General features: G+C 35.5%; 4 protein-coding genes and 2 long non-coding RNA genes across 7 annotated transcripts; 4 read left to right on the top strand and 2 right to left on the bottom strand.

The window, feature by feature from the left end:
* The first annotated feature begins 359 nt into the window (after nt 1-359).
* LOC113092406 (N-acylneuraminate-9-phosphatase) lies at nt 360-1,968 on the top strand. The gene is made up of 2 exons (XM_026258000.1): nt 360-554; nt 918-1,968. The coding sequence occupies exons 1-2, from the start codon at nt 453-455 to the stop codon at nt 1,554-1,556; spliced, it is 741 nt and encodes a 246-aa protein (XP_026113785.1). The 5' UTR covers nt 360-452; the 3' UTR covers nt 1,557-1,968.
* Nucleotides 1,969-2,118: 150 nt separating this feature from the next.
* On the bottom strand, nt 2,119-11,991 carry LOC113092363 (DNA-directed RNA polymerase I subunit RPA2-like). The gene is made up of 15 exons (XM_026257945.1): nt 11,818-11,991; nt 11,527-11,694; nt 10,606-10,752; nt 10,405-10,537; nt 10,184-10,320; nt 9,298-9,521; nt 7,271-7,442; nt 6,720-6,888; nt 6,358-6,639; nt 5,722-5,855; nt 5,425-5,595; nt 4,643-4,799; nt 4,359-4,555; nt 4,027-4,277; nt 2,119-3,286 (listed from the first exon to the last, which is right to left on the bottom strand). The coding sequence occupies exons 1-15, from the start codon at nt 11,989-11,991 to the stop codon at nt 2,404-2,406; spliced, it is 3,399 nt and encodes a 1,132-aa protein (XP_026113730.1). The 3' UTR covers nt 2,119-2,403.
* Nucleotides 11,992-12,449: 458 nt separating this feature from the next.
* On the top strand, nt 12,450-14,652 carry LOC113092364 (CDGSH iron-sulfur domain-containing protein 1-like). Its single transcript, XM_026257947.1, has 3 exons — nt 12,450-12,605; nt 13,188-13,393; nt 14,458-14,652. The coding sequence occupies exons 1-3, from the start codon at nt 12,578-12,580 to the stop codon at nt 14,545-14,547; spliced, it is 324 nt and encodes a 107-aa protein (XP_026113732.1). The 5' UTR covers nt 12,450-12,577; the 3' UTR covers nt 14,548-14,652.
* A 2,183-nt stretch (nt 14,653-16,835) lies between these two features.
* Nucleotides 16,836-27,040, top strand: LOC113092381 (inositol polyphosphate multikinase-like). Its single transcript, XM_026257971.1, has 6 exons — nt 16,836-17,210; nt 18,195-18,280; nt 18,810-18,903; nt 23,803-23,975; nt 25,483-25,564; nt 26,133-27,040. Exons 1-6 carry the CDS (start codon nt 17,057-17,059, stop codon nt 26,627-26,629), a joined length of 1,086 nt encoding a protein of 361 aa, XP_026113756.1. The 5' UTR covers nt 16,836-17,056; the 3' UTR covers nt 26,630-27,040.
* Nucleotides 27,041-38,879: 11,839 nt separating this feature from the next.
* LOC113092389 (uncharacterized) lies at nt 38,880-42,108 on the bottom strand. Its single transcript, XR_003287553.1, has 4 exons — nt 41,981-42,108; nt 41,184-41,252; nt 40,816-40,903; nt 38,880-39,810 (listed from the first exon to the last, which is right to left on the bottom strand). It is a non-coding gene; the product is annotated as an uncharacterized LOC113092389 (long non-coding RNA).
* A 17,517-nt stretch (nt 42,109-59,625) lies between these two features.
* On the top strand, nt 59,626-61,863 carry LOC113092375 (uncharacterized). Of its 2 annotated transcripts, none has more exons than XR_003287551.1 (5): nt 59,626-59,687; nt 60,619-60,727; nt 60,873-60,962; nt 61,491-61,675; nt 61,743-61,863. It is a non-coding gene; the product is annotated as an uncharacterized LOC113092375 (long non-coding RNA). The 2 variants fall into 2 exon arrangements; XR_003287552.1 differs by lacking the exon at nt 60,873-60,962 and adding an exon at nt 61,077-61,140 and having other exon boundaries at nt 61,438-61,675.
* The last annotated feature ends 10,226 nt before the right edge of the window (nt 61,864-72,089 follow it).

A 72,089-nucleotide genomic window follows, 5' to 3' on the forward strand; every position in this document is an offset into this window, starting at 1 on the left:
GTTAATATAACATGCTTAAGCTTCCGTTGCAAAATTCAGCTTTTAAAAATACATTTTACAAATACAGTTGCAATTTTAACACTAATATTTTTTAATAATTTAGGCTAATACATCTCTATCATATGAAATTAGATAGATAGATAGATAGATCGATAGATAGATAGCATGAGGCCTACAGAACTAATTAGAATAAGATTTTTTTTCAGTGAAATATTTTATTTGATTATTTTACAGTTACTTGACCAAAAATGAAGAAATTGAAAGTTTTAGACTGATCTAGCAATCTCGGCATGTAAAAACTTCATGTCATGTACAAACCTGTCATAAATCCCCGTGCTTTTCCTTGGGAACTACATCTCCCAGAATGCAATGTGTCGTTGCGTCACAACACCTGCCTGACGTCAGTATCCGGAGTTCCGCGTGTCCGGGTGTGTTGTTAATATCGTACGTGGATGTGGAATATGATGGAAAGTCGAGGAGTTTCATCGATTATATTTGACTTGGATAACACGCTGGTCGATACAGCCGGCGCAGGACGAATTGCCATTGAGAAGGTTACGTTAAATAAGAAAACTGTTTAAACGAAGATTTCAATGAACTGTTGATATTACCTTGGCGGCACGTATGATATTGTCTGACAAACTTTGAAGCATATAAGGAAGTACCAATGTATTACCATGATTTTGGACACATGACATTGAACGTAAAGAATGCATCAAAGTGCCTTAATATTACCATGGTTTTTCAACACACATAATGAAAATGTAATGTTGTTCTTTGACACACTCTTATATCAGTGTTCCATGATATTGCCATGTTTTTTAACACACTGGTAATACTATAACACTTAAAACCTTGTTGTGTGTTGAATCCAACCTGATGTAGATCTCATGATTTACACTGTGTTCTTTCTTTAGGTGTGTGAGCTGCTGAACTCGATGCATGTACAGGAAAGTCACATCAAAGACATCTGTCATCGCTTTTTGCGAAAGCTTCTCCACGAATCGTTCGACCCGTCAGAAGGAAAAACAATAGATGAAGTGAGGATCCATCACTGGTATGAAGCCCTACAGGAGACGCAGGGCACCGATCCTGATCCGGCTCTGGCCAATAGCTGCTACGACACATGGAAGAACACACGATTACAGGTGCTGACTCTTACTCCTGAGGTTCGATCCTTCCTGGAGGAACTGCGGAAGAACTACAAACTGCTTCTGCTCACCAACGGCGATACTCAGACGCAATGGGAGAAGATCGAAGCGGTGAGATGTGAGGGCCTCTTTAGTTTGGTGGTGGTCGGAGGAGATCATCCTGAGCAGAAACCTGCGCTCTCCATCTTTACTCACTGCTTCGAGTCTGCGGGAGTCCGGCCGAAGGACTGCATCATGGTGGGAGATTCTCTCAGCACAGACATCCAGGGAGGCATTAATGCAAGAGTGCGGGCCACCGTGTGGATAAACAGTGACTGTAAATCTCTCCCACAGGGCTCTGTGACTCCAGACTACACTGTTCCTAGTGTACTGAATCTGAACAATGTTCTACTTGAACTGAGTTGATGTTTACCTAAACTTGTCCTCTCTTACAGTGGCCACATAACCAGCCAAATGACAATCTGAATGTTCGACTACTAAATATTCTTTCTCCTAAGTGGATGTCTAATTTGATCAATAGACAAACCACAAAACATCATGTAACGGTGATTATGCAAATGCCCTTTTTAATTCAGTTTTAAGTTTATTGAACAGGACATTAGCTATACAGCTCTGTTCAAGGAACATTAAACTGTATTGCATGTCTCATGTTCATATTATAAATGCATTATTAAGATGTTAAAAATACCAAATTACTGGAATTGCTCAAGTGAAATGTTACTAGAAATTTTAATATTTGCCAATACTTTAAAAATCATTTAAATTGTGGAATGAATTAATTATGGGTGATGTATGTCTTTGCGTATTTTCATGATTGCGTGAAATATATATATATATATATATATATATATATATATATATATATATATATATATATATATATATATATAGCTTGCATAATCTTTATTTAATTTCTTTGGTACCTTAAAAGGTTGGTCAAAAAAGAAATAAAACTAAAATTAAGATGTAATTTATTCATCCCGTTTTTGTTTATTGATCTTTATGTGCAAAGAAAAAAAAAATTGGCATGAATTGAAAATTCATCATTCACTAAATAGTATATTTGAGTAATTATGAGCAGGTAAATTATGACTCGAGTTCCTATACATGTTCTTGACAAGTTTAAACAGTACACATGAATCCTGTGATTGATAGAAAACATTGATTTATGATATGAACGAGATCTAAACACTCAAGATGATATGCTCAGGCACTTGGTTTTCCATCTATGCTAAGAAAGATATAAAGAATTTTACTTGACGTCTAATTTGATTTTGATGTTCATTGCCGCAAGCTCTGCTACGAAGTATCTAAACACATAAGGAACGGACACAGTCTCAATAGAGTCGCTCTTGTTGCACAGCAAGCAGATGGTTTTCCGATGGCGTGTATTTGACCAATAAGGAGGAGGCTTTTCCAGAAGCGGCGACAGCAGGCTACCGCAGTCCATGCAAACCTGTGCCACAGAACGATCGGAGCAATTAAACAGCCGGTCGTGGAGCAGGAACGACGTCCCGTGAGCCAACAGAGCGTCTCGTTCCATCTCTCCGAAGCGGATTCCTCCCTGAACGTTCCTCCCTCCCAGCGGCTGATTGGTCACTTTATCTCTCGCTCCCGTAGTTCTGACCTGGAATTTGTCGGAGACCATGTGACGCAGGCGCTGGTAGTAAACCACCCCGATGAAGATGTCCGCCTCGAGCTCCAAGCCGCTGATGCCAGAGTAGAGGCGCTCCGTGCCGTAGTAGTTGTATCCTGCTGCTTTCAGCATATCGCCGAAGTGCTCGAGCGCAGAACTCTCCTCAGAGAACTTGAATGGCGTGGCGTCGTGACACAGGCCGTGGAGGGCTGCAGATTTTCCAGCCATGCTCTCGATGAGCATCCCGATGGTCATTCTGGAGGGGAAGCCGTGCGGGTTGAACAGGATGTCCGGACACATGCCGCTTTCAGTGAAGGGCATGTCCTCCGCAGGCCACAGGCGGCTCAGGATTCCCTTCTGACCGTGTCTGCTGGCGAACTTGTCTCCGATGGTGGGGTTTCTGGGAATACGGGCTGTGATGCAAACACGTTTGAAGCGGCCAGTGCCGGTGTCATTGCTGCACACCTTGATGTTGTCCACCACACAGCTCTCCTGGTACCTGCGGAAAAACAGAGCTTCAGAAATCAAGAAAATCTACACCACTAAACGTAAAAATAATAAATCCCGTTTTAAGTAGACTGAAGCTTTGTACATTGACTTGTTAACTGGTGACAATTGCATTTACAATTAGAAAACTTCATATTTTTGAATGAAAAATTTAATAATGGAGTAAAAAAAATTAAATAAAGAGCTTAAAGTGTGCTCAGTACTTTGCCAAATTAAGTGTTAATCTTGTTTTTTATTACAGTATTTTCAAGAACAAAATTAGAACAGTACGAATCAATCTCAAGACACACATTGTTAATGCACTCCTTTTGTAATATAGGAGCAACTAAAACAGAATTGTACAACAATAGTTTACTATAATGCATTTAAATAAATGTCTAACTAAAATGTTTCTTTTTCGTCACACATAGGTAGTGTTATTATTTAACTAAAACTATTAAAACTGAATTTTTTTGTTGAAAAAAAAAAACAAAACAGTTTCGTAAATAACATAATTACATAAAAGTTACAGATAATTAAGCTTCCTATTAAAGAGTAGAAATAATGAAATAAAATATGAAAATAATTAATTTTAAGAAAAAAAGTCAGAATTCTAAGAAAAAATTACCTTGTTGTATTTTTATTTAGTGGGTGAAACACGCTTCCATAAATAAACTAAATGAAAATGTAAAATCTAAAAATAAAAGCGAATTAAACATTATTTTCTATATTACTTTATTGTTAATGTCTTACTTGAAGAAGGTCACATAGCTCTGGCCGGTATTGAGATTGATGTAGCTGTAGTAAGGGTCTCCATACTTCAGCGTGGAGCCAATAAACGGCAATCCGTCTGCATCCAGCTTGTCCATTACTTTGGGGTCACCTGGCTTCACCCCAAACACGATGCTGTCTTCACCTTTGACCTTTTCGGACAGGTCTATGAGCTCAGTCTTATAAACTGAACCATGAGCAAAGCCACGCTCCCATGAAGACTTATTGACAATCTGATAAAAAAGAAAACACTAAACAAAAACATACGCAAAAGAATGTTTTGGAGCAAGCATAATCATGGAAGTTATGCTTACCATAGCGTCTTCCATATCGTAGCCAGTGTAAGAAATGACAGCCACTATCGCGTTTGTGCCAATAGGGTAATTATCAATGTCGTAGTGATCGTACATCGCAGGTCTGACCAGAGGACTCTGAGGGGTCTGCAGACGGTACAGTTTATTGTCTGAACGTTCCTGGTATGAATGCAGCGGGAAGCCCATAGTCTGTTTACCTATGACAGGACGATGTCTTAATTGACATGTCTTGATAGAATTCATTTAGACACATCAGAAAAGGATGAAGGACATGGTGTTCTTACTCATCTGGCACTGGTACATGTTCCTGGGGCTCTGATTGTGATCAGAGAACGGGATGAATTCTGCCACCACACTCAACATGCTGTGAGGAAACAGCTCTTGATGTGTGGTCACTCCCTGCTCCAGCTCTTCCTCGAAGATGCCCACGTTCAGATACACCTGAACACAAAGAAACATCCAAGGGATGCAGAAAACTAAATGCAAAACTGTACTTAAAGGCTTTCATGACAAAAGATATATATAATCCCATGAATCACTGTGAATGAACAAAAAATAGAAAAATTTGAAAGATGTTGAAAGATATATTTTTTGTTTAATGCATTTAGGTAGTTTGAAAGTGTAGGACTTATGTAATTTGCAGTGCATGATGGGAGTGAGTGTGTGCTAAAGACTTTTGGCAAGATTTGCTCATTTTGATTCTCTGATTGATGAATATCTTTGCAGAATCATGGGTAATGAAGTTTTTCCACCAGGAATTCTGCTGCCAAACTATTTTTAATAAAATAATGCAGACTGATGGCTTTAGCAAAAGCACTGATTAACAACCTGCTGTCTCACAGTATGTCTGGCTTTACAGATTTATAGGTTCCCATATGGACAAATTTTTAGCACATAAGAATCTGAAGCCGAGTTTAAAAGCTCCAGTAAAATATAAAACAGTCAGAAGTGATCAAAGAGAGTATATGGGAATTTTTATTATCTTCTGCAGAAGTCTGTCATGCCAACTGATTTGTTCTACTGATTAACTGGGGTAACTGGAGTTAGAAAAACTTTCACAAATCACCTGTTCAAAGGTGCCAATAAGCTCCTGTTTGCCCAGGCCGAGGTTCCGGACGGGCCGCACCATGCGACAGGGTGTCGTGAACAGATAGAGGCCTGGGTACAAGCTGGCTTTACCCGTCTGAGGAACCAAAACGATCTCAGTCCAGGGCGGAATCTTCTTCTCTCCCAGCACCTGCAGGTGACACAAATGTTCAGATTTATATTATATATTATAATTATTATATCAGAACTATCAGCATAACTTTGAGGTTGATCAAGGATAATTAAACTACAGAAAAAATATATATATATTACCCACCTTAAATCTGCGAAGAGATTCGATGACTGATGGTGCCACTTCTTTTTCCACCCAGCCAATCATGGCTCCGTCCAGTATGACAGGATAACAGTCTGAATACGGCTGACCGGGGCTCCCGTCTGCCGCAGTTACACCTGGTGATGGAGGAAAACAGTTTTAATAGTAAACATACAATTAATAGGTAGGACTGCAGAATTAGGGTCATGGTTTAAAATGCTTTAAATTTCATTTAAAGCTAAAAGTATTTAAGAGTGATTAGTATTATTTTTTTTAATAGTACAACTGCAAGATTACAATACCAATATAAATAGCCGTCTTAATTTATTACATTTTTAAACATTACTTCATCAAACTTATTTCAGAGAACTGCAGGAGGCCTTAAAGCTTCTGTTTTGTTGCCAAAAGCCGGTTTATAAGTGCCTCTCATTACATGTTTAGGAAGAAGGTTGCCATATTTTACATTGCCAAATGTACACACACATATATATATTTTTTACATTACAGTTTGTACAGTTCATATTGTGCTTATGGATTCATTTGGATTTGTCATGCAGCCTTAATTATAAGCATTTTACAATTACTGGATTAAACTGATGGTCTTGTTTAAAAATTAAATATCTTGAATATGTTGTTTACCCAGAGAGCAGAGCAGGGCAGGCAGAGTTGTTGTGGGGTACATCGGGGCCACAATCTCGCAGTGGGCTGTCAGGTGGTTCATAAGGCCGCACGGTTCTCCGTCCGGTGTATGAACGGGGCACAGGAAACCCCAGGACTCGGGCAGCAGCTTCCTCACAGATGTGGTCCTCATCTTAGCGAAGGCGGCTCCTCTGTGCACGCAGCGGAAATGAGACAGGTAACGGATGAAGTTCAGCTTATCTGCTACGACACACAGTCCGGTGTCCTGCAGCATGCCCAGACCTGAGGTTAAAAAGACAAATGTTATATTATGAATGCACTTCAGCTCTGCGACTCTATTAGCTGTAATGCCAGTGTCATACCGGTCTTGGACTGGAGGTTTCCTGTGGCTAACAGATACTCAAAGGCTCTGGTGAGATCTGTTCCCGTGTTGAAGAGTTTGGTCATACTATCTGCAGTCAGTCCTCCCAGTCTCTGACTTCTCTTGTCCAACGACAGTTTTACCGATACCAACCAGCCTGCCATTTTCTCCTACAGAGCATTCAGAACAGCTTTGGAAAATCATTGCACACAAAAAATGGTTTTATCTATTCTACATTATGTACTTGCGGCAGTCTATACACACGACACAGAATTTGGGGGTTGGTACTATTTTTAAGTCAGGATTTATTTTTGCTCAATTTGTAGTAGAGATGCTAATAAATGTAAAAAAAAAAACCAAAAAAACATTTCATTTTCATAACAGAGATAAATTACATTTTAAAATGTACAAAAAAATAAATAAATGCAGGACTGGTGAGCATAAGACCCCCCCCCCCACCTCTAAATTTTGAATAGGTGTATATGAAAATGAGTATTGACACGGTTGCGCTTGACACACACACAGATGAACAAATAATAACACTGATCTTACTTTTAGGAACATGAGGTAGAGCTGGCCTGGTGTCAGAACCTCTTGGAACATCAGACTGTCCGGGTTTTCCTCCATACACTCCTGCTTGGCAAAGCCGAAGAGCTTCCGTGTCATCAGACACAACATGTAGAACTTCTCCACATCTGACTTCAGGTGAATACACAGACATTCACTGCAAACAGATCAAAGAAAAGAGTCAAATAATTTGAGATTTTTTTTTTTTATATAAATAATGATGATCATCAAATGTTACTTTTTTGGCATATTTCAAAGATTTACCTCTCTCTCTCTCTCTCTCTCTCTCTCTCTCTCCACCCACACACTCACAGGTCCTTCTCAAAAAAATTTGCATATTGTGAAAAAGTTCATTATTTTCCATAATGTAATGAAAAAAATTAAACTTTCATATATTTTAGATTCATTGCACACCAACTGAAATATTTCAGGTCTTTTATTGTTTTAATACTGATGATTTTGGCATACAGCTCATGAAAACCCAAAATTCCTATATCAAAAAATTAGCATATCATGAAAAGGTTCTCTAAACGTGCTATTAACCTAATCATCTGAATCAACTAATTAACTCTAAACACCTGCAAAAGATTCCTGAGGCTTTTAAAAACTCCCAGCCTGGTTCATTACTCAAAACTGCAATCGTGGGTAAGACTGCAGACCTGACTGCTGTCCAGAAGGCCATCATTGACACCCTCAAGCGAGAGGGTAAGACACAGAAAGAAATTTCTGAACGAATAGCCTGTTCCCAGAGTGCTGTATCAAGGCACCTCAGTGGAAAGTCTGTGGGAAGGAAAAATGTGGGGCAAAAAACGCTGCTCAACGGGAAGAGGTGACCGGACCCTGAGGAAGATTGTGGAGAAGGACCGATTCCAGACCTTGGGGGACCTGCGGAAACAGTGGACTGAGTCTGGAGTAGAAACATACCGTGCACAGGTGTGTGCAGGAAATGGGCTACAGAGAAGCAGCACTGGACTGTTGCTCAGTGGTCCAAAGTACTTTTTTCGGATGAAAGCAAATTTTGCATGTCATTCGGAAATCAAGGTGCCAGAGTCTGGAGGAAGACTGGGGAGAAGGAAATGCCAAAATACCTGAAGTCCAGTGTCAAGTACCCACAGTCAGTGATGGTCTGGGGTGCCATGTCAGCTGCTGGTGTTGGTCCACTGTGTTTTATCAAGGGCAGGGTCAATGCAGCTAGTTATCAGGAGATTTTGGAGCACTTCATGCTTCCATCTGCTGAAAAGCTTTATGGAGATGAAGATTTAGTTTTTCAGCACGACCTGGCACTTGCTCACAGTGCCAAAATCACTGGTAAATGGTTTACTGACCATGGTATTACTGTGCTCAATTGGCCTGCCAACTCTCCTGAGCTGAACCCCATAGAGAATCTGTGGGATATTCGGAAATCGGAAATCAAGGTGCCAGAGTCTGGAGGAAGACTGGGGAGAAGGAAATGCCAAAATACCTGAAGTCCAGTGTCAAGTACCCACAATCAATCTCTTCACAATCTGTGGGATATTGTGAAGAGAAAGTTGAGAGACACAAGACCCAACACTCACGATGAGCTTAAGGCTGCTATTGAAGCATCCTGGGCCTCCATAACACCTCAGCAGTGCCACAGGCTGATTGCCTCCATGCCACGCCGCATTGAAGCAGTCATTTCTGCAAAAGGATTCCTGACCAAGTATTGAGTGCATAACTGAACATAATTATTTGAAGGTTGACTTTTTTTTGTATTAAAAACACTTTTCTTTTATTGGTCGGATGAAATATGCTAATTTTTTGACATAGGAATTTTGGGTTTTCATGAGCTGTATGCCAAAATCATCAGTATTAAAACAATAAAAGACCTGAAATATTTCAGTTGGTGTGCAATGAATCTAAAATATATGAAAGTTTAATTTTTATCATTACATTATGGAAAATAATAAACTTTTTTACAATATGCAAATTTTTTGAGAAGGACCTGTGTATATATATATATTGAATCATGATCAGTAACACCTTGTACTTACTCTAACAGGAAGTGAGCACACTGCTCATGAGTGAACCAGTCTGGGAGGTTGAGTTTGACCCGGAAACGCTCGCCCAGGTAATTAAGCACCTTGGCTTTAGTCATGCAGCCCTGCTCCATGACCATACGCAGCATTTCTGAGACACAACTTTTGTAGAAGGAGTTTTCCTCTCGACCTTTAATCAGCTCCTGGTAGATCTGGTAATCGGAGAAGTCCACTAGAGCCTTGGCAGAAGAAAGACATTTTAATATGAAACATTACATTTAGAAGTAATTATGCACCAGTGCCTAAATATTTATTTATTCATTCGCTTTTTAACACCATGCCAGCATCAAAGCTATTTTTATGGTGATTTCTGAATTATACAGGGTACACTATTAATAAAAGGTTATAAAAAGACATTTCATATGTACACTAGACAAAAACTGCCTAAATGTTACACTGCTCTCAGAAAACCTTCATTCTGATTGGTCAGTCGAGGTGGTTACTTTTTTGTATAATGACTGCTAAACTGTCCTTGATTCCATGCCACCTACTTCTAACATAATAAAAATAGAAAAAAAACTAATCCATTCATCATGATCATAAATTTATTTTGGAAGGTTGCAGTGTAATAAACAGTATTATTAATCAGAACTAAAACTTAAGATTTTTAATCAATTAAAAAAAATATATAATTCAGTAATCAAAATAAAATTAGAATCTGAACAAACGGGTAAATACAAACATTTACTTATATAACTAAAAAAGGAAGCCAATTAAAATATTAATACTAAAATATTATATAAATAATACTTAAGTAACACAGGATAATGTACAGTCAGCTGGCCACTATCACAAAAGAAACACCTTCAGAAGCTTATGAGAGAAAAGAACTTCCTTTTACCTTCAGTGCAAAGCCCAAGGGAAGAAAGAACAGCTCCTTTCGGTAAATGAAATTCACCATCACCGTTCCATTGTCCAGGTAGTGAAGATTCATATTAATGGCTGTGTGTTCGCCTCTTACACAGCGCATTGAAATAGCTGCACACAGTTAACGCCCAAGTCAATATGTATATTTATTAAATCATATTGATTTATTCAGTCTGGAAGAGATGCAGCACCCACCGTACTGAGTGTAGCCCTGTCCTCTGCTCTTAAACTTTGGTCTTGACACTGCGATGGGATAGTTCCTCCTCGGCATGATCAGAAGACGAATCACCTTCTCTATGCCATTAACGATGAAATAGCCCCCCATTTCCTACAAGTAAAGCAAGATTAAGTGTCATTTTATCCAGGAGAAAACCATATGATAGTTGTGTGTTTTACCTCAGCTTCTTCGTGATGCTCGATGAGTTCTTTGGGTGAGAGACCATGAAGGTTGCAGAGTTTTGATTTGACCATGATCGGCACATTACCCAGAGACTGTTTGATGATTCCTTTGGGAATGCCATTAATAGACCAACTCACGTCTGCCTGTGAAAAACATACACACACACTAACGTTGGTATATGTGGTTTATAGGGACTCTCCATAGGCGTAATGGTTTTTATTCTGTACAAACTGTATTATCTATTGCCCTACCCCAACACTACACCTAAACCTACCCCTCACGGGAAAATTCTTGCATTTTTGGATTTTCAAAAAAACTAATTCTGAATGATTTATAAGCCTTTTGAATTACACTGAAAAGGTCCTCATAAACCACCACCTCATTGTAATACCTATGTCATAACCATGTCATTATACACATCTGTGTCCTCATTAACCACATAAACATGCTCTCTCTCACACACACACACACACACAAGCACAAAAAACACAGATGTTGTTAGCTGGCTCTGTTTTAGGAATCAGACTGGATATCAAGAAGTGATTGAACACAATTTAAATATTACATATCTTTTTAAAAACTATTTATGTTTAACCACTAAGTTACTATGATTACTTAATATGGTTTCAACGTTTAATAGCTTGAACAATAGATTTGTTACCAGTGTTATATAACAAATAAAAAGCTTGCAAAATCTACAGCACTATATGATTGATGCAAGTGAAATATTAAATAAATTCTTATATAATTTCACATGAACACGTGTGTATATTTGCATGCATCACATGCATTTATGAATGTGAAATACACAAATATGGATTTGGTACATATTTGTGTGGACCTGTTTTTACTACATGCTTGTGCGCAAACGCACGCACGAACTTACTTATATTTAATGGCTTAATGGTCAGACTTACCACTAGCTTTCCTCTGTAAGTACAGCGCCTGCCTCTGCATTCAGCAGGGAAGACCCGCAGGTCACTGCTGATTCCTCCTTTAGAGACCGCTGGAGTGTGAATGATGGCCTCCACGAACGACAGACTGATCCTGTCTCCCTTGTACATGAACTCCACAGGAGGAATGGCCTGAAAACAGAGATATTTTACTTGTTTATTGGGCAGCACTTGCACTTGCAATGCATTTGTCAAGTGTATGCAGAGAACTGACACGGGTATATAAACACGTGTGTTTGTGTGTGTGTACCTCACCTCCACAACCCGACATAATCCATCAGTAACTGCCTGGTCGAATGATTCAATGTGCGCCTTCACCAGCTCCTGCACGGGCACGCGCTGCTTTTCCTTCGGGACACCGAACCCTGCCTCTGTCAAATGTTTTAAACTCGGTTCGGACTTTAAATTGCACCACTTGTTAAGATCCATGCTGCTGGGCACACACGTGTGTGTTTGTCAACGTGATCTCGGAAGTAGCGCAAGACTTCCTGTACACTACTTCAAAATAAAAGTATGTTTTAATGGTTTTAATAAGTCACATAAAAATTGATTATTGGCTATTGTCATGCCTTTCAACACAGAATTGTAATAGAAAATATTTGGGGCTCTGTATTTAAAACAATCCACATTCACTGTTTGAAAATAGTGGCAACAAAAAATAATATGAATTAATTTGAAAAACATTTAGATCGTTTAAATAAATCGATAAGAAATAAATAGTTTATATTAAACTTTGTTGCACATAAAAAATCAGAGATACTGTTATTTAGTTTTTAACGCTCTTAGTGACCTGTAAAAAATAAAAATAAATCACACTGGGTTCACCTTTCACCGACCATATGGCAAGCGCAAAGTCAAAATAAAAGTCCAACTATTGCTTAATAACGCGCGTTCTGCGTAAAAACAGCGCACAGTTAATCAGATTGAATTCTCCATTTGGCCTTGAGGACGACTGAAGCTCTTCAAATTATGAGCAAAAAATAATCATAACAATACAAAACAATAATAATTAACCATGAGCGCGTCCAACTCCTTCCATAAAGGTAAAGACCTCCCTTTAAGATGTGTTTTTTAAGGCAATATACTGTTTTACTCAAGCTGCATGTGTTTATTGTCGGAGTTTTAGCTGTTGAATAATATAAACTACTGAAATAAAGCGAAATATGGAAGATATGGTTCATAGACACACATCATCAGGTTGTTATATGTAAGTGAGCGTCTCTGAATGTCTTCATTTGTTCTCTTTTTGCTCGCTGCATCGTTGAGAATCCGACTATCTTTGTTCGTATCAGGTTTCAAGAAATTAAATATAGTTTCAGTAACTGACATAGATTTAGTTGCTATGATTATTTAATGTAGTTTCAACGTTTAATGGTTCAAACAGTAGATCTGTAACTGTGTAGAAACGTAAACTATTTAGTATCTTTTTGATACTAAATGATTTAGATTTAGCCTAATTAATATAAGTCTAATATAAATCATATTTATTCATGCATATCTTAAAATCGGTTATTTTAACTAACATGGATTTAGGTCCTATGATTACTCAATGTTTTAAATTTGTCACTGTAATTTCACTGGAGTATATTTCTCTGTATGGTAAGATGTTTTCTGTCCTCCTCCAGCTGAGATCATCACTGCAGTGTCTGTGACATTTGGAGCTGCAGCAGTGGGAATCCTCATCTACAAAACATTTTTTAGCAAAAGCGAATGCGTGAAGCCAAAGGTTAACCTTGATCTGCAGAAAGACAACCCCAAAGTGGTACATGCATTTGACATTGAGGACCTGGGCGACAAAGCTGTGTACTGTAGGTGCTGGAGATCCAAAAAGGTGAGAAAGTGCTTAATGAAAAACTTATCAGAAACTGCCATTAGAAATTACACAGAAACTTTTAAATTTGATCCATCAACACTCAAAATACACAAACGGTTGCATCAGAAATGTGAATTTTCTCCTGGACATCTTGCTGAAACCAGAATCTGGAACTAACCCCCATGAAACCAGGATAATTTTTTATTATGTACATAAATATAATACATAGACAGTTGGGTGTGATGAATACAACGAGGTGTTTTATCTTAAACCTGTCTGATAGCATTCCCATTTAACTCGTGCATTGCTTGCTAGTCACGTATTGCAGGGGTGGATCCAACTGTCATTGACCTGGCCCTGCAACTGGTGACTTTTTGGCTCTTGGTTGCATCCAAAATCACATACTTCCCTACTACTGAATATAGTAGGCAACTGTATGTGAGCTATAGTATTTCCAAAATTACAGCATTCCAAAAAAATAAAAAGCAGATGTTGCTGGATGACTTACTGTGATGAATGTAGTATGTCTACATTACATTTATCCTACAGTCATTCACTCTTTTGATGGTCAGTAAGTAATTGCTTATTCAAAAGAGGAAAATACTCCAAAAATATGTTGTTTTGGAAGCAGTTGATGTCTTGGTTTGTGGTTTTTTAGTAGCCAATCACCTAAGTTTTAAATTCCATGTGACTATTATTGTTCTGAAGCCATGGGGACATCACTAGTGGCTATTTAGATCTGTGATCTTAAAATCAACAGAAGGGAAAAATTTCCATTTCATCCAAAGCGAAAGAACTTTGATCCTTCAGAAATCATTCTTATATGCTGATTTGTTACTCATCAGTCATTTCTTCTTCTTATCAATGTTGAAAACACCTGTGCTGATTCCTATTTTTTGCTTCAGGATTCTTTGATTAATAAAAATCATTAAAGAAAAGCATTTATTTTAAAGAAATCTTTTGTAACATTGCATAAATGTTTGATCAGTTTATTCTGCGTGCCTGCGGTATAAACTACATCAGTGACATCAATCTTGCTGTGATGCATTTTTAATGTAATTGTTTTCTCTGGTTTCTTACAGTTTCCATACTGTGATGGCGCACATGCTAAACACAATCAGGAAACGGGAGACAACGTTGGTCCTCTGATCATTAAACGCAAGGAGGCATGAGCATTTCCACTGTTCATGACCGTCCATTCTCAGTGATTGAGATTAGTGTGTCTTCGCTTTCCATGTGTGTTCAGGGCTGATGGGATTAAATGTGTGATTATGTAATCCTGTGTATGTATGCTTGATTGGTTTCTCAGTTTCTTTTTTTTTTCAGCTCTCAGACCAGTACTATCTGTAAACCTGGAACACAAAACCAGTCTTAAGTGTCCATTTTTCTGAAGCTGAATAAATAAGATTTCTATTGATGTATTTAGGATCTGACAATATTTGGCCAAGAATTGGGAAAATTGGAAACTGTTTGAAAATCTGGAATCTGAGGGTGCAAAAAAAAAAAAAAAAAAAATCTAAATCGCCTTTGAATTGTCCAAATGAATTCTTAGCTATGCATATTACTAATCAAAAAGTTTTTATATATTTAAGGTAGGACATTTACAAAATATCTTCATGGAACATGATCTTTACTTAATATCCTAATGATTTTTGGCATAATTTTTGTTATAATTTTGACCCATATTACAATGTGTTTTCTTTTTTTTTTGTAGCTGTTGCTACAAATATACCCCAGTGACTTAAGACTGGTTTTGTGGGTCACATATATATCTGGGTGGTTGTTAAGCAATACATATCAATTTTCTCTTTTTATCTGCTTAGACTTTATGGGATATGTTCTGGTTTAACCAAACTCTCCTAAATATGTTTCTGTGCTTAAACACTGGTCATAATATTGTAGAAACACTAGAGACAAAAACTTGAATTGAGAAAAAAAAAACAAAAAAAAACACATGACTTTGAAAAGGAACTTGTTCATTTTAGGAGATAAATATGAATGTAAAAGGTATGGAGTATGAAAACCAAATGGCAATCTTCTAATGTTTTCTTTCTATGTTAAATTATTCTCACATGACCTTGACTGATTACTGACACTAAATGTATTTAAAATGGCATTCTTCTGTATTTTGAATCCTAGCCACAGAATCTGACAGGTTTTATGTCGTTTAAAATCTAATTTGTAGTATTTTGCCTTGTCGTTCAGAAATATGTACTTGTGGAAATGCAAGATCTGTTTCTCTAACTGAACCAAATGTTGTATGGAGAAAATCACGTTTTGATGAGCTTGTCTTTTCTGTGAAATTATTGTTTTCTCTCTCAGAAAAGTACACTGTACAAATTTGATGTTAAATAAACAGTTTCAAACAGGTCGTGTGAGAATCACCCAAGCACAGGATTCAGAGTAAAACTTTAATGAAACGCTCAGCAGTTTAGTTTGTGTCGCTTGAATGAAATTAAATTATTGATAGTGACCTTACGTCATTTAAAAACAGAATTTCAAGTGTGAGTTCTTTTGTAAGAACCATTAATAGATTGCGTCCGGTTCGATTTAACCGGTTCTTCTTAATGAACCGGTTGACCCAGTTCACCGAATCGAACTGAATTGTGAAACTTTTTTTAACGTCTCTGACACTCCATCTGAGTCAAAATAAACCAATATCCCGGAGTAATTCATGTACTCAAACAGTACACTGAACTGCTGTGAAGAGAGAACTGAAGATGAACACCGAGCCGAGCCAGATAAAGAACGTACACGCCCTGGAGCGGTTCTCGTTCTCGAGACAAGAACCGGTTGTATCGGTTTCGGATCACCAGTACACTGTGGGTCTATATATATATATATATATATATATATATATATATATATATATATATATATATATATATATATATATATATATATATTGTCTTTGATTTTAAGTGTACTGTCCTAATGTTTTAATGTTTGTATTGTTTAATAATAATAATAATAATAAATAAATAAATAAATAACTGAACCGAGAACCATTTCTGTCAGACGCTTCCGATTTGAGAACCGATGAGCTGATCATACTGCACATGCGTGTAATTGTTCAGGAGGACAAGATGCATAACAAAGTATTTGGTTAAACATCAGAAAGTGTGTTAAAATAAATCTATTTAATTTTTTCAAAAAGATGAATGTACCTTGTCTGTGTATTTTGTTAAATTGTAGATTCTGTTAGATTATAGGCCAAAGGGGTTTACAGGGAAGTTGGACAATAATTAAGACTCTATGTTTATTAGGAATAAGGGATGATTCATGAAATACCTGTACTGTCGTTCGTTCACAAATTAAGTTTGTAGTAAATAGAACATGAAAACGAGTAGAGCAGCTGAACTTGGATTGGTGGAACGCGTGTTCACGTCACAAGAGACGCGTCGCGCACGAATGCCATCTCTGATTGGTAAACTCTGTGTTCACGTCACGAACCATCCCCGAACCACGCGTCGCGCTCTAGTGTAGATTTAAACTACGGACACATATGCGAGTAAATGAACAAAACATTCGAGGCTCCAGAAGCGCAGCTGCTCAGAAGAAAGAGACATTTCGAGTTTTAATGAACACTTTTATGTTCTTTTAGAATAACTGTCAGATATGGAAAATGATTAACAGAGGTTTTGCCAGCTTCCGTCAAACTTGGATAAGTTGAAGTTGAACATGTCTGCAGATGGTCAGATCATGGACTCATCATCTCGAACGCTGGAAAAACTGGAAAATAAAAATAATAAGAACGGGTTAGTAAAGCAGGTGGATGGATGCGTGCCCTTTTCTCATCAAGTGGCTGGACATAAATGCGGAATCAATAACACTGGTCAGTTCTTCTGAAACTCTTCATTGAATCTTCCTTTTTTATTTTAAGAAAACCTTATGTTTACAGTGACAGTGGGATATTTATATTAAATGGAATTTAAAAGGAATAATGAAGGAATGTTAATAGTTTGAACTATTGTGTGTACCATACTGTTTGGATTGAATTAGGATGAACACCTATCAAAAAGTTTATACAGGACATATTTCTTCCATAATCTGTTAACCAATCCTAAAGAGATCACTAAATCATATCAGAATGAAATGGCATCCTACTGGATAAACTGAACTTTCTAATTTAGAGTCTTTTGTAGAATTATTCTGGAATAATGTTGGGATAAAAAGAGAATCTCAGTGTGATCTATAGGAAATGTAAAAGCCTAAAAGATTTTCTTTAATTGACTTTCCTAATCCTATATATGAGACTTTATCCTTTGCAATATGATATGAATCTTTACACATTTCTTCAGTACATTTTAATGAGAGCAAATTCAGTTGTCTGCTGTGGAGGTCTTTCACTGGGTTTTTTTCCTAACAGGCTTGCAAGGTTGAGTTGGGCAATATATCATGTAAGAGAACTAATTATAGTTTATTAAAGGGTCCGAGGATTTGTCACTTGTTTAACATGGAATAAATGTATTAATTTGCTTCTGCCAACAGTCAGATGACATCATTTCCTCTGTTGTAGTAACTCTTATGTGTCATGGGGATTTTCTGAATGAATGAGATGTGAGCTGTTATCTGATGGACTGTCAGATTGTCAGCAGTCAGTGCTTTGTCTTTTCTTGTGTTAAAGGAATAGTTCACCCTCAGATTCAGTACTAACTACCCTCATGAAGTTTCAAACTGGCTTATTTTCTCGTTAGAAAAACATTTCTCAAATGTTTTCCTGGCTTTCATAAAAGCTTTCCCACTCAAAATATCCACAGTTGTCATGATGATGAAGTGTTAGCAGGTTTTCAGTGTTTGCGTCTCTGGAATTGCACAGGTGTTCTGCAGCATCCTGATGGAACGATCCTGAAACAGCTACAAGCTCCTCCGAGAGGCCCGCGAGAGATGAACTTCTACACACAGGTAACTAAGAAGAATCCACATCACTGTAAGCAGTACAGAATATATACAGCGGTAGTCTTCACATGCAAATAATGTCAGAGGGACAAACATCTAAACCATAAAAACTAAAAACAACTGCAAGCCAAAATAACTTAACTGTAAATTTCCATTTAAATGAATGAATTACAATGTCTTTCACTCTTTACACTACTACTATTCCTTTAGCTACTTTTATTCACTAAGGATGCATTAAATTGACCAAAAGTGGCAGTGAAGCCATTTCTAACATTATAAAACTAAATATTTCTATTTTAAATAAATGCTGTTCTTTTGAACTTTCCATTCATAAAAGGACCCCTAAAAAAATGATTCCACTTTCCAAAAAAAATAAGTAAAACAACTGTTTTCAATTAATATTAACTCCTTGTTTTCGATAAAAATTCACTCTTTGAGAGTGTCAAAATGAAAGAGTATACCCAGCTAATAAAAATATGTTCTAAGAATGTTATGAAAACATTATTTGAATGTATTTTTTTTCACATGTTTGCAGGTATTTGCTAAGGACTGTACAGATAAAAGGCTATTGGATTTGCAACAACATCTTCCCAAGTTTTATGGCACATGGATGCCACGAGAGTCACATGGTGAGATAGAACAACAACCCAGTAAACAAATTATGTTCTATGCTTTGCTAATGAAATCTTTTTTGCTTTTTAGATGCGCATTTTGAATGTAAAAAAAAAAAAAACATTCAAAATGCGCATCTAAAAAACAAAAAAGATTATTTAAACAAACAAACAACAACAAAAAAATGTTCCATGAACTATTTAAGAACCTTATTACAAACCAGAAAACCTTGAACTCAAGCTTTCTCTTAGCGTTATTGGAAGACTGTTATTTCATAAATCTGAGAGAACATTATTAGCTAAGGAAACCCAGTATTGATCATATATGGATAGTGAATTTGAAACAACATCTGCAAACCATTTTACTTCCATAATCTTATGGATTTAAGAATAAAACAGGATATTCATCAGGGGTGGAGTGTGCTGTTACATTCTGATAAGATTACAAAGGCAAAGATTTGACACTATTTGAAATAATATGCACAATAAGACCAAGATGATTGATGAGGAAAGTAAATAAGGTCAGATGCGATTCAATGACATATTTTGTCAGTCCTGGTTGTACTCCGCAATCATGTTCATTAAAACTGTTCATTTAGCAGTCCAGTTTGAAGGTCGTTCGCTCTAGTTAGTGTTATCTGTGTTTGATGAGTTTAGGGGGTAACTAATAAGTTAATAATTGATAGATGGTTTGGTATGTGGTGTGGGATGTCATCCAGCAGTGGTATGTTCTTTGGAAGCTCATAAAGATGCTTATGTAATCATATTTTTTGCCTCATTATGGGAGTTGCCATGTGTCCAAAGTACATGCGCTTTGTGGGTGATGTGTTTGTTTAGTCTGTGTATAGTCTATGTACTTTAAAGGAGTGTTCAGTTGATCAGTATTGGACTTTACACTGCCGTTCTGTCTGCTCTCTTGTGTTAGTGTGTGACCATCCCGGTAATGACACGCCATAAATCATTGTGTCAGCCGACAGTACTGAGAAAGAACTTGTCAGAAATAACTGACTGGTCATCGAGGCGTATCTGTTGACATATTGTCATTTCGCCTCTAAAACATCTCTAGCTTCAGTGTTTAAAATCATTCATGAATTCATCACTGCTTTTTAACCTGTTAATTGTCACCCCGTCCCGTATACGGGGACGCCTACGTTGACTATACTATATTACAATCAAATCTAATCTAATCTTGACAAACTATATATCGTTGTAAAGGTCTAAGACTCCCAAATATATAGTTTAACAATATTTTTTGTAAAACAATTATGTAGGAAAAGTAATAGATTAATTTATGACAAGAGTGCACCCTCAGAAATCTACATTACAAAAGGAGTTTTGACTTTTGTTTAAAAAAAAGACTTCCTCTTTGCCTTTTTCTCTATCACATTTTAGAAATCATCAGAAGTCACTTGAAAACATAAAATTTCAAAATTCATCCTTTAAAACGCATTATAAAATCAGACATTGCATTACCATGTAAATGGCACATCAAAATCATGTTACAAAATGTTTTCAGTCATGAATTATAAAAATTTAGGTTTGTTTAACAGGTTAAAGATGTTTTATTGTTAGACTGAAGAGTAACGTTTATTTTCTGAAGATGCAGTCAGGCATGTAGGTTATATTTCTACTTGCCCTGCAAACATTTTCAATAGCCCAACCTCAAAGGAATAATCAACATTTTTTATATTAATTTACTTTTTAAAATGTTCCTTAATATAATATCTAATCTAAAATATTATATTTCTCAAAAGTTGGAGGCAATACAATTATTATTCTAAACTAAGTTAATACTTAATAATAGAAAAATGACAGTAAAAACCTTTAAGGTACAACTTGTAAGATATTTGCAGTAGAATATACAAAAACCACTAGGCTAGTGTTATATATTTTGTCCAGCTGATTACTAAAAATATCTCTGATGTTTTCAACTACTTGTAAATCATGAGATAATTCCCATTCTAAACAGTGACACGGGGCCGTGCAGTCGCCTGCCGATGACGTTAGTTACCCTTTGTTACCGCCTTTACTGACGTAGAAACCACATGACAACAGTGTTGTGGACAAATGCGGAAGTAGCTTCGCGACAAACTTCAACTAGAAAGAGATGCCGATCTCTCTTGTGTTTTACTCGTTTTCACGCCAAACACGGGGCATCGCGTCTGATCCATAGTCTGATCGCGTCTTTGCATTGACTTTGTATGCAGTCTACTTGCGCAAATCAATGAACTCGCGTTAAATCCATGATTTATCTTTCCGTCTGATTGATGGCCGTCAGCAGTTGGGTAGAAGACACAAATCCCATCATTCCACGCTCCTTCATAGCGTCATCAAACCACGCGATTGTTATTGTTTTGGTAGTGCGCCGTCTCGTGGCAGGTCCTACAACCTGTATCTTTAACAGTGTAACAAACAAACAAAAAAATTTCAAATAAATGTTGTTCTTTTTAATTTTTTATTCGTCAAATTATTCTGGCAAGTAAATAAATAGATAAATCACAGTTTACATAAAATTGATCAGTACAACAAAATTCAGATCTATCATCACAGGAAAAAATTAAATTGTTATATATATATATATATACAGTTGTTTTAAAATGAAAAATTTCAAAAGAGACTATATATTGAATATATATATTTTCTCTGCTTTTATAGAGAAAATGTAATGTTTTTCTAATGCATTGGGAATCATATTTTTCAAATAAAACCAAGGTAACACTCATTTTACAAACAGCACACAGTGAAAAAATACAACATAAATAAATAAAGCTAGGTTTATGCATTTATGCGACTGCATAAAGCCAGCATAATTTGAAATCACGTTTAAAGTTTAAAGCATTCAATTAACATGGGCCGAACGTCACTCAGAGAACACGCGATCATGCTGGATAAAAATAATGTACATACTTCACAAGATCTCACAGCTGGATTCGACTAAGTTTGCAAGATTTGTGAAATTAAATATTCATTAGTCATTCAAAGATTTGTTTTAATGAAATAAATGTGTATTTGCTTATATTGCTAATAATATAAAAGCAATCGTTATAATACTTTTTGTATACATTAATTCCAGTGCTTTAAATTAGCCGGTATGCACAGGTACTCAGTACCGCCACTTCCAAATATAGCTCTTGAGTGTACCACCACCGCTTTTAGTGTACTGGTACGTTCATTTGGACATCTTTTTTAATAGAGGTTTTAATCCTTTGCCTTCACTGCCGCTTTTCAGGGCGCCCTTCACAATGCACGCTTCCTAATTCTTCCCAGTTCGGAGTATGGAGCGTGAATCATTTGAAGCAGTTTGGGAGTTCGTAGCAGGATCGCGAATCATTTGAGTCAGTTCGGAGCAGCTTCGCGGATCATTTGAATCAGTTCGAGAAATCGGAGCGGGTTCGCGAATCACTTGAGTCAGTTTGGGAGTTCGGAGCGGGATCGCGAATCATTGAGTCAGCTAGGGGATCGCAAATCATTTGAATCAGTTCGGGAGTTCGAGCGGGATCCCGAATCATTTGAGTAAGTTCGGGAGTTCGGAGCGGGTTCGCGAATCATTGAGTCAGTTTGGGGATCGCAAATCATTTGAATCAATTCGGGAGTTCGGAGCGGCTTCGCGGATCATTTGAATCACTTCGAAAGTTCGTATCGGGTTGGCGAATCATTTGAGTAAGTTCGGGAGTTCAAAGCGGGTTCGCGAATCATTTGAGTCAGTTTGGGGATCGCGAATCATTTGAGTCAGTTCGGGAGTTCGGAGTGAGATCGCGAATCATTTGAGTCAGTTTGGGGAACGCGAAAGAAAGTCGAAGTTTGAATGCAGTAATGTAGTAGCTCTTTCTAAGGGTATTTTTTCAAAATCCTTTTGCACATTTTATTTATGTTCAGTAGTTCTTTCTAGCTCAAGCAAATCCACAAACTAATAAAATGAATTATTATTAAGGCTGCCTGTTGACTGCTGTATATAAAAGCACTTCAATATAGTTGTTGTTAAGAAAATATTTTTTTTGTGTGGCTATATTAGAGTACCGGCATCTCTTTTGGGCCACTTAAAGCACTGATTAATTCCTTTGTTTAACCGTTCTATCAGATTACTAGACAGACTTCTATCCATATTAAATAGAACTGTTAACAACGACAGTAAATGAGAGAGAGTGTGAGCACTGTCAGTGTGCGCTCAGGTGCTGCCTTTCTTAGCGCCATCAAAATAAAAGTCCCACCTCAAAAACATTTGCCAAGCAGAAAAACGTATAGGCCTTGGCGATATATCGGTGTTATATCTGAACACCAACTTTAGTAGATGTAGAAACACGATCCACCACATCTCGATTTCCCTATTTGAACAGCTTTTAGCCCAGCAGATGAAGCAAATTTATTCATAATGACTTCACTCAGCCAGGTTTCATTGAAGAGCAGTGCAGCAGTTTGAAAAGACCTTGTTGGTGTGGGCGAGAAGTTGTTAATCCGTTTTGTTGAAAAGGGAATGGACATTTGCGAGATGAATGCTTGGGAGCGCTGTTCGAAACCAGAGCACTGGAGCGTTTCCTTCTGTGTCTGTAAGTGCATTTGAACAACAAAGCTGTACCTTTGACTAGAATGTCCAGCAAAACGTTTGAATAAACAAAAAACTGAAAAAAAGTTTCTGGGATGTATTCCTTAATGTTAAGGAATTTGTTCTTATAGAAGAAGAATGAAAAAAAAAACAAAAAAACAGAACAAACAAACAGAAACATCAGAAGAATTGCGTCTTGGCTGCCATTTGCGGCACCATCTTGTTGACTAAAGATCAATAGTGTTTTAAACCAATTGTTTAATTGCAAAGGCATAAAAATGTTCCCAAAAAATTATTATTATGTATTTCTGTCATTTGGGTTCACAAAAACTCTAGTGTGAAAGTACTCTCAGAACTCTTCTCTCCTTTTTTCTCAGAGCTGTATCTGAAACTGGAGGATGTTACGCGGAGGTTCTTACGGCCCTGCATCATGGATGTGAAGATCGGGAGGAGAAGTTATGACCCATTTGCATCAAAAGAAAAACGTGAAGAGCAGATTAGCAAGTATCCTCTGATGGAAGAGATCGGGTTCCTGTTATTGGGCATGAGGGTGAGACAGCGTGTGTGTGATTTATTAACTTTCCATATTCTCATTATGCAGGATCTCCCATTTTTCTGCTGTTTTATCTCTGTATCCTCCTCTTGTTATCTGATTTTTTAAATACAAACTGTGAGGCTTCATAAAGACAAATATGAAGCTTCAGATCACCCAAGTGAGGCCTCTGAAGGTTCGGTGTCAGTGCTGCACAACAGAAATCCCCGTATGCTGTCTTGTAAGGCTTGATCAATATTCAAAGCTTATCCGGACACTTAGTTAATTACCTCTGAGGAATACTGATAAGACATTTGATGATAAGATTGTGATGAAACCAGCGCTCAGTGCACACACTCCTCTGCTTTTGCTTTCTACACCTCATCTGCACTGGCTGTGAAGAAGGTCACAGGAGAAGAGACAGATCAAATTAATTCAGCATCGTCTGGTTCTGATGCACTTATCACTGAATTATAGGTGTTATAATACAAATTTGCTTGAATAGACAGCACTTGTGTCTTTCTAGGAAGATTGTCCTTGCCGCTGTTGCTAATAATCTTTGTAAAACCACTTTTGAAAAAATATTTATTCCTAAAAGTTCTATAAAAATAAATACTTCATTAAAAATGTCATATTTGTGGGCCATAGGCATCAAAACTTGGAAAAGCCCTGACCTGGTTAATCACGATGTTTCTAATGGCCAGTAGGTGTTGCCAGCTTTAACATCCATGCCCTGTTAATCTGAAACTAAATATGATAAATATTATCAATTATAAATTACAGCTGAAAGGAGATTTTGCAATGATGTCACACTGAATAGCTCCGCCCACCATGAAATCCTGCTCTGCACAGCTTTAATCAAACATGTTCTGATTGACTGCAGCATTTTTCTTACAGTAAAGAGAGACAGTACTCTCAGGATTAATAAGACAATCAAATTATTAGGATAAAGAAATTACATATGCATTTTACTATTGATGTTTTTTGCAGCCTTATAAGTTCCACTAGGTGTGATGCCTCCATCTCTCTTCCGGTTCAGTGTTTCCATCCTCCAGCCTCTCAGTAAATCATCTTCTCTCTCTGCTTTCTGCGTGTTCTTGTTTCTTTGCACCTAATTGGTTTCAGTGTCTCAAGGTTGGGAAGTATTTGCCAGCTACTGTCACCCTCCCCTTCCTCTCCCCTCTCTCTCTGTTGCTTGTTTCTGTTTGTTTCATTTGTTTTGTAGTGTGGAAGGATCCGTTCAGGGAGACTCATCACAGTTTTAAGTCTGAATGCATGCCAGTCTCTCCAGAGCTGTTCGAAACCTAGTGAGATGCCTATGTAGAAAGCATTTTAAGGCCTCACAGGCACAATGAAGATTCAACTGTTTGACCTAATATCTGTCTGTGCGGTGTATTTAGCTAAAGCTCATTTCTAGACTTCAAGGCAGGCCTGTTGTTTTGAAACCGAGCTTCTTTTATGTTTCTCTTTATTGCAGGGCTTGTGATGGATCTCCTCTGATCTTTTTCTCGTCTTCTCACCTCAGGTGTACCAGATCCACTCAGACAGTTACATCACTCATGACCAGTTCTATGGGCGCAGTCTCAGAAAGGACACTTTAAAAAATGGTCTGACTCCAACTTTATTATTATTATTATTACTTTAATGTTATGTGTATGGAATTGCTTTCTTTCTTTTTCTTTCTTTCTTTCTTTTCTTCCTTTGTTGTTGCTGTGTTTTTAATTGTGATTTCCAGGCTTTGAAACAATCAAACAACAACAATAATAATTCTTATTATTATGCACAGGGATCTAACCATTTTATTTATTTATTTTAAATGTAATCATTATTTAAATAGTGATTTCCAGGTTTGGAGAGCAAGTAAACAAAGAAACAACAACAACAAATAATAATAATAATAATATATTTTTTATTATTAATATAATAATAATAATTATTATTATATATTTTTAATTGTATAACATTTTAATTTTTAATTGTGGTTTTATATTGGGGTTTCTTCTTTAGTTCTTCTTTTATCCAGATAGATAAATAAATAGATAGAAAGATAGATTGATAGATTTTACACATTATTAGAATTGGTAAAAATGTGAACTATGTTTATAATAATGCTAAAGATGAAATAGTGGTTCACGTTGATCATGAAGTCGAATCTGTGAATTTTTATTCCCTTAGGCCTGAGCAGATTCTTCCACAATGGTCAAGAACTACAGAGGCATGCAGTTTCTCTCATCATCTCCAAAATCCGCCGCATTCTCCGCTGGTTTGAGAGCCAGACCCAGCTGCATTTCTACGCCAGCTCTCTGCTGCTGGTGTATGAGGGCTCTCCTCACACAATCAATACATCCAAACACAAGCCAGCTGATCCAGCAACAGGACATCAGCAGGGGGAGCCACAGAGCAAGGCTTTGAGCTTTCAGAGCAGTTTAACACACAGTCATCCATTGTGCCACAACATTGAGGGGAACACCAACGGAAAACATGGAGGAAGTGAAGAAAAGAAAGCTAAGGAAATTGGAATGGGGGATAAGAAGCAGTTTGGACAGGAGGAGGCAGTGGAGGTGAAGATGATCGATTTTGCTCATGTATTTCAAAGCGACAGTCCGGATGAGAGCTACATGTACGGACTCAGGAACCTTCTCTCAACTTTAGAACAAATACTGAAGGACTGACATCTGTCCATCTCTCTCTTCACTGGTTGGATGTTTCTGACTGTTGTTTTAAAGCCAGTGCAGATCATTTCACACACACACACAAACATTGCCAATGCCTTAATTTGGACGATAGTTCTGTAATATATTTATAGGGATAATTTTCTTAATCTTTTGAGATAAAAGGGTTCATTGTATTATGAAAACATACTGTAACTTTCATAACTTAAGACTCTGGATAAGAAAGGCTGTCACTGTTTGCTGTCAACAACTAAACATTTACTAAAAATAGGTACTGTAGAACTCAGGGAAAAATAATCTTAAATTATGATATGATAACGCAGTTCATCTGTGCTGTCAAGACACTTACAATGTAAGTTACTGATGTCACATAATGACTCCACTTCTGATGCAACTATTGATGTTTTTATTCAAAAAAATGCGCTTTGATTCCAAAGTAAATTATTGTTAGATTTATTTTTAACATTTATGTTTACCTTATCACTGTCAAAAATATCCACATTGGTGTGAATTTTAGAAAAGTAATGTATTTTATTTGTATGAATATTTAAAAATAAATTTGGCTGATTTAAATCTGTAAAAACAATGCATTCAAATTATATTATATTGAATTACATTAGTAAATTTACTTAAGAACTGTAATTGTCTGAAAATAAGAAACGTTTTCCAAGAACATGCTCCATGTTTTTTTTTTAAATAAATGTAAAGTTATACAATGAATGCATGCATGCATTCTTTCTGTCTTTATTTCTGTCTTTCTTTCTTTCTTTTCCTTTCCTTTCACTTACATTTAAAAAAAAAAATCACATCTCTACATAAAACATGTTATGGGAGAAATACTTTATTTATTACATATAATTTTTTTTATGAACAAAACACAATTAGCAGTGAGCAGTCGTTAAAGGAATAGTTCACCCAAAAATGAAAATTTGCGGAAACTTTACTCAAACCTAGGCCATCCAAGATGCAGATGAGTTTGTTTCTTCATCAGAACAGATTTAGAGAAATGTAGCATTACATCGCTTGGTCACCAATGGATCCTCTGCAGTGAATGGGTGCCGTCAAAATGAGAGTCCAAACAGCTGATAAAAACCTTCCAATAATCCACACGATACCAGTTCTCATCAAGCCAAAAGCTGCAAGTTTGTAATGAACAAATTCATCAAGACATTTTAAACCTCAAATCACTGCTTCCTGCTCCTTCACCTTTATGTATGACATTAAATCTACAGAATTCATAATAAAATTAAGTTTTAAAAATGTCGAACTGATTTTATGCTGCTAACATTCTTTGTTGGAAAGATCCAACTAAGTTAATTGTAATAGCATTTTAAAGCTATTCTTTTCCTTTGACATTTTACCCTAAATGTCTCAAATCTCAGAACATAATGTGTGTAAAATGTCTAATGGACTAGAAATGTCTGTGAAGCATAAAATGTTCAACCGACAGAGCCCTTGATTGTTCTCTTATGCTTTAAAAGTTATAAGAGCACTCCTCTCCTGTGATAATATGGATAAATTTAGCATTGCTGAAAGCTTCAGATTCTTCACTGACTTACAGTTCTCCCTAATGGTTGCTTTGTGTTTTCATCTCTCCCATAAAAGTTTGTTATTATCCATGAACTATCTCTCACATGAGCAACAAGAAACACTTTCCACCAAATGGCTCTTATAATTAGAGACTGGACAAAACTAATTTTGCGATGTTCTACAGTTTAATATAGACACGGAAAAACAAAAAACAATTACTTTAATTCTTGGTAACACTTTAGAAAAAGGTCCAATTAGTTGATGTTAGTTAACTACTTTAGTTAACATGAACTACCCAAAAACAATCCTTCAGCATTTATTAATCTTGGTTAATGTTAATTTCAAGATTTACTAATGCATTATTCAAATCAAAAGTTGTGCTCGTTGGTTAATGCAGTGTGAATTAGCATGAACTACCAATGAATAACTGTATTTCCATTAACTAACATTAACAAAGATTAATAAATACAGTAATAAATGTATTGTTCATTGTTTGTTCATGTTAATTAATACATTAACCAATGGAGCCTTATTCTAAAGTGTTACCTAATTCTTTTCTGAAGCTTAAAGACTTCTTAATTTATGCAAATTAAGTGCAAAAAAAAGCAGATTTCTTTTTAATACTTGATCAAGCAAGTCAAGACGGAGACATCACAGCATAATAATCAAGTTGTTTTAAAATAGATTAAAACAGACAAATGAATGTAAATTAAATTTCATGTGGATAAGCACACAGTTATTGCACTGCTGTCCTGCTGTGTTTCTTCATTTACACTTTCACTGTCATTCAATCCTCCTTCTCTTCTTTAAACTGCAGGGATTTTCCATTATTCCTAATTTGAATGTAATTTGATATATAATTGGAAGCTCAGAAGCAATTTCCCATCAAATGCCTCAGAAAAGCTCAGCTCTGAGGTGTCTATTAAAAACACAAAAATGGAATTTATTGGGTTAAGATCTTACTTTTTTTTTTTGCATTTGCCAATGTCTTTTGATCTCTTTATTTTAAGCATGTATGCATGTGTAAATCGGAAAACATTTCATATGCTTTCTCACAGCTCTGAATTAGTAAATCATACATGACATACATATTTGATATTTATATTTCTTAGCTGTCTTACTGTGTGTGCGTTTCCTCGCATGTTCATGTGGTGGCGCTGTGGCTCCTGTTTGGCCGCATTGATTGAAAGACTGGAAATGGAGAGAAACGCAGAACTTAATCCATTGGCATCAGATCCTGGCAAGAAACTCAGTGGAAAACGAAAAGCACTCCATGATATATGTAGCAGGGTACGTGATGTGCTTGTTATATTGCTTTCTATGTGTTGTTCTGAAAGAGCTCTTGATTATTTTGCTTCGGGATCCATGCTTCTCCTTTACGACACTTGTGAGAGTTTGTTTGAGATGAACTTGAGACAAGACAGAAAAAAAAAACGCTGTTTTATTTGCACACTTCTGTGCTGGACCCCTTTCTTCAGTATTGTGTGTTGGTATGTCCATTGATCATGCTGGAAGCGTTTAAATGTGATTTGTTGAAGTGAATCAATATATGGCGGGATCGAGATGGAGGGAAGGAGGAAAAGAGAGAAACTAATTAAAAGTGGAATTGATTCTTTATTAAAATGACAAGCTTTATCTCATAGTGCTCAAACATGTGCATCCAAATCATTTATTTCATGAATCGAAGCAATATCATAATCATAATTCATTCTGATCTTCCGCCCCTCTGTTTACAGTTCAAAATGTTTGTACAGTTAAGCATGATGCATTTTATTGAAGCGATTATGATTGACTATGCCCCATCCTAGACATTGCCCCTCATAGATATTTCTGCTAACAGCATGTTTAAAATGTGCTCTTAAAGTGGTCAATATTAAAGGAACACTCTACTTTTTTGAAAATAGGCAAATTTTCCAAGTCCCCTAGAGTTTAACAGTTGAGTTTTACCGTTTTTGAATCCATTCAGCCGATCTCCTTGTCTGGTGGTTACACTTTTAGCTTAGCTAAGCACAGATCATTGAATCTGATTAGACGGTTAGCATCTCACTCAAACCAAAGAGTTTCAGTATTTTTCCTATTTAAAAAAATGACTCTTCTGTAGTTAGATTGTGTACTAAGATGGAAAATGAAAATTTGCAATTTTCTAGGCCGATATAGCTAGGAACTATACTCTTATTCCGGCAAGGAATGATCAAGGAACTTTGCTGCCGTACCATGGGTGAAGCAGGCGTAGTGATATTATGCAGCACCTGAAATTAGTCTGAGCTAGGTAACTTCTAATAAGCCTACAGTATTTTTAGGTTGTACTATCATTGCCCCTGCTGCACCCATGGTTCGGTAGCAAAGTTCCTTGATTATTAGAAAATCACAACTTTCCATTTTCCATCGGTCTCGGTACATGATGTAACTACAGAAGAGTCAAGCTTTAAATAGGAAAAATATAGAAACTCTTTGGTCATTTTTGAGCTAAATATTTATGGTCTAGTCAGATACAATCATCTATGCTAAGCTAAGCTAAAAGTGCTATCGCCAGAGCTGGATATTTGCTGAATGGATTAGAAAACGGTAAAACTCAACTGTTTAACTCTAGGTGAGTTGGAAAATTAGTCTATTTTAAAAAAATGGAGTGTTCATTTAAATGGATATTCCCTCGTGGGCTGGAATGAAGTGTGACATTGCAAAGCATTTATCAGATGTTTTTTTTTTTTTAAAGAAATTGTTCAATTACACTGACATGATTTGGTTTGCCGTCTCCACACTTTAATACCACACACTAAAAAAGAAAAGCCTTATTTGATAGTGATTACTGATATTACAAGATTAGTTTAAGTGAATTACGGCTGGGTAGGCTATCGATATACATTCCCCAATGCAATGCACTTCTGATTAATTTTAAGTAGTGCTATAGGCCTAAAAATAGTATTTCAGGATGTTATTTTCGCTTCTATTTTGGGAAAAATAATATATTAAACTATTACTTGCGGTAATAAGAACTTGTTATTGATTTAAACTGACGGATTCAACTGACTTTAGTATTTTTTAGTCTTTTTGAAGGAAAAAACAAAAACAAATAAAAACAGTTGTTCATTAATTGATTCTGATCCATGATATGAATGCATTAAAAACTCGGGCATCATTGCATGCTTTCTCAGTACTCAGTATTTTCTTGCTGTTATTTCACAGGAATCTCTGGGCTTATTTAACAATAAAATATGACTTATTTAAATAATGATAGCCTTGTTAAGATATAGAGTGATTAGGCTATAAGTGATATAAATCAACAGTTAAAACCAGCATAAGTTGGAAGCGGTTTTAGCTGTCTGGCTAAACTGGTGTTCAGTTTGTCAGCTGGTCTCCTGCCTTGAGCAGCTATAGAAGTGGTCCAAACCCTTCTAAAACCAACCGCAAACCAACAATGACCAGGCTGGAAGACCAGCTCTAGCCAGCCAACAATATTAGGCTGTTAAAGTTAACGGCTTACTAGGTACTGTAGGCTTTATGAGCTGAAGCATTACATAGACTAATTCATTTTATTAATTTTAAACATGTATAGTGATGAAAACTAAAATATTAAATGCCATGGATGAATATTTACTGAGTAATCCACTATTTTCTAGAGGGGGGTCAAAATGCGAGTTTCAAAACCTAATTACAGGGGGGTAAAAATTACTTCATAAAAATGGCAGCATCATAATGTTATTTTTAGATAGAGGTTGGTAAATCTGTTGGCTTCAGTAATCTTCGTTGCATTATGTGTCTGTAACTCAATAATTATTAAAGATATCTTAATGCCATTTTAGATTCTAATTCTTAATAAACTTTTCTTTTGGAATCCTCATTTTCAAGGTCCTACATCGTTCAGTCACAGAGTTATGGGCATCTCAATGAGGCTCCATTTTCAGATTGTTGAAAATTACCTATTTTCAGTGGTTGAAAAACAAATTTTGGTCACTTTGTTTACAGCTGATATTAACTGTATTTAAAGCAGAATGTCTGAAGAATATGTAATGTTTAAACTACAAATGCATTTTTTTTCTTCAAAATTTGGGTGTCTGTGTAACTCAAGTTATATAAAGTTATCATCAATATGATTTTAGATTCTGGTTCTTATGAAACTTTTCTTTTGGAATTTTCATTTTGAAGACATTAAACTATGGTTTTATCCTGCAGCTCTATGTCCAAATTGCTGTATCCTACCATTTTCTCACCAAATGTGGTTTTGTTTTTTTTATCATCACTGCTGACCATGCTAATAATAAGAGTAACCCAGGGTTTAGGAATGTACAGTGTGACACATCAGTATATGAATAACCAGGATTAATTGTTAAACATAGGTATAGTATGAACAGTGATGTTGAAATACTGCATGTTTGAACTTTTGGTAGATAAGATGAACAACATTCCTTCTTACAAATATTCCAGAAACTGATTTAAAATGATAGAATCTTTTGAATAGACTACTGAGAGAAAGGTAATGTGCCTCAACGTGACCATTAGAGGGCATTTTTAGCACTCCAACAGGAATGTTTTGTGCATATTGTTTTGATAGACAGAAACAAGATGCATTCCTAGTTTCAACATTACTTATTCTCCAGACAATCTGTTTTATATACAAAAAGTATCATCTGTATTCAAAGTGACAAACATTTGGTTTTCAACCACTAAATGTAGGTAGTATTTATTTGGCATTCTGGACACAGAGCCTCATTGAGATGCTCGTAACTCTGAGACTGAACAATGTAGGACCTTGAAAATGAGGATTCCAAAATCATATTGCAGTATCTTTAATACTTCTTGAGTTATAGGCATGCAAACTTAAAAAAAAAAATTTTTTTATGGCTCTCAGAGAGGTATATGTTCAATGCAGTTGTTTTGACAGAAGTAAACGAGATACATCTCTAGTTTAAAACAATATTTGTTCTTCAGACTTTCCTCTTTTTTTAAAGAAAAAAGTATCATATTTATGCAAATTGACCCACCTTTGGTTTTTGACCATTGAAAATGTGTACGTTTAACCAATTTGCTCCTAGAGCCATATTGAAATTATCAATATCTCTGGAACTGAATCAAATAGGGACTTAAAAATTGAAGATACCAAAAGGAAAGTTTAAGACCCATCTAAAAGGACATTAAGATAGATAGATATATATATATATATATATATATATATATATATATATATATATATATATATATATATATATATATATATATATATATATATTAATACTTCTTTAGATACAGGCATGCAAACTTTGGAGAAAAAAACGTGAAAAGTGCAGTTTCCCCATATTTGAATGGATACCATTGGCACATAATGCAACAAAGATTCCAAGATTGCAATCTCTGTGTAAAAATAACATTATGATGCTGACATCTTTCTGAATCATTTTGACCCCCCTCTACAAAATAGTGGATTACTCAGTCAATATTTATCCTTGATATTTAATATTTAACATTCATCTGTATACATGCCTGTCAATCTTCAGAAAAAAAAATTATCAAAATCAAAAATATGAGATTTTTACATGAATCCTGTTTAAATCTATCTATACAAAGGTTTTCTTAAGTGTCATATAGCAATGTTAAGGTAGGACTCTTACTATTAGTGAAGGGCCAGTTCCACTTTATCTTCAGAGAATATCTTGCTGAATGTTCTTGTTTTATGACTCGGACAAACCTTTACTACTATGCTGCTGTGTAGTGCACTTAAAAATACAAATTCTACACCATTTGGATATCCTAACGGAATATATTTTCATTCTGCTGAGCAGTAGGTGCACTCTCACAAAACCAGGCTTTTAAATGGGTGATAACTGCACATGCTGAGGTCTGCAATGCTCTTAAGGCGTTACTATTAGTTGTACCTTGAATGAAACCAAAGGAAAAGTTTCTTAATGCGTCGTCTTAACAGTCTTATGGATGTCTGATGTTTGGTTCTTTGGAATGATATTTGTAGGTTTGATAAACGTAGAGCGGTTCATGGCCAGTGATTGGTGTGGTGGTGAAGTCTCAGGGCTGGTAACCAGATCATTGTTGGTTTGATTCATTGAAACAGTGATTCATTAGTTATGACCACGCGGCCTTGAGCAAGAGAGTTAACCTCAGTTAACCTCCAATGTAATAGGTTTATGGTGCAGTTCAATGGAAATGTCACGTCAAAGGCTTGTAAATAAAATCCATAGGGACTGTGAAAGGTGGCCTATTAGAGCTGTTTTGTGGTATTTTGTATCTTTGAAAGACTAATCTTTCTCAAATGATATGAATGTTGTTCTAAGGTTGAATAACATTAGCTCTCATTGAAAGGTCTATATTCTGTTGCGGTTGAAATCAAATGAAATAATATTCATGTGAATCTTTGTTCTGCTTTTTTTCTTTAGAGAAACTCTTGAACCTTAACATGCCGTACTAATATAATTCACTGGCCTGTTTTATTTCCAAGAACATTCTTGACGTTTCCAGCAGTGTTTGATTTCTTACTGAAGTCTCACCAGTTGGCTCTATATTATAGCTACAGCAGAAAAGCTGTAGAATGTATTTATTTTGTTCATAGGCTGCATCTATCCACCTTTTTCCTCTCATAAAATGGCCGTGGCCATTTGTAAATTTTATCGGTCTGGCTCCCGGTCTCATGCGTGTCAGAACCGCTCATTTTGCAGCTTGATATTGAAAAATTGGTGTGTCTTACCATATTATTTGAATGTGTTGTCTTAATTATGAACACACTGGTTTATAATGCAAACAGTTTTACCATTTGCTGCACGTTGTTATTCTTCTCCTTATTTCCCTATAGCGTCTAATGAATGGGAAGTCTTGCCCATAGGCGTACTTCTGCGTTGAAGAAAAGGGTGGATTAGCAAATTACATTATTGCTCCCAAGGACAAACATAAACAACAACAAAAAAGGTCAAAGATGTCAGTCAATTCAACAAGAGCATTGTGAGTGACTCAGACTTCTGCGGATTGAGATGCCACTCAGGATTGTAAAACATGAAGGCTTAATGGATTTTACATATGAAGGCGATTTTATGGTTATTATAATGAAAGAGTCAGGACAAGGGTAAAAATGAACAAAACAAAATGCAGGCATTTCTTTTTTCTAGCTCGTACATGACAATAATGAGGAAGACCAAGGTAAGCCAAGCAAAGAAAAGATAAGGAAGCATCGGAAATGAAATAGAGTCGCTCTGCTGTTCTATCTTTCTTAGTAACTGAGGTCAAGGTGTCAGAACAGGAGCAGAAACACTTATGCTCTCAAATACAGGAGAAGCTATTTAAACTGAGTGTATTAGAGTGAATAGTTGTTGATTCTGTTTGCAGTAAGTGTAAATAGAAACAAATAGAATCTTAAACAGAACTGATTGGGGAAAATTATTGAAGCTCATTTGTTCGTATAGTTCAAGCAGGCATTTGTGCTTATTAAAGGGATAGTTCACCTTTCAGTTGCTTCTCCCCTTTGACTTCCCTAGTATTGAAAAAACACTATACATCTCAATGGGAAACAGCAACTGAAGGAGAATACATCATAATGCCAGTAGGTGGCGACAAGTGATTCTTTGTCTCTACGAGTCATTGAATAATTGATTCAAATTATTCATTCACTGATTTATTTAGAATTTTTATTTATTTATGAGTAAGTCATTCGCTCAACCAATTTTTTTTTTTTTTTTTTTACAAATAGTGATTCAATCTGGAATTTTTACATGCTCAAACATGCTAGCAACACTTACTAAGTGTTAAAGCATGCTATTAATACCTTGAAACAGGAAGTTGTTGTAACTCAATGTAATACAATGCCCATCTGCCCCAAACTTCACATGTTTTATAAGAGTCCTGGCCAATATTCAGTTATAATTATAGTGCCACCATATGGCAGCTGGAAATGACTCGTTTCACACTAACTCAAACATGCAATTTCTGATCTGCCCTAAACTTCACGTTTGATAGGTTCCTGGCCTTAACACATCTAAGGAACCTTGGTGTCATTCTGGACTCTGAACTTTGCTTAACTAAGCAAATTAATACAGTTGTCAAGAACAGTTTTTATCAGTTACGGTTCATCTCTTAATGACCCAGAGAAAGTCATTCATGATTTTATTAACTCCCGCCTTGACTACTGTAATTCATTATATTTTGGTCTTCCTCAGCCATCCATTGCTCGCTTTTTTATTTATTTATTGGATTTTATCTATATTCCATTGTTTTACTGTATCATCTGTTTTGTTTATTTTATGTTTACCTTTGACTTAGTTCAGCACTTTGTCAGCTTTGCTGTGATAAATGTGCTATATACTTGACTTACTTACTAAGTAAGGCCAATATTCAGTTATAATCATACTGCCACCTGCTAGCAACAGGAAATGACTCGTTTTACACCAACTTAAACATGCAATGTCTGATCTGCCCTGAACTTCACAAGTTTGGTAAGAGTCCTGGGCTGAAGACATCTACATGGCAGTATTCAGTTATAATCATAGTGCCACCTGTTGGCAGCAGGGAAATTGGCAGATATAAATGACTTTGATATATTCCTCCTATATTTACTTTTAAAGAGTATTGCCCACTGTTCACTGTTTTCCTATGGCCAGTGTTGTAGTCAAGACCAGCTCATTCGAGTCCGAGTCCAGATCGAGTCCAGAGAGGGTCGAGTCCGAGTCAAGACCGAGTTCAGAAAGGGTCGAGTCCGAGTCAAGACAGAGTTCAGAAAGGGTCGAGTCCGAGTCAACACCGAGACCAGAGAGATTGGGTCTGAGACAAGACTTAAAGAAATCTTCAAGAGTATGCAAATGTTTGGTGGAAACAATAAAGGTTAAAAGGGCCACATAGTATGTGGTGTAAAGGTAATTTTATTAGTATTATGAAGTGTTGTCAATATTAAGTGCTCATTTTCACATAACATCGTTGTACCACTATACACATCCATATAACCTTTCTAGTACACATAATATTACTGTACGACTCTATATTGTAATTCTACATAACACTTCTAGTACAAGTAACATTACTGTACCACTATACCTGTAAATGTTCAACTGTAACAGCTTTTACATAACTTTTAACCTTGAAGCTTAACTAATGACTGCTAATATCCTTACAATGTATTGGATTATGTGCACTTTAGATGTTGTGAAGATTACAGATGGGCATAATTACTTTTCAAAAAAATAAGTGAGGGGACCATCCAGCTACCCAACCAAGCACGATGTGGTCTCATGATCAATCCACCCCAACTAAAAACACTCTCTACTGGTGCAGAGGAAGCGGGGACTGACAACAGTTACCATTTTATCACTTTCTGTAACAGCAACGGATAATCTAATGCTAATTTCCCTGGATGGTGCGTTTTAATGCAGGGTAAAATACACACTAGTCGAAGTTTTTTTAGTTATGGAGGGCATACACACAAGAGCCGAGTGACTGTCCAGGAAAATTTCATCCAAAAGTGTGTATGTGCCAGGGGAAGAAAGCTGGATCAAATGCAATATAAGTTCAATGCATTCTGTCAGACATTGTTTTTGAGGGGGAGATGTTTAGTGTTGAGACTGTCAGTCTGTGTCTGTATTCATTATATAATTTAATTAAACAATATTTGTTTTTTTCTGTGACCATTTTGTCCTACTTTGTAAAAATAACACAGTTGAGAGAAATAATGTAGCAATGTGGCTTTCTGGAAAGCGGGATCACTACAGGCGGATGGCAGGAGGGTAACTTAAGGCCGGTGACACACTGGCTGCGTGGCGTCTCTACTGCGTGCCAGAAATGTGGTGGCTGCTTCGTGTTTTTATGGGGTGTGGTTTATGCATTTGATTTGCAAACTAAGCAATCATCGTGTCGATCGTCGCGTACCTTGCCGTGACCAAAGACGTGTGATAAGAAGCGCGACACTTTCGTCGCCCCCCTTCTCGCGTGAGAAGCTACGTGACGTCAAGCGCCTTGTCCTTTTTAATATCTTTTTTTTTTTTCATTTGTGTGTGTGATTTTGTCAAATGCCTTAAGTGCTGTAGTTAAGTGTTTTTTTTTCCTTTTTTTTTTTGTTGGGAGCAAAAAGAAAGAAAAACCTGCATGTTATAACAATTAGCTCCTCCAAATCCCCAAATATATCATAATCTTCAGGATGCTGACGAAAATATGAGGAGTAAAATTAAAATGCAGTATATCTAATCAATGAACTTACAATGTTATTTAGAAGTGCACATGTAAAACAACAACCAGGAACAACCAATTCACAGCTTTCTTGTAAGCATCATTTATAACTAATGGCACCAAGATAAGGACAGTATAAACCAAAAAGACAACATTTGTATAGGTTCAAGTGTCCACCAGAAAACATAAATTGAAAAATGGCTTAATGCACTAATAGTTAAATCCAAAGGCCAAATTCGAAATTAACAATGGACCATGGGCCATGAGTAAACACTTCAATCATGTAATGTTTTAATAATTTAGTAGTTTAGAAATTATAATATTCTATAATATTCATATATAATTCATATATACACACATTACAATTTTTTTAATGATTTCTCCAAAGTATCAGTCATAAAACATAAACACATCAAATAGTTAACTCTATTGTCACAGTATGAACTCAAATAACACACAATTATCCATAAGCAAGCATTCAGTAGCATCTCAGGAAATTATGAACAGGAGCACAGGTGACTGCTTTAAAAATGCATCCTAGCACTGGAGAGAGAGCTGAAAGAATCACACAGTGTAGTACAGTATAGTTACAGTACTTTATTACAATTACAGTGTTTTGAATTTATCTCACTAGTGTGCACTGGGCATGTGCTTGTCTGCACTGTAAATTATAATGAGTAAACCTTATTTAAAAAAAAGCATGCAAACCGATTGCCTTGAAAAAAAACAAGTAAAGTGAAATAAGAATAGTAATTTGTACTAACAAAGGTTTATTTATAAGTGTTGTAAACGTGTAACTCAGAATTACTATTTTCAACAACTAAATTAAGTACATTATACTATGTACGTATTTCAAACAACTCATTTAAATTTAGCTAAATCAAGTAACATTTCCTGCAACTTGGAATTTCTAAGTTGTATTTACTTGAACAGAAATCTAGTTTTGACCAATTGCCTTTAAAAAAAAAAGGTTACCATTACTCTAGTAACTTAAATACTTCAAAAATCTATTACAAATTCATGACAACAATGTTCTATTCTTCACACACATAATTACCCTAAATCAAATGTAGTGACAGTTCAAAGTTAAAGATGATATATTTTTTTCAATGTAGTTTTAACTCGTATTACAAAAATTTTGAAACAAAGCAAAAACAATCTGCTTTTAGTTATGTTAAACAATGGAGGTAGCAGTACAATGATTTTAAATACGGCAATGAGTTGACCACACAAGTTGCCAATGTTTTTTTTTTTCTGTCCCAAGTCAAGCATCATATTGTAGGTTTTCTTCACAGTATCAGGGTAACCCACATGTAGTGATGCAAGCGTAGCACATGGTGGTCGGGAAGCAAATGTTGGAGGCAGACCCTGGAGACTATTCTTTGCAGTACTACCCTGAACAATGATGGCAGAAGACACTGGGTCAAGATTTGGAGAAGTACTTCATCGTCAGTGATAGTCAGCAAGCCAACAGATACTAGTGCCCAAACTGCATCAGCATCAGACACCTGTATAAAACCAAATAAAAACAATATTAGCATGGAAATGTGGATGATCAGTTTTCAGTGTTTTCTGTCTTGCCTACACTGCCATAACATTGGGTTAGTTCACCCAAATGTCATCATTTACTCACCCATGACTTTAAGTTATTTTCAGAACACAAATAAAGACATTTTCAGTGAAATAAATTTCTGTCCTTTAACTGAATGTCTATTTACCTAAAATATTAGACACTTGATAATATAGCAATTACGTCTCTTTCAAAGATTTGAGCCTCTTTTCCACTGTCAGGCCAAACCATTCTTAATTCTCAATGCTTAACCATTCCATTCTGTGCTAATATGGATATGGTTTAATTTTTCACTGTTGGGCTGTCAACAGAGCTCTTTTGAATGCAACATAAATGTGTCAGTCGTTGCCTTAGTAATGCAATAGTTAAGATATCGAACCTGATGTAAAAAGCACCCACATTACGAAAGATTAAATATTACTTTTAATTTTAATATTACCTAGTTTACTTAACTCAAATAGCATGTTGCCCAGCTGCAGAGAAACTGGTGGCTAGGCAAAAACAAATGACCAACCCTGAGCAGTGACTACCATCTAGGCTTTCTACAGCACGTTCAGTGTGATCAGCTAAGAGTTCTGGATCAAGAACAGTTCACCAGTCCATGCCTAACAGTGTTCAAGTGGAAATATAACTGAAACTGCTCCTTACAATTCATTGCACAGTTTGGCCCAAAAAGTAGATTAATCGGCTCCATTCAAATGGATTGATTTGATGGTTTCTTGGGTGTCAGAGATTTAGGTTAAATATCTTCATCCGTGTCAGGAAGATGCACAGTTTTTTATGGAATAGATTGACAGGAGGGAGATTAAATGGCACGTTTTTCATTTTTGATTGAACTAGGTATGTAATCAACATTAATCTTTATAAAGGTATCTCAGTAATATACCAGCAAATACACAGGCATTTTTTTTCTAAAATGGTGTTACTAACTATGAGAACTTACCAAGCAGGTTAGTTGTAGAAGTATCCGGGGGGATCATGAATTAAAACAGGTAGGCCTCAGATGGGTATGTAGTTCTGTCAAATCTTTTCTAAGTGTCAATAAAGAAGTCATTGAAGTCAATAAGCGCTGTTTATTTTAAATATTATTAATAAATATAATAAAACTATTAAACATTTAAGGTAGCATCATACATTTTATGGGTTCTAGGATGTGAAGTGTACTCTTAGATATGTGAAAAGAAACACAGTTACAAATACGGAAATATGGTTACAGGTATTCTGGAACTGCAATAAATTATTTGAAATTGCAAATAAAACATAGCACATGATTGAGTCAAAAACGGCTCTACTGCTGTTGAAATATCTCACCTTTATTATACTGAGACCGGTGATCACAAGACCGCTGCTCAGAGAAGACAGCTGACACAAGCTTTTTTCCTAAATATGAAAAATAATTCTTCATATAAAATCAAGTTCCACTAATGTTGTGAATTGTAGAACAAGGACACATTCATTTCTTGATATTTGCATTTTTAACAATAGAAATAAATTTTCTATACATCTCTATTTGAGGCATCAGTAATAAAACCAATTCAAAGGCAGCATTTCTTCTGTTACAGTACTCGGTGTTTTTTAACACAGCAAAGAATTAATTACTGCAAAATAACGAGCTCATTCAGTTTAAACCTTTTAGTCTGGTTACGCAATGACTATGATTGTATTAAAATGATGAAAATACATTTGTAAACTGAAAAATGACTTTAACCTAAAAAGTGGCCAAAGCCTCACAAGTGTTATGAAATTATAGAGGAAATTTTGCAAACGATTACTGTTAACAATTAATACTATAAGTGGCACATAAAGATCATATTGACGACTTCTTGCATGTTATTGAATTGTTTCTCGGAATTTACATGCTTTCATTTTTAACTAGTAAAACATTTTTCAATTTGAGAAATGAAATAAAAAAAAAGTCTTTAAAAGTTTTTACCTTTACCCAAACGTGCCACAAGTTGTGTATTTCTATAGTTTTTGTTCTAATAGCAGAATAGCAAAGATCGTTGCTCCCTGTTGCTAACACTGGTGCTGACAAGGAGAAAATGTTAGTCAGTTCAAATTAGCAGCACACAGAAAGATACATCCACACACTATTTTTTTTTACTTACCTTATTATTATTGTGTAGAAGTAATCAATCATTCTTTGTCCAGAGGTGAAATGTAAACAGTCTTTCTACTTTTTAGTTTAAGCAAATTCGACGCAGCTTCAAAACTTTGCTTGCTGCGCATGCTCAACGTCCTTATTTCTTCTTCTGTTGTTTTGTTCCTGTTGCACATTAGCGCACTGCTGCCTCTCACTGGTGAATTAATGTCATCTGTTTTGTTGTAGCTACTTGAATATTTTAAGAAAGAATTACTCATTGCAGCATGTTGTTCTATTCGCCTTAAAATTAGCAAATTGTGTAACTTAATAAAACCTATTAAGTATAACAACTAAGTAAAGATAACTTATTATATTTAAGGAAGCTAAACAATTGTAGTGTGTGTATTTGTACTGTAGGTTTTGTCATCTGAGGCCAAAGTTTGATATTGATAGATCATGTAAGGGTTTTTGACTGGAGAATTTGATTTTGACATAGAAGTTTGCACAAGTTTGTGGCCTAATGGTTAGAGACTTGGACTACTTACAAGAAGGTATCCGGTTCAAGTCTCGGTGCTGGCAGGAGTTGTAGGTGGGAGTGAGTGAATGAACAGCGCTCTCTTCCACCCTCAGTACCCATGACTGAACTCAATACCCATGACTGAACTCAATACCCATGACTGAACTCAGTACCCTGGCACTGAAACCCCAGTTGCTCCCCAGCGCTGGATCTGTAGCTGCCCACTGCTCCGGGTGTGTGTTCACTTCTCACTGCTGTGTGTGTGCACTTGGATGGGTTAAATGCAGAGCACCAGTTCCTTATTACAAGAGCAGTTTCTTGTAGGCTACTCTACATGTTCAAATTAATAGCCTATATATTGATAATTAATTAATACGTTTATATATGCCTATTTGACATTTTTTTAAACTGTTTTGACACATTTTCATTTTCAAGTATTATATCTATTAAAATAAGTCGGTACTATATAGTAGCCTACTTTTGTGTTGATGTCTACTGAAGCCTTATGATCACAGGGAGTCTGTCATAGCGAGTCAGTTCCGGACATATATGCAAAAAACTACGTACCAACAATAAACGTCTTTTTTTACGCTTTTTATGCTTAATTTAGTGAGATAATTTGGTAACTGCATATGAATCAATTATATTTTCCTCTTCAATATTTGCAGCACGAAATAAACATTACTATTTGAATGAATGTTGAAAAAAAACTGTGCTGAGTTTCCCAAAAGCTTCGTAAGCCTAAGAAGTTCATAAAAACGATCATACTACTGATCTTAATATCACGGTCTGTTTCCCAAAAGCATCGTAACTTAAGTAGCACTTGAAAATCATCGATCTACGGGTGCTCTGGAGTAATGGTTAAGCCCTAAGTGTATTTAAGAAAACAGATTTATGCGGTTACCTGCAGGACAATCAGCAGATTAAACCTTTAACTTGATTCAAGCGAAATATGATTATATTTACATTTACATTATTCATTTAGCAGACGCTTTTTTCCAAAGCGACTTACAAACGAGGACAGTGGAAGCAATCAAAAACAACAAAAGAGCAATGATAAGTGCTATAACTCAGTTAGGTTAACAAAGTATAGCTACGTAGCATAGGTTTTTAAATGATATAATAAATAAAAAGAAGTGTTAGAGGTAGTGTTAGAGGTCTTTATATCTTTATACATACATACATACATACATACATATTATTGCATAATACATGAAAAGATAAGATGGAAGAGATGGATATTAAGACGATTCTTGAAGATGGCTAAGGACTCAGCTGCTGGGATTGAGTTGGGGAGGTCATTCCACCAGGAGGGAACGTTTAATTTAAAAGTCCAATAAAGTGACTTTGTGTTTCTTTGGGATGGCACAATCAAGCTACGTTCACTTGCAGAACGCAAGCTTCTAGAGGGCACATAAGTCTGAAGTAACAAATTTAGGTAAATGGGTGCAGAGCCAGTGGTAGTTTTGTAGGCAAACATCAATGCCTTCAATTTTATGTGAGCAGCAATTGGAAGCCAGTGCAAATTGATAAACAGCGGTGTGACGTGTATTCTTTTTGGCTCATTAAAATTATTCTTAATTTTTTTAGACATTTAGAAATTAATTAATTAAAAGGGGGAGGAAAAAATAGAAGCACATCTAAATTAAATGACTGAAAATAATAATAAAAAAACGAATAAAAGAAATAATGTGGGAAATGCTTCAAAGACTGGGGGGGGGGGGACTTGCTGAAGTTCATAAAACCAATAACGTCTCTCTCTCTCTCTCTCTCTCTCTCTCTCTATACTGTATATAAAGTACATTATATATGATTATGTAAAGTATAATACACTATAATATAATATAATAGTGTACTGTATTATAATTAATTATAATTATTATATCCAAGTTGTCTGTCTGGAACGCAGCATTAGGTTAACATCAATAAGCGATCGTGTACTAGTGTTACGAGCCATTCTAAAGTGAGATTTCAGCACTTGACAAACGGATAGCAACTCCTAAGTAACACTTAAAGCACGGCTACGTGAGATTGCTTTACGTGCATATTTGGGGAAATGCACGTGAAACAATAACGAACGATCGTAAAATTACTCGTAGAAAACGCTCTTAAGCGATAAGATCAGATAAGGAAACCAGTTTAATACAAACGAATGTCTCGTGAATCGATCAGAGTTAGTTAAAAAAAAGTTAAAAGAATGATCGATGCCACAGATTTTTTTTACTTCACAATATAACATAATTTTATTATCGTAAGCTTGACTTTATTCTTAAATTATGAGGTTAATATTATTTATTCAGTTATTTTTGAACGTGGCACAAAATGCTGCCTTAGGCTGCTGAATGAAAACACAATTTTGGCACAGCGAAAAAAAAAAACGAAAATGTAAAACCAGCGGCGATATATTTGTATTATCTAATAATAAAATAATGTCTTCAGAGTCAATGTTGCAAAAATGAATTTGACGAACCTGACTTGCCATCTCCTCATTGTACATGCCTTTATAGAGAAATGCATCTTTAGAATTACATGATGAAAGAGATTTTGTTTTCGATTTGAATTATTACGTTTTAAAATAGTAATTTAAAACGCAAAAAGCATTCTATAGATATATTTATCATGTCAGTGAAGCGCTCCTGCTAAAGACCAAGAAGAAATCGCATCCTGTTTGTTTTCCTTATTTTACAAAAGCATAAGGTTTTGTTGATATTGTGAGTGCACACATGTACAAGTAGACCCTTTGGAGTTCCAAATGATGCATACTCTTATCTTTATGAGCAAAAATGACGGCGCATTTTTATTTTTTTACTGTCATTAAAACAAAAAAGCAAGCTGGCTCCTCCATGTCCTGCAAAGCGCTCACTCTCCGCACAAACGATTGGATATGCGCCTGTGCTCATTTTCCTAAGTTAAATGTTTAAATTAATAGGCCTACTGTGAAATGCATGAAGTGTAGGCCTATTGTGTCTGTTTATTTTAGGCAAGTCTTGTTGGTTTGAGAAGGCTAAATTGATCAAACATCTAATGCTCAACTTACTGTCTGAACGAGCTGCAGCTTGCTCGTTCCTTTAAAAAAAAAAAACTCGAATTTACCAAACGCAAAATTTTCCAAACATATTTCAAAATTAACTTAATAAAGAAACAAATAGAAATGACAACTTTTCTATTAAAAATCAAAAGTGAACTATTTTAATAGCTGTGTAATAGGGAAGAGAGAGAGAAAAAGTCACAGTATCCAGTTGACTCGGGCAAAGAATTCACACAAGCTGTTGGATAAAGGCAGGGCCCTATTCATGGGCTCTATTCGTTCCCTTGTTTTAATTAGAAGTTCTCCCCCAGCTATGTCCCAAAACTGCCAGGGCTCATATGCACCTGCATATCCTGGACCCAGACTATTCCACTGAGGAGACAGATGTGTACTTTAGGTGCTGTTATCATGATTATTACCTTAAAGCCTTACTTAGAGCAAAATAGGACAACGCCAAATTATTATTAATGTACTTATTCACACGTACGTCATCCATGCGTACGTTATCCAGACGCTTATCCACACGTACGTTATCCAGACGCTTATCCAGACGCTTATCTACGCGTACGTTATCCAGACGCTTATCTACGCGTACGTTATCCAGACGCTTATCCACACGTACGTTATCCAGACGCAAAGTAAAAAAAAATCATTTTTTTGCTACGCCGCCGCCACGCCGCCGCGCAGTTTGAGCGCAGCTCCAACACGTGACCGTGACGTCTGACGTCTCATATCTTACGTCTGACGCCTGAATACTATGGGATTTTGGCCAGACGGCTGGCGAGCGTATACACGTTAGTTCTCCTCTCAGTTTGCTTAGTGAGTAGCAGATTTTGCACAAGATACACCTCATACGTTTTCTGTGTCTTTACACACCAGAAGCGTGCCTGCACGCGGCGCTTGGCGCGCTGCTGCGGCTGTAGGTGACATAGAGAGAGGCCGCCAAAAAAACAGGCTCTTGTCTTCATGACAACAATATCAAATTTATTTTTTTATTTTTTTACACACCTACTGATAAGAGACCATCAACAGTATTGACGGCAAAATAGAGTATGTTTGACAGGTGCAATATTTGAAAATCGATCATTATTAATTTATTTTTAAAATTACATTTATATCTGAATTTATGTCAACCTATAGACTTTCAAATATCAAAATGTCATGAATTAATATGTATTTGTGTACAAAATGACATATAAACATATTTTCCTAGTATATTTTGCCTGGAAACGCTTCCAACATGCACGCGTGTCGCGTGAAAAATAGGCGTCGGTTCTATTTCTAGCATGCACGGGTTTTCCGCGCGTCTCACGCAGGCAGTCTGCAAGATCTAACCTGTTAACATGGGAGCCGAATTAAAAACAGACACGCCACGCAGCTGAGACGCTTGCGCCACACATCCAGTGTGTCGCTGGCCTAACGTCTCACGTCAAAAGAAAATCACCGGTCATTGGATGTGTCAATCATACATCAATTTAAATAAACATTAACATACAGTAATAATCATGAAATATTTTGATTGGGACTCGAGTGGACTCGGGCATAAGTCCGATTCCTAATATGTTCGAGTCCGAGTCAATACCGAGTCAAAATGCACACGAGTCCATGACAAGACCGAGACCATTAAAATACGGTCTCGAGACCGAGTCCAAGACCGAGTCCGAGTCTCGAGTACTCAACACTGCCTATGGCCACTGAGTGGTGGTAAGCCAAGGTGCGAGGTGCCTTTCATCGCTGCTTGCAGATTTAAGACATGTATTATTTAAAACAACTTTGAGTACTGTGGTGTTTTTTTTCTGATTCAAAGTAAAACTAAAGGGTCCACAGAATAAGGATACTCTAATGATCATATTATTCCAACATGTTTCTGTATTGTTTTAAGATCAACAGGTTCACTATAAAATTAATTTGCTCATTTCTACAGTGCAGCTTTGTTTAGGTGTGAGTCAGACATCATTCTAGAATATGTGAGTGTGTGAGGGGTTTGTAAAGCAGCTCTTATCAGTGAACAGACCAAGAGCATGAAGACTGAATTAAAGAGCAGAAACACATGCTCCAGGCTCAAGTACAGCACACGCAGTGGCTCTTATGTCCTCAATGTTCTCTATTAATATTTCATTTAGAAAAGAAAAAAAAAATTCTAATTATTAATGCCATGCCCAAACAATTCATCAAGTGTCTCTCTTTGAATTTTTCAGTTTCTGTGTACAAGGGCATTGCCAGGTTCTGAAATTAACTTGGATAAAACAACTTTTTTTTAAATAAAATAAATATTGAATATTTTTGACACTCATATTTTCTACATTTTCTTTTCAATTAAGTATTATATTTATGTCCCTTTGACAGCTGAAATATTTTGGTTTTGACAATAGCAATTTTTGGCAACACTCAAATATGAGATTATCAGTCTCTGCCTTGACAAAAACATGAAGACGTATTTAGTTTTTTTTAGAGGAATAAATATTTTATTATAATATTTCCACTTAAGTAAAATTCCAGAAGATGTAGCAACATTTTTTTTCTCTTATATCAGTGATGAATAGTGTTATTCCAGTAATTTGATGTAAACCATGCATTGCTTCAGTCCCTGATAATGTTATCAACTATTGCTGATACTCAACTTAGTTTTTGTACTTTCCAAACCAATTCTGACTTACAAATACATTTTTGTTTTTGTTCAGTAAAATTCTTAAAGGACATTCAGAAGCAATATACTGTTTAACATTCCTGCCAGCCCACCAAAATTAAGGTAAAAAAAAACATATCAAACAATAACAAGGTCAGATTCATTCACCATGACCGCAGGAGTACAGCAAAGGAGATGAAATCTATTTGTCTATTAATTGACATTTGCAGGAAGATTCCAGGACACTTTAAATGGGAAATGGATTGGAGCGAGAGAGAGAGAGAGAGAGAGGAAAGACAGGATAGAGAGAGAGAACTGGACCTGCTGTATCTGATGAGTTGATCTGTCATGAAGCGTTGGGCTTGTAGGATTTAATGCATGTGAAAGGTTCTGACATCTTTCATCTTGGATCCACATGAAGTAGAACAGACTTTTTTCTTCTCATTGACAGGGCTGGAGAAGTGGAGTTTCACTGGACCTCTGTGCCTCCATCTGCTGAAATATTCATCTTTAGTAGTAATTGAGAGGCAGAAAGGGAGAACAAAACAAGAGGAAGAAATCTGAAGTATTGAATCTTCTTGCAGCAATTCGGTTTCTCACAAGAATGCCACAGTATTTTTATTTATTTATTTATTTAGTATAGGGCACGCATCATTAGACAACTGCCTGCTTGTTCCCTGTACAAAATCCAACATTTAATTTGTCACACATGGCTATTTTAAAGGTTGATTGAACCATCTAATGTAGGAAAATTTGAGATTCCAAACGATTCATAATTTTACATAGTGACAATGTTGATGGTGAAGGTTCAACTCGGTTTGCTCTCTGGTTGGCAGTTCTGCCAAACCATTTTAGATAGAACTATTCCATCTAGCTTATATGACTATCAAAGCAAGTCTAGATTTGATTTAAGGATTAAAAATGTGAAACTGTGTATATTTAATTCACCTTTTGAATCAAAGGACAAATCATCCAATTAATATTTATGATGTTTTATAAAAATAAAAAAAAACAGTGGATCATTGGCATGGTTAATTTTCCTTTAACTTGAGTTTGTTCAGTTCAACTACTAACTGATTAAGAGTTTAGAATTTAGTTTTTCTTTAGCCATGCAGAATTTTGTCTTTCTTTTTTTCTGACTTTTTCTTAGAATTCTGAATTTAAATCACACAATTCTGATTTCATATCTTCAGGTCTGACTTTCTTCTTCTTCTTTCAGAAGTCTTAGTTTACACATCAGACTTTTCTTTGGCACATCTCACAGTTATTTTTATTTTATTTTTATTTTTTTTCTGACTCTTCTGGATTAGATTTTTCATCTCAGAATCAGTTATTTATATCCGTCTTTACATTGAATTCTGAATTGTAAGATGAAGACTGTTTTGGAAACAATAAGCTTTCATACGATGCAGCGTGTGTTTATGATGTGTTAACTCTAAATATCTAGAGAAGTGTGTGTGCTAAAAGGGTTATTGCTAATGAGACCTTCAGATTTGCAGTGACATTCAGAACACATCCGTGCACTCATGCTACCCACTTAACACACATGATGACCTTTTCTATAGGTGCTGGAGATTATTATCGGTCTTTTTTTTTTTTGGTTGTTTGTGCCAGTGACATTGTCTGTGTTTCAGAAAAATCAATGACCTAGATGTCACTGATGTGATATACACCAACAGTTTTCTGTTGAAGAGTATTATAGAGAATTTAAAACGGTCCTATTATACTAGTATTTTGGGAGTGTACTAGTCTAGAACAGGCTCTCATACTAGGTTTTTTGAAAATATTTTACATTATTACAACACCTCTCTCTCCAGTCTGGCACGAACGCCTCGAATAGTTCCTGTATCAAATTAACTTTTCAAGTTATGAAATTTTGTTAAATTGCTGTTACGTTTTTAGGCAATTTTAAGTTTTATGGTTTGGTTCTGTATAAATGAAATTCTTTTGTCATGGCACTCAGGAACTGTCTTGTTGTTATAAGAATCATTATGAAACATTAACTGTGCAGTGTAAACATGGCTTTCAGTGGTCATATGCAACAAAGATAAGAGCATTCACAATTTAGTATGCAAAAAGGTGTACATTTCCCAATGAAGGCATTACTATTGATTAGAATATTTTTTCTAAGTCTGAAGTTTACAAATAATAAAATTGATTAGGTTGAATTAGTGTTTAAGTGGTTCAGGCTGAATTAATTGCAAAAGTTTAATTCTTGCAACTGCAGGAATAGAACAGTTTACCAGAATTATTGAAAATATAAAAAAACAACTCAAATGTAATTACATTTTTTTTGTGCTTTAATAAACTTTGTTTCAATATATTCTAATATTTTGATAAATTAATTTACAAAATATAATAAATAGAATAGAAAAACAAATAGAAAAAAATCTATTTAATCCACCAATTATTGTAGCTCATTTTAGGCTTTTTAAAGCTTAAACTGATGCATGGTCACAGATGTATAATATTTAGAAACATTCAATCACATGGGTCCTTGGCTACAAAAATAAAAATAAAAAAAATTATAATTTTAGATCAATTTCTCTGCACGTTTCTATAGCAGCAGGTCAGACTCAATAGCAATAGCACCTGTTTCAATTGACTTCGGCTTTAAGTCACGACACGATACGACATGACACTTTCACGAGTGTATTTGTAGGTAAATTACAGTGTGAATTCAGCTTCTCTTTTGACTTTCCTTACAGATCCGTAATTCAAGGACATAAAATTATATTCAGGTAAGAGTGACAGCATGAATTGAAGCTGTTGAACATGCTCTAGAGATGCAGTTTATGTCATGATGACCTAACCCACCGGCGGAGACCCATAACCCTTCCCTCTGATCGTGTCAGCACAGGATGGGCTCACATTTCATAAGTGGCTCCGAATGCAGGTGTCATGATGGCACTGAAAGCAGACGAGGCTGTAAGTTACACAGACATTTACACAGATGCAACGGATCCCCTGCTAAAGATGACAAGGGCAGGAGGCTTTCACTTGTCTTTTACTGCAGCCAATAAACTTAAGCATAAAATTGTCAGACCTCAGGGTGTCATACTTAACGCAGAGGAACATGAGAGATGTTGGAACCAATTCAATCAGCTGAGGATTTTATGATACTTTTAAACGCTGTTAAGAGATGCTGAAGGAAGCGGCAGCTGTACATTTGGATATGTCTATGTGTTAGTTTGAGTAAAAGGTAGAGGACATATATTGTGCATTACTTTGTTGTGGACTAATAAAAGTTAAAGAGCCCCATGGAGAAAATTACGTTTTTAATGTTATTTCCATGTGCAACTTCATCAGTCAACACACTTTAGTTTAGGGACCCATTCTCATTATTAACTAGTTGCCTATTATTAACATATTGACTGTTTATAAGTACTTACGGAGCACATATTCTGCACGACCAGATTCTACATTTATAATCCTACCCAAAATATTAATTTGGCTCTTAATAATCAGCAAATTAGGAGTTTGAGCAAAAGTCATAGTTAATGGTTTGTTGATGGTATGAATTGGACTTTAAATAAAGTGTGACCAAGGTTTCTATTTACAATGTGTGTTTGCAGTGTAGCCAATCACAGACACATTTGTTGATTTCTTGAATGCAGTGGCCAATCAGAGGCATTTAATTCAGCCAGAAATTCAGAATCCACTCACAGCTGAAATGCTGGAGTTTTTGTTACAGGGCAGACTCAGTTCTGCAAGCTTTCGAATCATAAGTGTTGAGACTTATGAGTAAAGAAAAGATTCATTAACGTTTAACCCAAAAATTAAAATTAGTGTGAGATTTCTTTTGATTATTTATATTATGTGTAAATTGTTATACAAGTAGGATAATCTGTTTGGTTTATGTATGTGACATGAATGACCGGTTGGCACGAGGACATGCGCACTGAATTGGCGTGAGGACATGCGCAGTAGTTGTCAAGTGAAACGGGGCATCCGTGCCGCGGGGAGTGTGTCAAGGGAGAAAAGTCTGTAATGCGAGCTGCGAGTTAAAATTCAATCCTGAGCTCTGTCAAATAAAAGACCGTAAATTTCCAGTTTATGTGTATGCCTACATTATTTCGACGGACCCATTCTCAAGAGACGGAAGTTTCCTCCTATGGTCAACAGCAACTCTTACATTAGCTTTCGTTTTACTCTATAATAAAACGTGCCGGGAGGTGAATAAAGGTCACTAACTTCCGTTATCTGTCAAACGTGGAAGCCTTTCCAGCAGATGACGCAGGACGCATGCACAATGCGTGCTCCTCTAAAGATATGCTAGTCTCCTGAGTTTGTTTATAGGAGCAAAGAAAGCAAAGTTTCTTTACTTTAGCAAAGGAATACCAGTCTCCTCTTGGTTTATATCGAAATCCTTTAACATTTTTCTTTCCAAATCCTTTGTACTCCTCGGTCAATCTGTGACTGGCGTTTTGTTTTGTACTCTCTCCGCATTCGTCAATTATCACGTAATGCCGACGCAGGCTAATACGACCTATACGTGAGACTTGATAACAAAAGTGACAGATGACAGATAACAAAAGTGAGAGGAAGGTGTTTATTACATTTTAAATATGGATATTTTTCTACAGAACGGCTTTATTCACCCTCAGGAGCAGTGTGTGGCATGTTTTATTATGAATGCGTGTGCTTTATTTGACAACTTCTGGACTGTTCAACTGCAACACACACTGACTGAAATGATTGAGCTTGGAATAGCCAGGACAGTTTATAACTCCGACTGGATTCGTCTGAAAGAGGAAAGTCATATACTCCTAGGATGCCTGGAGGGTGAGTAAAACACAAGCTAATTTCCATTTTTTGGTTAACTAATCCTTTATCACGGATCTTATTATAATAGAACTTTGTGATAACTTTCAGAAATGAGTAAACGTGGATGCTTCTGTGATTAGGTGGAGGCGGGAACTAATTAGCATATTTATGGGTTCACATATACTCAGTGAGGTATGGGTGGAAAGTTATTTTCAAACCATTACAAAAAAAAGAAGAAAGAAATCACTTTCATGGAAAACAAAGTTTAAATATATAATTTTGAATGATTATCTTTGACACACACACACACACACATACATAGATTTATTTATTTTGTAGAAAAAATATCCACAGTATTAGCTTAATTGGGTTATTCTAGTGTTTTTGTATTGAGAAATGTGCATAACGACAACAAAAACAACAACAACAGAATAACATAACTATTATTAAACACTAATATTTTTGTAATATATTTATTTATTCATGATTTGCAAAGAATTTGATAACCATTACCATTCATTTATTTATTTATGAAGTTGGGATATGTGCATTTCTATATATATATATATATATATATATATATATATATATATATATATATATACTGGAATATTCCTATAGCTGCGATGTATGTGTGTCAGAATAAAAGAAAATGATGTGCTTGTAAACATGGCCAGTGATTTACTGGCGTGATAAATATTCATTGTTTAGTTTGAACGTAATCATCAACCACTGGGCTACTGTGTACTGGGCTACTAAAACAGCATCAGTTTCATGCAGTTCGTAAAGAGCCGCATTTGTAAATATTCTGATTGTTAGAGCACTTTGAGAGGGTGGGACATTGAATTGGCTCTCAGTATGTGGTTACTGATGGGGGAGAAGTTTTAATCATATATGAGGGTATCGAGTGCCTGGGAGGGTCTAATGAAGCAAAACTGATGGAATAAAACCGATAAAGCTATGTTTACACCATGCACCAGTTTCACTCTAAAACGGCCTTTAATTGATGAGTCAGAGTCTTCCACTCATTTGACCTGCTGGGTTTAAGTGCTGACTTGCATGTGGGTGTTCAGTTCGCACTCCAGATTAAGTCAAACCGTGTTTGGTCGATAAACTTCAACTTAAACTCAATTCAGCTTATAGCACCAACATATACATTCAGATCATATCTGCAGAAGCGTTTTAGGATCGATTACATGCTGTGTGTCAATGTTTGCTCTGTGTTACTGTTTTATGGGCCGTTTATTTAATTTCTCCTTTATATCTGATCCATAAATGAGCCTGTGGTGATCAATGGCTATTGACCTCTAATGCAATAACACCAAGGTAGATACATTTGAGTTAAATGTATTAGTCACAAACATTGTAAAAAGCATGAGTATTTTCATTCATGTCAATGACAGTGCAAAGCAATTCCATTGATTCAATTCTGAAAACTATGGAAGAAAAATCTGAATAGTGAGAGTAAAAGTCACAATTATATACATATTTTTTTTATTTAAATGAAAAATGAAATAACTGATTTTTTTTTTTTTTTTTTTTGACAAAATAAACAGGACCACCAGGACTAATACTTTTTAATCTCACAAACCTCAATCTAATTTGTGCTGGATTTTTATTGTATTTTATTTTATTTGTATAAATGTTTTATTGTAATTTTTAAATAAACTGAATGAGTCCTTTCTAAGTAAGTCATTTTTGAACAGTAACTTTTGAGCATGTGTATACACCGACAGAATTTGATGCTCAAGTTTGAATAGCTGAGATGTCCATAAACCCTTTAAAATATCCATGTATAGTCCTGAAGGCAAATCATTTACTTCTCTGCTTGAAATCTTTCATTTGATCCTTGGAGGATCAGATGATATATCTATTGCTAGTGATGTGTGATCACAACAGCCCCGCTTGGGATGTCCTGCAGCTCATTTGGTCCTATGTTTCACCATTTGTGTGTGAACACATATTAAAAGGGAGGTTGGTGTTACCATTTATATTAATTATATATTTTAGCCAATATAATTTTATATTTTTCCGGGCATATTGGTGCGTCCCGAGAGTATGGATCTGTGCTATAGGTTAATTCATTCAGAGTGGGTGTGAAATCAATAAGAATGCATATTTCATGCATTGTTGTGTATCATGTTGGCAATGATGGAGTGAGATAAAACTGCTCTCTGCTCTCTGCTCTTAGTCTTTTTTCCCCATAAACTGAATTCGGAGACTGAGATTCTATATGGGTGATCTGTATAAATCAGAAATGAATTTGATCAAAGTATAAATTATGAAAGCATCATCTTGATGCTAAATTATTTTTGAAAATTAAAATGTAGGGTTATATATAATTTTTTCTTCCTCAAATGGAGTAAATCTGTTGTCGCAGGAATGAATTGAACTGCATTAACTGCAGGCTAAGTAATTATGACGGTATTTCAATGAATGTCATGCGAAGGTTTTTTTTTTTTTTTTTTAGCTCATTATTGCCAGTTTGCATCATCTAGATGGGAACAAGATATAAATTACTTTTCAAAGACAGAAGCGACTGCAGAAACTGCAACTGGACTTTTTAAAGGAAGTCAGGCGTTTAGATTGCCAGCTGTATCTTGCAACTCATTAATTCCTAATAAAAAAAATGTTATGAATATTCATGAGAGACAGGTGGGATCTATTAGAACTAAAATGAAGTTGTCTTTCAGAATGTCAAGTACTTTTTATGTTAATAACCTAAAAAGAGAGAAAAGTCACAAGTTGATAACATCAAATAAACAACATGTGTTGAACATTAGCTCTTCTCTTCTCGGCCCTAATTAACAGATATTGAGATAAATGGATGGAAATTAATGAATTGCTGTGTAATGTTACCCCATGACTGAAGCAAGATATCATCATCTTCGTGTGTAGCTATTGTTTGGTTTTAAAGTCTAATAAAACTGGAATTTGAGGGAAACCTCAAATACTCAAACCAATACCCAAAATAATCCTTTCCCTGCAGGTTTAGAGGCCATGTGGCCTTTGACTTTCTGCTTTTTCATACTGTGGACTGTAAAAGTTATTCAGTGGTTTCAGAACACAATAGTTCTTTTAAAATACGAGTGAGTTGCCTATAGGCAGCTTTTGACATCATGACATGCACGCTTCTGTAAAGACTGTTTCTTGTAAGACACCTTTAAGCCACATTCTAAAGCAGCATTGCTTGGATCCTTCATAGAAAATGTTTTAGAAACACCAGCATCTAGACTGTTTGAGTCAGTGCTCTTTTAAATGATTGAAAAATTGTTAATGTTTATCAATAATTCAGTTGTCATATAGTAATTTATAAGGCCATAACTGCTTGTAACTCGTCTACCAATCACTAAATGGCCAGAATTAATTTCTGTTTCTATTTATTTTTATTTAACTTTTCAATTTAACTCTATATAATTCATAATTTAATATATAAAATGTCAATGTATATAATTTTATCTTTGCATTATTTTATTTTATATTATTTTATTCATTTATTAATATATAGTAAATTTTCAGTGCGGTCCTCACAGTATATTGATGTTTTAATTATTCCTTCTAAATGCTTTTAATATGAATTCTAATAGAGTAAATATTGATTTTGTAAAACTTAAAAAATAAAAATATGTGTGTGTGTAGGTGGTAGGCTATATATGTACAGTATATATGTAGAGTATGTGTATATCTCCTTCTCTGTCTTCACTATAATATACATAAATATTTATTGTTGTTTTATTTAACTTTTTTAACATTAAAGAAAATGTTTATTTATTCACAGATTTTTTTGGTTTATTTATTCAAAATTACATTTTTAATGACATCTCAGACTTTTAGACCCCATTGCATATTAAGATTTTAATTATTATTCTTTCTAATTAGAAGAGGTCATTTCAGATGGGGATTTGTTCATTACATTGCTTTGGCTTGTTTGAGGAGTTTGCTGGTTTTTGTAATGTGAAATTCCCAGTGAGCTGGACTGAGCTGTGGGCAAATACTTGGGTCTGTTCTGTTCGGATGGTGCTGTTTATCATTCTCCTGCAGAAACAACAGAGAGAGGAGAATGGGAGATGAGAAAGTTTGGGCCAGTCTTTGTACATCTCCTTGGCAAAGGAGCCTCTTCATTCATTACTTGCTTTGTTGGGGAGGTTTTAGCATTGATGATTTTTATCCCCAGAGCCAGATGGTGCTATGAAGCATTGCTGTCACATCTCATCCAAAACTGTGAGAGGCAGACAGGACAATCTCATCATCCCCCACCATCACAAACACTCTTGCTGTTTTTTTTTTATTTATTTTTTTAGTTTTTTGGCTTACAGTGAACATACATTTGTGGACAGCTATAGTCTATCAAGCATTATTTGATGATAGTGATTTACTAGATGAATGATCTAAGTAAAGGATTGTGAATTATTTTCATATCAGAGAAGCTAATACCTCAAACATGGAATAAATGGCAGTATCCCGGCTGGAGAAATGTAACTGTATGGACACGGTGCACTGGGATGGCACTTGTGTAATTTAATAAGTTTTAGTGAGACCTTGAAAGGTCAGTATCGTGCACTTCTTCAAGGACTTGAGCAGCGTTGCTCTAATTAAACATATTGGTTTGTCTCTCAGAGGACAAACAGCTGTGATACTTGCATCTCCCTGTAATTGTTCATGTATTGGAAACAATATACACATTTGGTGATTACTTACAGGAATAGGTCACCTAAGAATATATAATTCTGGATAAAGATACAATTTAGATGAATCACATGATTTGGGTCATTGAATTGGTTCGAAAGATTCTGAAAAAGTTTTAATCACTCAGTAATTTGGTTGTGGTTCTTTACTTTGGACTGGTGTGTTGAATATGAAGACTATTTTGTTACTTTAATGGCATTATGTTTCATTTAATTCTTCAAAAGCTCTTGTTCGTTGCAGTTTAATACAGATGTTTAACAAGTTTTTTTCTTTTAAATTAATTATTTTGTATTACAAAAATATCCTGAATTTTGAAAAGTCTGCATTTATGAATTTTTAGTTTTTTTGAGAGATTTTGTGGTTTAAAATAATGACTTTCAGCCTCTAAAGAGAAATTTTGACTCCTCTACATAATTGCTTGTCTTAGTCTGTCCATGTTATATCTTTTTTTAAACAATTCCACCCAGAGCTCACATTCCTAGAGTCATGATTTTTATGCAAGCCATCACACAGTTTAATATAAGCTCATTTGATTCTCATTTAAGTTAATATTCATTCAGTGCCAACTGGAAGGAAGTCTTTCAAGATTTTTGACTATATTCTGGTTGTTTGGTCTGAGAAATTGTGCTTTGCTGTATAATAAAAAGACAATTAAACTGACTGCAATTTATATAGGACAACTGATTTTGCCTTGTTTATTTCTCTTTCAGTTTGTGTCTAACTGTTCATTGTGGAAAGAACAACAAGTCCTCCAACTCATACGACCGTATGGGTCGTTTGTCACTATCCATAAATACGACCCACACGAGCGTTCTCTAAATTAGCGCCCCTATTGGCAACAGGAGGTATGATAAATGAACTTTCGCCTAAATGCATTGTGGGTTTATTTTAACATGTTTGCTATTTGCGTTTTGAATTGTTTGATTTAAACTCTCCCAGATGTTCGTGGATTTTGATGATATGGATTTTAGATGACTTCGAGACATGTACAGGTAAGGTTTTCTCCCGTCTCATAAAGTAGTCGATCGTTTATGAATAATATGAGTTTTTATTTTCAAATCGATACTGGACACTGTATGTCCTATTAAACCAGTTTGACGTTCAAATCATTTAATCGAAATCTGCAGCTTTATAAAGTTAGTTTTCATTGTGATATTCGTTTGAAATTCGCCTGTGGTGGAAAGAGGTCATGTAAAAGTCGCGCATTTACCATGTTTTTACCATAGTAACATGTCGCTGAACCATGTCACGTGTTATAAAACCTCAGTAACCACAACTCAATGTATCTCCCGTCATAACTGTAGTTTTACTTTGGTATTTGTAGTATAAACACGTTACCATGCTTTTCACCACAGTAACTGTGCTTATTGTGTACTCTTTAGTTAAGTAACACATTTGCCATGCCTTTAATACCTTTTTGTAATGTAATTGTGATTCAGTGTTTTTTTTTTTTCAGTTTTGCAGTTTCTTCATATCACATACATCTCCAGCTCCTACAACAACATTCAGTGTCCAGCAGCTCTTTATGATGCTCTCTCTCTCTCTCTCTCTCTCTCTCTCTCTCTCTCTCTCTCTCTCTCTTTCTCTCTCACTCTCTCTCTCTCTCTCTCATTTTCCTTTCCTATTTTTCTGAACTGTAATTCATAAATAAGTCACACATATTTTTCTTTCTTTCTCTTGTTCATCATGGCATATTTTCACAGCTCAGAATCAGATTTTGATCAGTTCTTGTATTAACAGGGAACTTGTACTCGAAGCTCAACTTGAAGAAGTTTCCAGTGAAGATGAAGTCCTTCAAAGGTTCGACACAGGTAATGTTGAAGATATGTAGTTATAACTGATTTACTTTAATTAATTTATCCTTACTTTATGTTAATAACCTTCCTTATAGTCCTTCCTTTCAAATATTTTGTTCACAGATCATTTCTAACACACTGTCTAAACATGTATGTATTAAAACAACAACAACAACTTGTTACTTTTTCTTTATTCCAGCTGAAAAGGAAGACCATGGGCCTGTCAAACCTTGTTTGTGGAGAGGGATGAATTTGACCATCTTGTGTGTTTACGGAGAAGACCAAAAGCTGCTAAGGCAGATATTTCCAGAGGTACGTCTGTGTTGATCTGAGCACCTCGACAGAACTTTACTGCAGTTACATTTTGCACCAAATTTTATGTTTTTTACTTTTTTAAATACCTCACGACCCCATCAGTACAAACCCTGTGCTATGTCAAAGTATTAATAATTCAAACAATTTCAGCAAATTCATATGATATTGTACAAGCGTACTCTCCAGCTTTTCCTCCTGCTGTCATTGACCATCGCCTCAGCTCTCATGCAGACTGTGTCCATTTTAAGTAGTCAGAGCGTTATATCCTAAAGTTTATATTGAGTCCAGTGTATTCTTTATTAGCACCGTCTTAACCCGTTCTAACAGTACATGATATCTGTCCGCACCTCACAGTCTGCCTTTATTTCCATGTTGATTTTAATTGAACACGTCTGTTTAAAAGCAAGTCAGGAAATGCTGTGTAACTTGTCATGTGACACATCAGATCTTCAGTTAATTTGGCCAAATTAGATCATTTAAGGCTGTTCACACCAAGAATAGTAACTACAATAACTATTTTAGCATCCACACCAACATCAACCAATGATAAAGTTATGTTTATTAATATACACACTGCAGCGACGTTGATGTCTGCCACTTTAAATGATCAAGCTTTTGAAATGTGCATTTTGATTGGCTGTTTAATGTTCATCAGCTGGAAAATATATTCCACTGATGTTGTTCCTCTGTGTCATTAAGTATGGACTCATCCTTGGTATGAAGAGGTCTTTAAACTGCTTACAACAATCCTGCTGCATGTTATAGTGTAGAAAATAATTGAGAATAATATAGCTTGAAGATACAGCTTTCTTCCCTCTCATTTTGTTAAACTCAAACGCAAGATTTTGCCTTTCTTTGCTTGTTTGTCTTCATCTTAGTCCTTTACTCTCTCCACTCACTCACACATTCTCTCTTGCTCTGTTGTAAGGTACAAACAGAGCGGATGGTTGCATGATGGCCTCTTTCAGGTTTGTCAACTGAATGTCTACTAGTGTGGCTCAGCAAGTTCCTGTCATGATCAGCCCTCTCCAAGAAAGGTTTGTAGAAAATTGTAATCAATATTCATTTAATCCTCTAACCTGAATCTTTTGGTGAATTTACTTAATTATATCTGTCTTAATTCATATGTAATAAGCAATAGTAATTAAACATGGGGTTAATAGACATATTTTTGTTTTACAGCTGAAGAGCAAAAACACAAAGAACATCAGTCCTGTTGGGGATGAGGAATGAACATGGCTCTATTGTGCCCAAACAGAAAAGAGTGAAAAGGTGCTCATCCCCATTGATGTGTCTGTATTCAAGCAATGCATTAGTACAGCATATGATGTTGATCTCTATTCAAGTCAGCAATTATCATTTTTCACATATACATCTTTTTATAAGTCCTAGAATGAACAAATCATCAGGGCATCATTTCTGGAATTTGGGCAGAAAATGACTGAATATGGTGAGTACTGACACCTGCACCTGTATTCACCAAAACTATTTTTCTTATGGACTTACAGTTTTTGAAGGAGGATGAAGTCAGTTGATGGAGAAATGAAGAACGAGATGTGTTGTATATGAAGACTTCAGATGCAAAAGCCTTTAAGTTCTGTATGAAATGTTCTTCTAAGAAGAATTTTAGAAGAAAACTTCAGGTGGAACTTAGATGCCTTTGCATCTGAAGTCTTCATATGTACTATGAGTTTTCAATACATAACTGATTTGTTATGACTGTTTTTATTATTTTCTACTTGTACAGAAAGACTGCAGTAGAAGGAAAGCTGGTACTGAGAACATTTGTCTTCACTCCAGACTAAAGAGAAGCGGGTCTGAGGCCAGAGATGGAGGAGTCAATGGTCACCAAATGCAGCGCTGCAGCCTGAAACTGTGAAGACTGAATTCCCAAACAGCTGTGTGACTGCACAGATGTTACGGCCATAAAAGAAACTTCACAACTGAGAGCCCATACCTCCAACAACCTTCAACAGGAATCAATGGTATGTCCATTACAACAATTCTAAATAATAATAATATATAATTGACACAATGATTTTGTCTCTCCAGGACATCTACGCAAGGTTTTTCTTTTGTTGAGGACCGTCAGAGACTCCAGCCACACGAGCCATGGATTGCTCTCAACATCACCATCAGACAGACATTATCACAGAACCAGCACCAGCAGACTGCAAAACAAGTTCCTTCAACAGGCAATCAGACTGAACTGAACTCGTACCAGTAACACCACACACACACACACACACACACACACACACACACACACATACACACACCAGCAGCCTCATACTGTGTGCACTGCACTCTATCAGCTACACTGACTGGACTCTGACTCACTATTATTCTGCAACCTGATATTCTGTTTGCACTAATTCATACTGTACTGAAAGTGAAAGTGACGTGACATACAGTCAAGTATGGTGACCCATACTCAGAATTTGTGCTCTGCATTTAACCCATCCGAAGTGCACACACACAGAGCAGTGAACACACACACACTGTGAACACACACCCGGAGCAGTGGGCAGAGGTATATCTACAGTATACAGTGATTGTTGTTAATTGTTTTCATTTTGTTCTCTCTGTATAGTATAGTATTGCACTATATTTTCTACCTGTATTGAGCTCTTATGTATACGGTTTATATTTTTGATACTGTATATGTGTTGCAAATATATTCAGTACTTGTCATGCTGCAGTTTGCAGAAAAGCATTTTACCACCTGTATACTTGCATTCATGGTATTGTGATAATAAAATGATTTGATTTGAATTGGTCACATGACTTGTTCATCAGTTGTATTGTTGTGCTGGATAACAATTGCAAATTGTTTATGACATTGAAGAAGATCATGATAGAGACATGGATTTGAAGAAAACCAGGAGAGCTCTGATGATGAGAAGGAAACTGGATGTGATTCTTTGGTGCTCAAGACATTTCACCATGCCTTCATCTGGGTTTCTTCATCTGATTAAAATAAAATGGTTTTAATGTAACCCATTTTTATTTCACTTGAATATAATTTGTCTTAATATGCTTCTTTATCTGTCTTTATGCTGCATCCTAGTAAAATATTGCGTATGGTGTTGGATAATCAAGTATGGTGAATATTCTGTACTAGAGATGGTTTTTTGGTAGATACACCATTTAATTTTGTAAACAACACATATAATCACCATGGTTGTTTTGATGAAGACATGAACATTTAGTAATATTAATGAAATTCAGTTAGATGAAGAGCTGCATTAGAAGAGACTGCATGGACTTCATGCACAACTGAAGGTGATGAATCAAGGAAAGATCAACATGAATCCTGTTCTGTATTATAATGAAGATGTTCATGCACATTACTGATGTCTAGCTCCTGAGCAGGACAAAGATGAGACATTCTTTACAGAGATTTATGAATTAGGTATTTTATATTATGATTCTTTAAATTGCATGAATTGTATGGAACCATAAACTGCACACTGTCACACATTGTCTTACTGAATGACACATTGGCCTTGTCTGATGAAATGTCAGAATATGTATTTGTTGTCTTTGTTTACTATTAGCACTGTATTATTGCTCTTGATCTTATGAAATAAATTGAGCTCTTTCCAAATGGGCACTTATGTTGATTTTCTGGTGTCTTAATTCTAAGATAACTATGACTTCCAACTTACATAATGGTATGCTTTTGAAAAGACAACCTACAAAATGTGTCTCAACAGTTTGTTGCCAATGATGAGAATAGAGCTGTGCATTTTTTTCCTGCCCTTCCATCCCCAGGGGCCCAGTAGAGTCCCCTTGAAGAGCAAAACAATTAACATTCCAAATGGCTGTAAATCAAAATCTGATTATAGTTTCAAAAAGAAAATTGGTAGGACAACTCATTATGCTATGTTTACTAAATAATGTTTGGCACAGCTTTCAAACATTCATAGAAAAGTGCTATACATGTGTTTATAAAAGTACTCTTAGTAAAATAAAAAATGTCAGCCTGCCTCTCACATATGTCATATAACTTTGCACAATAAACATGCTTAGATATCCCTTTGTTTAAAAAAAGAAGTATTTTTCACAATTTCATTATTAAACATTTTAAACTACATTGCCCATAAGCCTTAGCCATTCTATCGATGGAAAGTGAAAGTCATGGCGCTGTTTTTTGTAGTTCAATTAAGTTATGTTCAGGTTTAAGGTTAGGATCTCGGTAAAGAGGTAATTTCACAAAATATAGCAATGCACCATTGTTAACTGAAGGTACTATTGACGTAATAATTACAGCAAAATTTACTTTGCAACATTAAACGTTTTTTAATTTGGGCTAAAAGAAAGTCCAGTCACAGCGAGTCCTCGAGTGCCAAGTGGATTTCAAAGCCAATGAAAATCCAGTTGAGCAGAAGCGACACCCTTACTTGTCCATATACGGCCATTCATGACAGGCTTTTCCGGGTTCTTGTGGTGAATTTATTTTCACCCACTAAATATAAAACTAAAATGACGGATTTGCATTGTGGGGTAAACCTGATTCAGCAATAGATTTGTTGATTACAGTTATTTATTTTCAAACAAGGGCCTCATATTTGCGATTATACACATTCTTTACCCTAATATTAATGTACAATATTTAAGCTCAACATTTTTGCATATACTGTATGAAAAAATAATATTATATTTATATATTTATAGTGTATTAAATGTATACATTTAATCACTTGTGTGTTTTTTGGAGATGTATTTACAATCTTGCAATTTTTAGCTCTACCAGTTAAACTACAGAAAAAAAGGAAAATAATAATAAAAATAAATAAATAAATACAATTTAAAAAACACAGGGATAATTTTTTTTTAGTAATTTCCATATCAGTGTTTATTGATATGTCAAACTTTTCAGACAAACAATGCAAATAACACCATTCTTTCTCTCTAGTTTGTCACTATGAAGAAATAAAAACAAAAAAATAATATATTATTGTGAAATATAACAACTTTTAAAAATTACTGATTGATAAAGTAACTAATAGGTACAGACAGAATTATGTAATAGAAAATCCCTTTAAAACTAAATTGGCTAATATAAAAATATATATATAAAATAAAAAAAATGAATAAATAAATAAAAATTGTCAATTTGTTTGCAGAGAAGTTTATAAAATGCCAAATAATATTTTTACAAACCAGGAGTTGCAAGGCACCAGCTGAAATCATATTCTTTTCTTTCATTTAAAAGTGATTAACTAATTAGAAAAATATTGTTAAGACTAATATTTCACATGATTACCTCTTAATCTCCTGTAATCACTGATCGCTTCTGTTGTGAACATATGCAAGACAAACTAAAACGGTTATTAATAATTATATTTTATAAATCATTTTCAGCTGGAAAATGCATTTCTATCATTAAATGACCTTAAAGGTCACACACACACACACACACACACATATATATATATATATATATATATATATATATATATATATATATATATATATATATATATATATATATATATATGGCATATAGAATACAGTAGGTGGGATGGTGATAGTGACAGGAGTGTTCACAGTAGAGATGGGAGTGTTGACTAGAGGAGAAATAATACAAGTAGACATGCTAACGACTGAGAGCAGATGTGCCACACAAGAGAGAGTGATGTGGATGCTTTTGGAAGAGCTGCTATTGTGGAGAGCTGATGGAGAAGGACTCAGTAATCTGTCAGAAATCCTGAAAGACAGGAAAAAATTGAATTTATAACATGATGAATAATTAAAACATTGACAACAAATGAAAGTGACGTGACATACAGTCAAGTATGGTGACCCATACTTAGAATTCTTGTTCTGCATTTAACCCATCCAAAGTGCACACACACAGCAGTGAACACACACACACGGAGCAGTGGGGATCATTTATGTTACGGTGCCCGGTGAGCAGTTGGGGGCAGCGCAAAAAAAGTCGTATTGCCGGGCCGAGACTCAAACCCACAACTTTATGGTTAAGAGTCAAACTTTCTAAGCACTAAGCCACGACTTCCCCCTAGCAACGGGCTAGTGGTTAAAGACAACATAACTGCAGCGTGTATAATAATAAACAGAACTTTATAATTTGTTGGTAGCGATGCTAAAATAGTCATTATAGTTATTGTTCTTGTTGTAAACACCTTTAAATGATCTAATTTGGTCAAATAAATTAAAGACCTGGGGCCGGTTGCATAAACTGCTTAAACTAATCTTTAAAAAAGTTAGCCATATAATTTGATTTACTCTAGACTTGTCATAATTTTTAAAGTCAGTTACAAAAACATAGATTGGTCCAATTTTACTAAGAAATATGATTATCTCTTGGTTAACTGCTAGTTGGTCACAGTCTTAACATAATAGCTATGTTTACGCAACCGGCCCCTTTTGTGTCACATGACAAGTTACACAGCATTTCCTGACACAGTCTGCATGAGAGCTGAGGCGATGGTCAATGACAGCAGGAGGAAAAGCTGGAGAGTACGCTTGTACAATATCATATGAATTTGCTGAAATTGTTTGAATTATTAATACTTTGACATAGCACAGGGTTTGTACTGATGGGGTCGTGAGGTATTTAAAAAAGTAAAAAACATAAAATTCGGTGCAAAATGTAACTGCAGTAAAGTTCTGTCGAGGTGCTCAGATCAACACAGACGTACCTCTGGAAATATCTGCCTTAGCAGCTTTTGGTCTTCTCCGTAAACACACAAGATGGTCAAATTCATCCCTCTCCACAAACAAGGTTTGACAGGCCCATGGTCTTCCTTTTCAGCTGGAATAAAGAAAAAGTAACAAGTTGTTGTTGTTGTTTTAATACATACATGTTTAGACAGTGTGTTAGAAATGATCTGTGAACAAAATATTTGAAAGGAAGGACTATAAGGAAGGTTATTAACATAAAGTAAGGATAAATTAATTAAAGTAAATCAGTTATAACTACATATCTTCAACATTACCTGTGTCGAACCTTTGAAGGACTTCATCTTCACTGGAAACTTCTTCAAGTTGAGCTTCGAGTACAAGTTCCCTGTTAATACAAGAACTGATCAAAATCTGATTCTGAGCTGTGAAAATATGCCATGATGAACAAGAGAAAGAAAGAAAAATATGTGTGACTTATTTATGAATTACAGTTCAGAAAAATAGGAAAGGAAAATGAGAGAGAGAGAGAGAGAGAGTGAGAGAGAAAGAGAGAGAGAGAGAGAGAGAGAGAGAGAGAGAGAGAGAGAGAGAGAGCATCATAAAGAGCTGCTGGACACTGAATGTTGTTGTAGGAGCTGGAGATGTATGTGATATGAAGAAACTGCAAAACTGAAAAAAAAAAAAAACACTGAATCACAATTACATTACAAAAAGGTATTAAAGGCATGGCATTGTGGTTAATGATTTTTAACTACAAATACCACAGTAAAACAGTTATCATGGTAAAAAAAAAAAAATATGGTAAGTGTTGTGGTCACTGGTCATTTCAGATTCGTTGCGATTGCCACACATTCGTTCACTGGCATTCACAACATATTTGTAAAGAAAACGTCAAACTGCACTTACTTTGACATTAATTGCAGACAATCAGAACAGTACCTTAAAAAATAAACCATAAAATAAAATTGTTTACAAACCTGGACAACAACGCATGGTAAGATGTTGGGTCACGCCTCCTTTTTTTGGGTGGTAACGATGGTAACGAAAGTCAAAGGTCATTTGATGACGACACACCCGACAAACGAGACTGTCGTAATACGGCCGCTAGAGGGCGCTTGATTTTAAAACGTAATAATAGGTCGTAATATGCTGCTTGCACAAACGACCTATGTGGTCGTTTTTAAGAGGAGGACAGTCTCCTTTGAAAAAAGGACAAAGGACCAAACTCAGAGAAGCAGAAATATGTTTTTTTATTTATTTTTTATTTTATTTTTTTAAGTAAACATAACCATCCCTCAGTATACAAGGACATGTTGTTACCCAAGTTAAACATCTAAAATTTGAATTGCAGTTGTAGACACCATTTTATCTTCTTCAGAGAACAATAGAGAACGGCCTTCTTCAGCCTTGAATTTTCATAATTCTGTAGACTGTTTATGATATTTTTTTTTTTTCAAATTGAAATGATTAGCTTTTTGTTATTTAACTAAAGCCAAACCAAATAATCTACTATTATTTGTAAATTATTTTTAATATTTTTGTGGTGAATATTTATTGCATATTTATTTATTTTTATAATATTTTTATAATATTTATTGCATTATTTATATATATATATATATATATATATATATATATATATATATATATATATATACAGTAATATAATAGATAAAATAAGAATTGTTTAAATGATGAAATATAATTTTCTGTAAAACAATTTAAATATTTTCTGGAAAAATTTTGTTTGTACTACAACAAAAAAAAAAAAAAAAAGAAAGAAAATTTAATCCAATAATGTAATAGAAAATATACTATAATTATTTCTTAATATGAAATATACTTTCTGGAAAATATTTGTTATATTTACTTAGAATAGAGATAATATATTATAATTTTATGTTTTTGACATCAGTCAGTCTAATACATATGAGCTGGTCATTGAGACAGCACTAGTGTTAACCTGGTCACTGAAATATGGGTAACATTGCCATGAACCTCCTCTTGGGGACACCTTCTGTTGTTGTGAGCCAATCCGTTGTGGGTATGCTAATTAGCGTGCTCTGGGTGTATGGGTAATTATGGCTTCATTGGAGTTATTTGTCTCCTAGCTGGAAGAGGATGCCGCATTACGCTAATCTCTCACCCCTCCTGTAGTGAGGTTAGGACATGATCCATGATGTCGGCTTGGGCCATGCTATAGATCTGAAGTGTTCATTAATAACTTATTAAAAATAACCATTTAAAACTATCCCAAAGAGCTGTTGACAGAGTTTAACTGTGCAAGGAGTTTGGAATATATTCTCTTGTGTTCAGTAGTGCTGTAAGAACAAATGGGTGCAATTCTGCAGTGCAATTAAGCAATTTACTAATTTCCCATGTTTGTACTTTGTAAATATTACAGGACTGTGGAGAGTGTATCGTTTGTTTTATTGTAAGTGTTAAAAAAAAAAAAATCTTAAAAAAAGAACAGTATTTATTTGAACTGGTAAATTTTTTTAACAATGTAAAAGTAACTGTCTTTACTGTACTATAATGCTACAATAAGAATAGTTGACCCCAAAATTAAAATTAATTGAAACTTTATTCAAACCCTTATGAAAAAGAAGTTTATTCAAGTGTGCTATTAGGGGGAAGTCGTGGCCTAATGGTTAGAGGGTTGGACTCCCAATTGAGGGGTTGTGGGTTCTAGTATCGGGCAGGACGGAATTGTGGGTGGGGGGAGTGCATGTACAGTTCTCTCTCCACCTTCAATACCACGACTTAGGTGCCCTTGAGCAAGGCATTGAACCTCCAACTGCTCCCCGGGCGCCGCAGCATAAATGGCTGCCCACTGCTCCGGGTGTGTGCTCACAGTGTGTGTGTGTGTGTGTGTGTGTGTTCACTGCTCTGTGTGTGTGCATTTCGGATGGGTTAAATTCTGAGGATGGGTCACCATACTTGGCTGAATGTCACTTCACTTCACTTTATACTTTTTATTTACTTCTCAGAAATGGGCTTTATGTACTCCTCATAAATATACTTAAAATGATGTTTAAGTATACTTGACTTATACTATTCTAAATATATTTGAGCTATACTCCTAGAATCTGTGTAGAGTAGAGTGCGCACATCTTCTGTACCGAATTTCCAGAAAAACACAAGTGAAGAGGAAAAACACCAGATACTAACACATGTAACACGAGCATCTGACATAAAACAGCATCAGAAGTGTAATGTTATGGAATAAAATGACAGATGAAGAGGTAATAATTACAGTCAAGTAGTGTTGTCACGATACCAAAATTATTGTTTCGATACCGATACCTAGTCAAGAATTGCGATTTCGATACTTTTTCGATACTTTTCCTGTAAAGGGAAAATACATTCTCAGATATCATTGATGTGCTTTATTTTAAAACCGGGACAACATTCTAATCATATAACACTAATAAATGAACATATGAACAGCAGATATATTAAACATTTGAACAAAATATGAAATATCAAAATATAAAAATATGAACTGTCTGACCAAACAATTAAAATGTTAATTATGCAAGAAAACATTGTACTTACTCTTAAAAACTTATTCAAACTATTTAATGCGATTATGCACACATTTTAGTAAAGCCAAATCAGTTTAGCAAAGCCACTAATGCAGGCATCTCGCTCGCTGTAGTGTTTTTTTTGCTGCGTGTATAAGGAGAAAAAACAGCAGTCCATAGGGAGGCACTGGAAGCGTGCGTTGCACACACACACACAAACGTGAAATACGTATCTTACAAATCTGGAACGCAGTCATTCCCTGAAGTATCGATACTAATACATTTAGGTATCGTGACGTTTTTAATTTCCGAGAATCGCGATACTTTTGAAGTATCGGTACACCGTGCAACACTACACTACAGTCAAGCTTTGGGGTGTTGATTGACTCCATCTATGTTTTGATTATCATTCTGAATCCAATTCATAGTCCTTTTTCAGCTTTTTGTTCAAAATGTTATTTCTTAATTTTTTTTATGAAACACATTAAAGTGTTTCAAAAATAATACAATGAATATGAATAAAATGTTTTTGTTTACAAGAAGATTTCTTTGTTCTTTCTTTGTATGTTTGGTATGTTCAGATATTCATGTAACAAAATATATATATATACATTAAAACCTAAATAGGGACATAGTAGTATACTTAAAGTATGTAAACTTACCTAAGTAAACCTTATGAGTATACTTGCAGTAGCTATAAAACCAACCCGATCTCATGGCATTCGTACATTTTTCACAAGGTGGCTTATTCGTACTAATTCGTACAACCACACTCGTACAAATTCATACGAATGTTGCCAAATCATACGTATTTTATGAGTTGCCCAATTCGTATGAATTTGTACGAATGACCTACACCTAACCCCGCCCCTAAACCTAACCGTCACTGGGGTTTAGACAAATCGTATAAAATCGTAATCATACGAGTGAGGTCGTACAAATTCGTACGAATAAGCCACCTCGTAAAATACATACGAATTGGCCGTGAGATAGCGTTGATAAAACTACTAAACTAGTAGTTTACTGAGACTATACTTCAAAGTGTACAAAGTATTTAATTGCTAAACTATCAGTGTACCTATAAGTTCACTTTTAGTATAATTGCAGTACAAACTACAAACATAGGTAAAGAGGTAAACTACTGTAGTAGTGTACTCAAAGTTTGTTATACTGTTATACTTAAAGTATAATTAAAAGTATACATAATCAATCCAATACAACACTTTCTTCAGTGAAAAAGTCCATCCCTTGTTGTTCTCTTACATCAAGATCTGCCAAAGTATTCATTTAGATTTCAGTCAGACAAGAGTCAGACAAGATTTCACCGGAAAAAGCAATATGAGTAAAGGACTCATATGTTTGCCTGAAAAAAAACAACAACACCTTTTCACTTCATAAGACATTAATTAATGGACTAGAGTTGTGTGGATTTCTTGTGGATTATTGTGATGCTTTAATCAGCTGTTTGGACTCTTATTCTGACGGCACCCATTCACTACAGAGAATCCATTGGTGAGCAAGTGATGTCATGATAAGTTTATCGAAATCTGCTCTGTTAAAGAACCAAACTCATTTACATATTGGACGGCCTGAGGATGAGTAAATTCTCAACGGATTTTCACTTTTGAAAACTGTTCTTTTAACTGGACTTTGCTATATAAAATAAATTTTTCAAAGAAAAATTAAATCTTACTGACCTCAGAGTAATTACATGTTCATCATCCAAAACTCATTTCACTTGTGTTCAGTAGTCCCCTCAGAACAAATGTGTGTAATTATGCAGTTCAATTAAGCAATTGGTAGTAATTTCCCATGTTTGTATTTTGTGTATGTAATATTTCGAGACTCTGGAGAGTGAAACGCTAGAGAGCGATTGCACTGATTTATTTGATCATTTTCTGATTGGATGTACTTGAATCATTGGTACATTTTCCTGATTTGCATGCTCTCTCTCTTCCTGTGTCACACTCCATCTTTCTGTCTCTTGTCAGCGTCTTTTCCTGTGTATTCATGAGATGATGGTGATTTTTCATGATCATTCGGACATTAAATCTTCGGCACCTCCGCTGAGGCAGTGCTGCTCCTTCTATTCCTCCTATTTTCTCTGGGGTAATTACTTTCTGTCATTCCGTCTCACCCTCTTCGTCTGCTCCCATTTCCGTTCTATCATTCCAATCAAATTCTTCTTTTTTCCATCCTGCTATCAAGGAGGAGCAAG

Source organism: Carassius auratus, unplaced genomic scaffold, assembly GCF_003368295.1.
Source record: "Carassius auratus strain Wakin unplaced genomic scaffold, ASM336829v1 scaf_tig00214575, whole genome shotgun sequence".
Lineage (NCBI taxonomy): Eukaryota > Metazoa > Chordata > Actinopteri > Cypriniformes > Cyprinidae > Carassius > Carassius auratus.

Bases quoted from the DNA above. Each gene is read 5' to 3' on its own strand.
- LOC113092406 (XM_026258000.1), top strand. From the start codon at position 453: ATGTGGAATATGATGGAAAGTCGAGGAGTTTCATCGATTATATTTGAC. The intron at 555-917 runs GTTACGTTAAAT...TTCTTTCTTTAG, and splicing joins GACGAATTGCCATTGAGAAG to GTGTGTGAGCTGCTGAACTC.
- LOC113092363 (XM_026257945.1), bottom strand. From the start codon at position 11,991: ATGGATCTTAACAAGTGGTGCAATTTAAAGTCCGAACCGAGTTTAAAA. The intron at 10,321-10,404 runs GTGGGTGCTGCA...AACTGTGTGCAG, and splicing joins ACAGGGCTACACTCAGTACG to CTATTTCAATGCGCTGTGTA. The intron at 3,287-4,026 runs GTAAGACATTAA...GTTTTTCCGCAG, and splicing joins AGCTATGTGACCTTCTTCAA to GTACCAGGAGAGCTGTGTGG.
- LOC113092364 (XM_026257947.1), top strand. From the start codon at position 12,578: ATGAGCGCGTCCAACTCCTTCCATAAAG. The intron at 12,606-13,187 runs GTAAAGACCTCC...GTCCTCCTCCAG, and splicing joins GTCCAACTCCTTCCATAAAG to CTGAGATCATCACTGCAGTG. The intron at 13,394-14,457 runs GTGAGAAAGTGC...GGTTTCTTACAG, and splicing joins GGTGCTGGAGATCCAAAAAG to TTTCCATACTGTGATGGCGC.
- LOC113092381 (XM_026257971.1), top strand. From the start codon at position 17,057: ATGTCTGCAGATGGTCAGATCATGGACTCATCATCTCGAACGCTGGAA. The intron at 17,211-18,194 runs GTCAGTTCTTCT...GGAATTGCACAG, and splicing joins ATGCGGAATCAATAACACTG to GTGTTCTGCAGCATCCTGAT. The intron at 18,281-18,809 runs GTAACTAAGAAG...ACATGTTTGCAG, and splicing joins AGATGAACTTCTACACACAG to GTATTTGCTAAGGACTGTAC.